The sequence below is a fragment of the Argentina anserina genome, chromosome 4 (assembly GCF_933775445.1).
Source record: "Argentina anserina chromosome 4, drPotAnse1.1, whole genome shotgun sequence".
NCBI classification, from domain to species: Eukaryota; Viridiplantae; Streptophyta; class Magnoliopsida; order Rosales; family Rosaceae; genus Argentina; species Argentina anserina.
The window spans coordinates 3,427,027-3,499,115 of record NC_065875.1 but is presented as its reverse complement, the minus strand read 5'-3'; the positions used below and the strand labels follow the sequence as shown (position 1 = coordinate 3,499,115).

The following is a 72,089-nucleotide window of genomic DNA, read 5'->3' as shown; positions in this document are numbered from 1 at the left end:
AACTTAAAAATTCTTAATTTTAGTTGAAGATATAGACGACATAATTCTGTGGTCTGAAAAAAAAGTATGAAATTTGGTTTTTCAATCTTACCCGAGGGTTTCAAGCTTTCAAAGGACAAAGAAACAATGACAATTAAGTTTCGTATGATGATACCTAAAAATTTTCAATTTTAGTTGAAGATATAGACGACATAATCTTGTGGTTTGAAAGAGAAATATGAAATTTGGCCTTTTATCAATCTTGCTTGAGGGTTTCAAGCTTTTCCACACTTAGTCAAAAAAAGGTGGGAAGCTTTCCCGCACTTTTACAACATTTACTATAACGACATATTTATGTCGTCTAAATAAAATGTTTCCCGCCCTTTCATTTGGTAAGAAGCTCCCACAATATAGCATGGTTAGAAATTTGAAAATGTTATATAAATTCAAACAACATAATTATGTCGTCTCATGAGGAAAACAATTGGTTGGAATCAACAATATGCCAATTATATATAAAACGGAAATGCTCTTAATTAACTATTTTGTCAGAACTTATTTCCGGATTTGTAATTAAGAAATTTACTCTCATGCATAGAGATTAGCATAATGAACTAATACAAAAATGTGTAGGTTTATCTTCCGATTATATGTGACGTCGCTTCTAATAGAATAACGTATACACAAAAGTAATTAAGTTATAAGGTTTATTTTAACTACTCCGTCTGAACTTATTTTCGGATTTGTGATTAAGAAATTTACTCTCATACATAGAGATTAGCATAATGAACTAATACAAAAATGTGTACGTATGTTTATCTTCTGATCATCTATTGTAATAACCCTAATTTTTCAAACAACATTTGAGTTTGATTTGAATTCCATAAAATTGTGAAATTTAATTAGAATGAGTGTGAGTGGTTGCAACGTTATGAAACGAGAAACCGGAACGTTCTCGGAACGTTTAATTCAAAAAACGTTACGTTTCCGCAACGTATATATCGACTTTTATTCCGTCGCGCGGTTGCGAAAACTTCCTTCACAAAAGTTGTAGAGCTCGTCGATACGAGTGCGTGGACATGTGACGCGTTCGAATCGGACATCGGACGTAAAAGTTATTAACGTCGAAAGTTCAATTCCGATTTTGGAAACAAGTATAAAAGGGCATTTTTGAGATTAGGGTTTCCATAATTGGAAAACCCTATCTCTCTCTTCACTTCCGCCTCCCTCCCTCTCTCTCTCGGCCCGAGCTCCCTTTCTCTCTCAAAAAAATTCTCCTCTGCAATCTGGCATCTCCGGCCTCCGTGGCTCACACCGCCACACTCTAGGCCACCGCGAGCTCGACCCCTCCCTCTCCTAGGCAAGACGCGATATCCTGCTTCGCCGGGAAGCTACGCCGAGCCCTACATATGCTGCGACACACTGCCGCCGCCCAAGCTTCCTCCGATCGAGCTAGGGTTGAAGGCAGGTGCATCACCGCCGCTCTTCAACCGCAGTACCACCTACGCTCGGAGGGGAACTCGACGCCGCACCGCTCCTCACCACGATTCGAGCACGGTCGATCCGACGAACTCTAGTGCTTCCAAGACGATGAATTAGGTGAGGGTTTGATTTTAATTGGTTGTGATGATTGTTGTTGTGATTTTGGGATTCAAAATGGAGTGATTTTGGAGGAGATCGGAGGAGGGAGTGGAATGGTGAACACCGCCGCCTTAGGTGGCGCGTGTCAGTGCGTGGAGAGAGTAGGAGGCGGCGTGAGGCCGTGGCGGAGAAGAGGGGGGAAAAAGGGGGAGGAATGGGGCAGCGGTGGCGTGCTACGCGCCGTCCCTGGGCTCGGCGCATGTGCCCCACGCGCGGCCTGCCGGAGGTGGCGCGTGCACCCCACGCGCCGCCACGTGCGGCGGCGCGTGAACAGTATTCCAGAAGGGTATTTTGGTAATTTACTTACGTACAGTAAATGTAAATGTAAATTTTATTTACGTACGGTAAATGTAAATTAAATTTTACGTACAGTAAATGTAAATATAAATTACTTTCAGTAATTTGTAAAAGGTAATTTAGTAAATTTTATTTATTGAGTTTGTATTTACATTTGAATAGTATGTATACGTAAACAGTATGTATACGGACATGAATACGTATTATTTGTGTATTTGTACAGTAATACATGAACAGTACCCGTGAACAGTAACTTCGTAAAACCCAAAAAATGCTGAACAGTAACAGTTTATTACTGTTTCGGCATTTAAAGGTTTACGAAATGTTTCTAAATTCTTTTCTTATCTTTTCAAGGTGATCGATAAATCAAGGAAAGGAATTATCTTCGGAAATTGTGGAATTACGCTCGAGTCGATAAGGTGAGTAAAATCTCACTTATTTACGAATCTACCCTTGCGGTGATTCAAGATTTTTTAAGAGTTTTTAATATTGAATTACGACATGTATACAATATAGTGGATTACATATATATTGTATAAATGGTAATAAGTACATATATATATATATAATTTGCTATATTATATACTGTTATGAATTCATTGGAATTGGTCATTTCGAATAACGAGAATTAAATATTGAGCATGTGATTTGATTTTTGTACAATATGAGGTGTGATTATTGTACGTGGTTTTAACATGAGTTTGTTAAAATGTTTTGTCTTCGGATGAGTTTTTGTCTTCGGACGTGTTTATGAAATATGACATGTATATGATATAATGGATTATATATATATTGTATAAATGGTAAATATGTACATATATATAGTTTGCTATATAATATACTGTTATGATTTTATCGTGATTATGTCATTTTGATGACGAGATTATATATCGAGCATGTGATTTTGATTTGTACAATATGATGTGAGATTATTGTACGTGATTTTAACATGGAGATTGTTAAAATGTGGATTTGTCTTCGGATTTGATTTTTGGTACAATATGATGTGAGATTATTGTACGTGTTTGGCAAGTCGGAACCTAGCCTTTGGCCGGGCGAAAGTTACGATACAGTTAGAGCTCTAGTCTGTTTGCCTTAGTACTGCATGTGAGGTAACGGGTGGTTATCTGCTCATGGGTACTCAGATTGTTTTGGATGTTGGGTAGCGGGTGGCTATCCAATATCGGCGGTGTATTACGAGAGGGGTAACAGATGTGTACCAGCGTTCTTGGTACCCGTAATATAAATGCATTTGGGTAACCAGAAGGGTTACTTAATTTCTCATGAGTGTTTTATTTCATATTTCTTTGGGACGACCAGATGGGCCGTCCATTGACTCATGAGTGCATTTATATTTGATGATTTGTGATTTTTCGTATATATTGATATGCGATTATATTTTCATTTTACTCATACGAGCTATAAGCTTACCGGGTTTGTGTTTACAATCCCGGTGCACCAATTCGATGGTGTAGTGGATAACTCCGCAGGTGTGGATTAGCGGGAATTGACGGACCGCTCAGAGGACTTGAAGTTATTTATCTCCAGCTTGTGTGAGGATTTTGTGTGACTATCTTGTGAGTTTGTAGTGAGGATTACGCAATTCCATTTGTTATAATATTGAATTATAATTTGGGTTGTAATAATCGGTTTAACTGAGTTGTATTTTGAACTCAGAGATGATCCGCTGTGGCATTTTAAATGATTTCGATTCGTTGAAATTGTTTGGTGTTTAACGACTTTGAAATTTTGAGTTTTTAAGCTTGAAATTTTGGGGTCGTTACATCTATGACATCTCTCCTAGTAGAGTAACGTACGCATACACAAAATTAATTAAGTTATAATAAGGTTGAATTGACGATTCACTCAATTGAGACTTGATTACTCACTCGATCAAAATTCTTAAACTAAATGAACCTTCTATTAGCAATAGTGATCATGTCATATGGTCAAATCTTACAATTTCGTCGTTCTCAATATTGTTGGTTTAGAAAGATATACGTATGCGTGAATATATAACCTTGTATACACGTTGTACTACATTAGTATGGAAATTGTGATTCAAATGTCTAAAAATCACAAAATGAAAGTTCAACCGTTTGATATGATTACGAGAGTGAAATATGCGCATTATAAACAAAACAAAAAACTTTTGGGATAGTATGAGTCTCGATCGAAGCAATTATATAACAATAAATTAAAGAAAAATTAACTTAGATGACATGTATGTAGTTAAGGCATCTAATTAGACAAAATATATATGTAGTTGTTTCATAGGTATTTTACATAGGCTTTCATTTCAATTATTAGATGACATGTATGCGTAGTCTAATCAACTATTTTTTCTTTAGTGAAAGTTAAAACATCTTATTAGACAACATATATATGTAGTTGTTTCATAGGTCTTTTACTTTTACATAGGCTTTCAATTCAATAATGAAAAGGGGGGGGGGATATTCCCACACAAATTAATGGGGGGGGGGACTTTTCCCGCATAGAAAGATAATAAAAAATAATAATTAAAAGAAAAAAAATACTATCTCTTATTTCCTCTTTCACACGCACCAACACCAGAAACTATCTCTTATTTCCTTCTTTCTTCTTTCCTCTTTCACTGAACTGTAAAGCCAATTTCAGAAAGGCCGAACAAAGTGAAAGGTAGGGTACATCCGATTTCTCTTTCTCTTTATTAGGTTAATTACTCTTCCTCTTTTGGTTTGGCTTTTGATTCGATGCCTTACTACCAATTCCAGTAAGTGATAATATGGTAATTGTCAACGATGTTGTTGATAGTTTTGTTACATGGCCTAAAGAACTAGTTCTTACTCATGGAGTAAGAAAACCTACTGCAGTAGCTGAGACAAAAGTAACCAATCGGTGTGATGTGTATAAGACCTTGCTAGCTTAATTATACCATAATTTTGTTCAGTAGTCAATATTGTTATATATTCTAAGAATACTTGATAACATTTTATCTTGATTTTGCAAAACTAGAAACCAAAGCGTGCTTATACTAGGAAGAGACCAAGACAAGACTCTGATGATGCCAAATTTGACCTGGAACATTTGCCTCCAAATCTGTCATGCGAGTTAAAGTTGTTGTGTACGTGGGCAAATACTTTCCTCAAGGGAGGGGTCACTATCAAAACCACATGTTCCCTTGATCTGTATGGTAATGAAAAGAAAGTAGTTATAAGTAGAGAAGATGTCTACAACATAGTTAACATGGAGGACGTGTCAGACCAAGTCATTCACATCTACATGAGATAGATTGTTATTAAAGCAAGCTAGTTCTTCTTTTCAATAATGGATTATGTAGATCCAATTTGAATTGGATGCCGTTTTATTTATCTTGAAGTAGTTCTTATCATTTTGCATCGTAATATGTAACTGCATCCACTTGCATGAAGGGTTGAAGAAGTGTCATGTGATCAATATGTTTGCATTAGTCGACTGTGAACGTGTCAATGCAATTGGGTCTAGAACTCCCACTGAGAGGTCTTGTGTTCTGTCACTAATGTACAAGGAAGGGGAGCCAGGGCAGCTCTTTTTAATTCCATATAACACAAGGTATTTAAGATTCAATCAGCGCATCTGCTTTGCCATGTTCTATTGTTTATGAAGAAAATAACATAATTATGTTATTGCACAGTCATCATTGGACTTTGACAATTGTTGAACCAGCAAAGCAATCTGCATATTATATGGATCCACTAAGAAAGAAACTGGATGGTGTTGAATTGCTAACAATTATCAAAGAGTAAGTGTGTAATATTGTAGTATAAGATATCAATAACTTAGTATTACTTATAATTCTTCCATGAACTTGCTAACCATCTTGTTATGTTTGAAGCTCCATGCACATGTACAAGGGCCTTTTGAAGAAACCCATTAAAGAAACAGAATATTTCGTTTAAGCCTCTTCTTGTGAGTTGGTTTATATTTTCTGCTCAATAGATTTACATGCTTATCATTTGCGTCACTTGTAAAAATCCTAATTCTTTACTTTTAGGGTACTCCACAACAAAAAGAGGTCAAGAGTTGTGCGTATTTTGTTATGCGCTACATGAAAGAGATTTTGGAGGACAAGAACTTGGACTTAGAAAGAAAGGTAATGCTTTTTTTGTGTATTTGTTATTAGCAAAATTGTTGCTATGCCTAATGAAATGACTCAAATGAGAGTATGCTGAATTTCCTTATTGCAGTGGGGAATGCCTACTAGTCAGACTTATACAACCATGCATATTGATTTGGTTCGAGAGGAATGGGCTAAGCATGTTTCTAGATTTCCAGAGAAGTAAATTAACTCTTATCAGACTTTACTAGCTAGATTTGCTTATGTTTATAGTAGGTTCCACGCAGTAGTTAGTAGCTAGAAGCTGCTTTTGTGCATTTTGATAGAATTGTTAGAAAGTGTTGAACTGTGTTGGCATAGGCTTATGCCCGCCATAATCAGCACAACTACCAGCGCATTAAAGCTAACGTATAGCACAATCTTACAATACTAATAGCAAGTCAGCCGCGCTAGCTACACAACGGGCCTTCCCACGGCCCAAACTGACTACGGACGTGCCCTCACGCGCATCTCAAAGAAGGCTCCAGAGAGCACCTTAATCGGACCTCGTCCCACATCGAATGGTAAGTAAACGATCCACTTCAACTCAACAATAAAAGGTCAGACTCTTGACCTTACAAGGTAAGTACACTGAACTTTCTACCATAACTCTGCACAAATTACCATTGCCCTAACTTAAGCGTCGGAGAGTCGAAGACCACGCCGCCGTGGTCTCTACTCTAACGACGTGTGTTACTTGCGACAGGAAAGTGACCAGGAGTACGGCATACTGTATACACGAGGAGCACGGCGTACTGGATCAAGTGGGAATCACAGCATTAACATTGGCGCCGTCTGTGGGAAACCGCAACAAAAAGTCAAACAAAACAAAACACACCCCATGCAACACCTAGCCAAACAATTACAGTTCGACATGGGCACTACGAATCCATCCCCCTCTACCCCGGCAGGCGGTCACATCGAAGACGTCACAGACCTTAGTCTCAACCACCCCCTACCCTCCGCCAACGACCCTTTCATCCTCACACCTACACCCGGAACAGTCGTTAGTACCAATGCGACTACAGATCCGGCAACCGCCGCAAGAATGGAAAGCATGGCTCGCGATCTAGCCGATTGCCAGCAGCGCGAGGTACTGGAACGCGAGAAAGCAGCAGCTCTTTAGAGCGAACTTGACAGGATACGGACACAGCTCGAACGGGCTGAGCGCAGTCATTTACATGGGGAGTCAAATCGCGAGGGCAGCGCGCAAACAAGAGGACGAGAACAAGTTCGCTTAAGCATCAGCTTGACCCCCTCCGAACTCGCCAAGGCGACCCATTCCGGCATATTGATAACTTCAAAAAAGTCACCGCCAGTAGAGAATTCGACGACGCCACCTTGTGCCACCTATTCAGCGAAACATTAGATGGGGATGCCATGAATTGGTTCTTTGAACAACCAGCGAACTCCATGGATTCTTTCGCGCAGTTAACCACAGCATTTCTTAATCGGTTTATACTCATGGCCGGGGCCGCCCACACAACTGATGGCCTATTTCAAGTAAAACAAGAGAGCAGGGAAACATTGGGCACCTTCGTCATGCAATGGCAGACTGCGGCATCTAGATGTCGGAACCTGAACAAAACGCTCGCCTTGGCCGCTTTTAAGGAAGGACTACGGTCAGAGAACTTCTTGTTCCACATTAATGTGGACCCTCGAATGCGCGGCGCCACATACGATGACATCATGACTGAAGCAGTACGATACGCTCAGGCAGAATACGTCACATACGGAGAGAAGCGGACCCCAGTACCATTAGACAAAACTACTGTGACGCAGACGTCTACACACACAGTCCCCCTCCAGCGCGAGCTCTTCCCAAACACAGAAGACCATAGCAAAGGCAGGAAAAGAGAGTGGCATCAAGCCAATCACCATGATGCGCGTAACAACGATCGGCACAGAGGCCGGGACAAGAACAGGAGACTCGGCCAGGAACGTCGCGACAACAGAGACCCCCGCCAAGTTAATGCGATGGGACGCCGTAGTGACCACACACTGCCTAGGGAAAAGACCCTGGAAGACTTTTTCCACGCACATCAGGGCACGTTGAGGAAATCAGCAAGACCGCTACGCCCCCAAACCGAAGCAGAAACTGGTAAATGGTGCAGATTCCACGTAAATGGAAGTCATAACACGAATGATTGCCGCACCCTCCGCATATTAAGAGCCAATGGCGACACGGGAGTTCGCCCGGCGCAGCAGAGGGCACAGCAGAATGTGGTTGCTGCAGTCGAGACCCTACGCCGCATCAACGTTATAGAGGGAGGAGCCCCGAAGACCAACTTGTCCAACCGAGCAAAAAAGCGCTTTAACCGCAATAATCACCCAAGGCAGGTGTACGCCATCACAGGAGGAACCGTTAAACGACAGAAAGAAGGATGGAAACCGATCACCTTCACTGAGGACGAGGAAATTGGCATCTCCCTACCCAATGACGACGCTTTCCTCATAGACGCAATCTTGGGCGGACAATGGGATGTAGGAAAGATGATGATCGACACGGGATCTGCAGTCAACGTCCTATTCAAAGGCTGCTACAAAAAAATGGAGCGTAGCGGCAAGAAGTTGGTACAAGACCACGAACCGCTAGTCAGCTTCTCTGGTGACATAACCCAACCCCTAGGTTCGGATTATATGACAGTACGCATTGGGACCGCACCATGCACAGTTTGCGTCGAAGCTGAGTTCATCATAGTCGATGCCTACAGCTCATACAACGGGATCATCGGCCGGCCTACACTTAACCGGATGCGAACTTTTATCGCCGGACACATGATGCTCATGAAATTCCCAACTCCGCACGGAACAGGACAGGTCCGGGGTTCACAATCCGTGGCAAAAGATTGCCAGACACGCGCAATTCGACAAACGCGCAACCGACACGAAATCCTGGCAGTACACGCCACAGTAAACTTAACCGACAAAGTTGTCGACGCACGAGATGGCGAAACGTCGAGGGGAAAGAGCAAGCAGAAGGCTACGCCATACGAGACAAAAATCCCGGCAAACCCTGAATCCTCATTGAAAAGCATTACGCCATTCGCAAGTCATCCGGAGCGCAAGATCAAAATCGGGGCAACTCTCAATCCCACTGTTGAGAGAGATTTAACAAGTTTCTTGGGCGACAACATGGAAGTCTTCGCATGGTCTTATGAAGACATGCCTGGCATCTCGCCCAACATCATCATGCATGAATTGCACATCAAATCTTCCGCACACCCAATTAAGCAAAAGCGTCGAAGCTTCGACGATGAAAAAAGCATGGCGATACGCCAGGAAGTTGACAAATTGAGAGGCATGAAGTTCGTCCGGGAAGTACAGTACCCTGAGTGGATCTCAAACTGTGTTATGGTACGTAAAGCCAACGGTAAATGGCGTATGTGTGTGGATTACAAGAACGTAAACAAAGCATGCCCAAAGGACAGTTTCCCCCTACCAAGAATTGACCAGCTCATTGATGCCACGGCAGGTCATGAGTTGCTTAGTATGATGGACGCCTACTCCGGATACAATCAGATACGCATGAACCCGGCGGATCAAGAAGCTACGACCTTCGTCACTGATAGGGGCCTGTACTGTTATAACGTAATGCCCTTCGAATTAAAAAATGCGGGTGCTACGTATGTGCGTTGCGTCACACAAATGTTTGACCAACACATCGGTCGGGAAATCGAGGTGTACGTCGATGACATGCTGGCCAAAAGCATAAAAGCAGAAGACCATGTAACCAACCTCCGAACCATCTTCAATGTGCTCAAAAAGTACAAGATGAGATTAAACCCGGAGAAATGTTTTTTCGGCGTAACAACAAGCAAGTTCCTGGGCTACATCGTCAGTCAACGCGGCATAGAGGCAAATCCCGAAAAGATACAAGCCATCCTAGATATGGCGCAGCCAATACTCAAGAAGGATGTAGAAGCCCTCCAAGGCAGACTCGTGGCGTTATCTAGATTCATATCAAGACTGACTGACAAATGTGAGCCGTTCTTCAAATTGTTAAGGCGCTCTAAGAGCAAACTGATCGAATGGACACCGGACTGCCAAGAGGCCTTTCAGGGATTGAAAAATTACCTCGCCGCAGTACCATTATTGTCAACCCCACAACCGGGTGAACCCCTGTACCTTTACCTAGCGGTATCCACAACCGCGGTCAGCAGTGCCTTAGTTCGCCGTGATGGAACTAAAGAACTGCCAGTTTTTTACGCAGGACGAGCCATGAACGGCCCAGAGACGAGATACCCAACATTGGAGCAGTTAGCCCTCGCGCTCATCGTAGCAGCCAGACGACTGCGCCACTATTTCCAAGCTCACAGCATCCACGTACTTACAAATCAACCTCTCAAACAAATACTACAGAATCCAGAACACTCCGGGCGACTCAGCAAATGGGCTATCGAGCTGACAGAATTCGACATCGAATACAGACCACGACCCGCCGTCAAAGGACAGGCCGTAGCCGATTTCATAGCAGAAATGATCCCCTGAGGTACGGCGGAAGTGGAACCAGATAAGGTCATCCACCCCGTCAGTATTTCGCCATGGAACCTGCACGTAGATGGCTCTAGCTGCGCAAAATCTAGCGGAGCGGGGATCATCTTGAGCGGACCGGGGGGACTCGAACTCGAGTATGCTTTAAAATTCAACTTTGCCGCCTCCAACAATGTAGCGGAGTACGAAGCACTGATTGCGGGACTACAATTGGCCTTAAGCACAGGTGCCACTAGCATTAATGTGTTTAGTGATTCTCAGCTCGTAGTCAATCAAATCACCGGGTCCTTCACTGCTAAGGATGAGCAACTAGCAGCCTACCTGGCGTATGCCACAACATTATTAAAGCGGTTCGAATTCTACCACATCAATCAAATACCGAGGGCCAATAACGCAAGAGCGGACTCCTTAGCAAGACTCGCCACGGCGCAACCCCACCAATGCCACCAGGATACCAGGGTCGAAATTCTCCACCATCCCTCCATTCACCAGACCTTGCAACAGATATGCCAGATAGAGCGCGACCAAGCCTCGTGGATGGATGAGATAGTAGCATTCAAGTGCAACGGCAAGCTACCAGAAGACGAGACCATGGCAAAACAACTAAGGAGACGGGCGGTAAGATATTACCTGCGGAACAACACACTCTATCCCCACGGTCTGCTGAATGCTGACCTCAAATGCGTCACAACCAAAGAAGGCAAGCAGATCTTGAACGAAATCCACAGCGGTGATTGTGGCAACCATTACGGCAGCCGCACATTGGCCACAAAAACACTCCGCACAGGATATTATTGGCCCACATTAGCCTCCGATGCACAGGAGCTCGCCAGGTCTTGCCACAAATGCCAAATCCATGGACCCATACCACGCCTACCCTCCGAACCACTATCCTACATAGTTAGCCCGTGGATCAACTGCCTTTGGGGAATGGATCTGATTGGCCCATTACCCGTCGGGAAATGTCAATTCAAGTGGGTCATTGTATGTATCGATTATCATTCCAAATGGATTGAAGCTGCGCCCCTGACGGCCATAACAACCGAGAAGGTTCAAAACTTCCTGCAACGCAACATCTTCTACCGTCACGGTACGCCGGAGTCTATCATCACAGATAACGGTACGCAATTCAACAACGAGTACCTCATCAGTTGGTGCAAGGCAAGAGGAACTAAGCTCAAATTCGCATCCGTAGCACATCCAAAAACCAATGGGCAGGTAGAAGCCGCCAACAAATTGATTAAAAGCCTTCTTCGGAAAAAGCTGGGTGAAGCTAAAGGACTTTGGCCAGAAAAACTTGACGAGGTAGTATGGGCAATCCGTACCACACCAACAGAGGCCACGGGCGAAACTCCTTTTTGCTTAATGTATGGCACGGAAGCAGTTCTACCCATCGAAGTAATTCAGCCAACACAACGGGTTTCGCTATTCGACCCTGATACCAATTCGGACAGTATACACCTTGATAAGGATCTCCTGGAAGAGAAACGCATCACAGCGCATCGCCATAACATCCAGAACAAACAGCGCGTGGCACGCTTCTATAACTCGAGAGTCAAGAGCAGGACACTACAATTAGGCGACTGGGTCCTAAAGAAGATCCAAACAAAGGTCACTGGACTACGCCCGAGATGGGATGGACCGTATAAGGTCGTCCAAATCATAGCACCAAACACGTACTGCCTAGAAGACAAGTACGGAGAGAAACTAGCCCATCCTTGGAACATGGAACAACTCAAGTACTATTACAAGTAAGAGTCCACGCGTAGCACACGACAAGGACTAACTGTTTGAGTGCTTCTGGCACACTGCTTTAGCTATCTTTGTACAAAACGGCTTCGGCCAGGCTATCAATGAAATGAGGAATTTTTCAAACCATTGACCCTTACTACGCTAGCGTACTATGGCAATTAAATTCCTTCGACAGACAATTTCATTGTGCGCGCAACAAAGATAGAATTAAGCATACAACCAAAAGCACAAAACAACAACCACAATATTGCTACGGCAATAGTACAAAAACAACACGAATCAAAAAGAACTTCCATTCATCAGACGATAACAAGTTCGGCACAAAAGGCCGTTACAAAAAAAAAATTTTTTTACAAGAACATAAAGGCTACGGCGACAGGAGACGCATTACAATCATCTTGTCACCCTATCCTACTCCTCCCCCGCAATTTGGTCCGCCAGCGTTGCTCAGACCGCATCGTCGGTACCCGCAGCTTCTAGCCCCGCCGCTTCCCCCGATTCGCCTTGCGGCGGTTGCGCATCCTGATGCTCTGAGAAGGAGGAGTAGGAGAGGGAGTCTCCGGATTAGAATCAGACCTGTCATTATCACAAGAAAAACCAGACGAAGAAGAGTTAGAAATTTCCTTACCACCTTCGGCCTCCGCAGTAGTAGCAGGCTGCGAAAAGGGCGGAGTCACTTCATGTGGCATGGGCGGCGGTTCCAAGCCCTTCTCCGTCAGCCGGACCTCGTAGTCCGCGGGATCCAGCATCTCCAGCTCCTGGAACTGCGCTATCATGTCACCCACGGCCGTGACATAGTACCCTTCCAAGTACTTAGTCATCTCCGTGGATGATTTGAAGGCAGCCACGGCGCTAGACGCAGCCTCCTCTGCTACGCGGGCCCTCTCAGCTTCCGCCTCCTCGCTCATCCGTCTAACGAGCTCCTCTGCATCCGCAAGGGCAGACTGCGCCGCATCCCTCTCCGCCGCCGCTTCCCGGGCAAGTGACTCCGCTACCTCTCGACGGGCAACCTCCTGCCGAAGGTCCTCCTGGAGGTTCGCCGCATTTTCCAACTTGGCCCTAGCATTGGCCAAGTCATTTTCCAGCAGCAACACCCTTGTCGCATGGGTGCTGTCCCGTTCAACCACTTCGGCGAGATGGCACTGCGCCTCCAGAGCATCCCGCTCCGCATCAAGAAAATTAAACACCATCTTCGCTGCCCTCGTGGCAGCAAGACCAAGGGGACTCCGCAGGTCCAGACCAGATCCTTCAGGGCGCCTCAAACCCCCGAGCCCGGCGCGCTGACTAAGCAACACCAGCTTCTCCAGTTCCGAAGCTCCTAGCTGGCTCAGAGGACTGCGGTCCAAGGCAGACAGATCCTCGAAAACCCGAGACTCCGTGAAGGTGAGTGGCGCCGGCTGCGTGGTCCTCTGTCTTTTAGGAGGCGGAGCCTCCACTGTCGCATCCTCCACATCCTCGGGAGCAACAGATGACTTTGCTCTTTTCGAAGATGCGCCCGCCTTCTGCAGCTTCTTTTTCCTGCCAGTCTCAAGTGACACCGCCGGATCAGCCAGATGCGGATCAGCATCGATACGGCCCACTCCTTCCGCATCACTGCGGCGCGGTAATCCCTGTTCATTTGGCAGGTTCGCATGCAGAGGAATGGACAGGTCCACAACCACGGACGAATCCTCGACTCGCTGCGCTGCGACGTTTACTTTCTTTGTCGAGGCTGCCACCTTCTTAGACATGACGCGTCGCAACATCGTGATCGCTAGCCCTTCAGTATCCGGCGTAACGTCAGGATCTTCCCGCTGCAGAAACCGGGCGTAGCAGATGCGCTCTGATTTCTCGAAATTCCTGTTCACCGAGAGCGTCGTAGCTGCACATATAACAAAAGATTAGTATGCCACAAACAAAGCAAAGAGGGAGGAACAGAGCGCTTCTACTTACGATGACGACGGAGTAATCCTTGCTCGAACAGGAGGTACGGGTTCGTCAATACCTTTAAATCGTGAACCAAGTCTTCACCCTGACACCTCCAAAGATAAGTTACGCGATTCACCCGATCAACCTCTCGTTCGGACAAAACCAATCTCCTTCCAGCTACACAAACAAAAACAGAGCGAAGGTAGCATCAGCAAACAATCATTCCGTAGTAACAACATTTAGTAAAGCATTGAAACCTACAGTCAATAGCCCGAAACCGCGAGGGAATACGTTTCCTTGGGACATACTCTACCCCGTTAATGCGCCCATACTCCCACCCGTCCTCCACCACGAAGCTGTTTTTTCTCCAGTTCGCCTCCGAGGTGGGCCAGTTCTCTAAAACCTGGTACTCACTGCGCTCATCCCGCCTCACAAACCGCGCGGTCCCCCCATTACCATTACGCTGGTTGTAGTCCACTTTGAAGAAATGGAGTACCTCCGCCGCAGTAGGAGCCGAACACCCCGACAGGTAGAATAATGAACAGAGACCGAGAAGAACCCGCCACATGTTGTAACTCACTTGGCCAAAAGCCAAGCCAAACTCCGCCACAAGACACTGCAGACGAGGATCTAACGGCAACTCCACCCCAAGTCGTAATACGGAGGGACTCACCAACGCATGCCCGTTTGGCAACATTGAACCAAATTCATCACGCCGAATCGCACGGGCGAGGATCTTCCCAGGTAACTTAAATTCGCCCACATAACCACTCACTGCGGCGGAGTCGGCTCCATGTGCTTCCTCCACTTCCGATCGCTGCACACCACCATCTAACCAGCGCCTTACAGGCGCTGGGCTCAGCGTTGGGCCCGAAGTGCTAGTCCCCGAAGCACTTATGATACGCTCAGATACTCCTTCACTTTCTCCGGTCTCTTCACGTTGCGACTCCATGGTGCTTGACGATTCACTCGTGTCCCAGTTCGCTAACACTCTAGCAAAGACAGCAGCACGACCTTCGCGATGCAAATCGTTTCCACCACTACGCCGCACCAAGTCCAAGTAGTTGGTCTCCAATTCACTTGTCCACGACCAAGCGGATGACGACGCGGACCAACTTCCTTCTGCAGACGCGGAATCGCTATCAGTTAGTATAATTATCCTAGACATTACGCCGCAGCAAGCAACACCGAAGTCAAAGGCGAACAACCTAAAACTAGAAATCAAAAAGTCAGTCAGATCTATCCTACGAACCTCGCAAGAACGAGTTTGAAGAACATGAAGAACACGAAGAACACGAAGAACACCAAGCCCAGTTAACGGCGAAAACCCATCCGCACCGCCCATACAAACACCCCACCTTGCCGGAAAACAATCATCTAAGGATCAAATAGACCCAAAACCCACAAATTTGCCGGAAAGACCCAAAACCCAAAACCACCGATTTACCCTACAAACACAAATCTACCAACAAACAACAAGCCACAAACCGAATGAAGAAGGATCCGACCAGAAAACATACCTAAAAAAGCCGATTCACGCAAAAATCCCGATGAGTTTTCGCTTGGAAGAAAAGGGAGCAGACGAGAGCAAAAGAGAGGGAATGAGAGAATTTGGATTTCGAAAAACTTGGGTCTGTCGATAATGACAGCCATTCTGTCCCTTTCACCCTTTTGTAGTAAAATCCACCTCACATCCAGCCCGTTGATCCCTCAGAAGCGATCCTTAGCCGTCAGATTCAGAAAACCGTTACTCGCATCCTAGTCGTCGACCCAAGAGGCATCGCTCCAGATCTCGCCACGTGGCCTGAGTTACCGAGGCAACGTTTCGGTTACACACGCCTTAATTACACGCAATAACTGTCTTCTCGGATAACGTCACCCCACGAATTTGAAACGTTCACGAAACATCCGCCCAATGCATGTATGACACGTGCTGCCCACAGCACGAATGGCGCTGTTCCCAACCCACACGCACCACGCTCAAAGACAGCGATAAGACGTCCTATGCGTAAGCACTTACTACGCCATACGGACGCACTACGCTCAAAGACAGCGATAAGACGTCCTATGCGTAAGCCCTTACTACGCCATGATAGACGCACTACGCTCAAAAGTAGCGATATAAGACGTCCTATGCGTAAGAACTTACTACGCCATGACGGACGCACTACGCTCAAAGACAGCGATAAGACGTCCTATGCGTAAGCACTTACTACGCCATAACGGACGCACTACGCTCAAAGACAGCGATATAAGACGTCCTATGCGTAAGCACTTACTACGCCATGACGGACGCACTACGCTCAAAGACAGCGATAAGACGTCCTACGCGTAAGCCCTTACTACGCCATGATAGACGCACTACGCTCAAAAGTAGCGATATAAGACGTCCTACGTGTAAGAACTTACTACGCTATGTCGGATGCACCACAGAGCGAAGCAATCAAACGTATTACACAACAAAAAACTCGGCATTCCTTAACCGGGGAGTGGGGGGACTACGAGAGGGTCTGCAAGACCCATTGCTGATTATGGCAAGACGCTCAATTATTAACTCCCCAGTCAAGAAATTACCTCCCTAGACTGGGAACTTGGGGGGACTTGTTGGCATAGGCTTATGCCCGCCATAATCAGCACAACTACCAGCGCATTAAAGCTAACGTATAGCACAATCTTACAATACTAATAGCAAGTTAGCCGCGCTAGCTACACAACGGGCCTTCCCACGGCCCAAACTGACTACGGACGTGCCCTCACGCGCATCTCAAAGAAGGCTCCAGAGAGCACCTTAATCGGACCTCGTCCCACATCGAATGGTAAGTAAACGATCCACTTCAACTCAACAATAAAAGGTCAGACTCTTGACCTTACAAGGTAAGTACACTGAACTTTCTACCATAACTCTGCACAAATTACCATTGCCCTAACTTAAGCGTCGGAGAGTCGAAGACCACGCCGCCGTGGTCTCTACTCTAACGACGTGTGTTACTTGCGACAGGAAAGTGACCAGGAGTACGGCATACTGTATACACGAGGAGCACGGCGTACTGGATCAAGTGGGAATCACAGCATTAACAAACTGTATGCAGTTTCTCTATCTATGTACTATGTTGATGTCAACTAGGTTTTTTGTAAAAGCTTCTATGTTGATCATAACAATGATAGTCTTTTGTAAAAGCTTATGTGTTTTGGTATCTTGATACAGTTGAATTTGCTTTAATATGATTTGGGATTTATGAGGTTTGAATGACATGAGTAGGTTTAAATATAATTCAGAATTGAGTGTGAGCTATGAACAATGATTATTAATTAGCAGGTTTACAATCAAACGACATAAGTGTTTTAACAAGGAAAATAGAAATGCCTTATTGTCCTTCGTCATACGACATATATGGTTGGCATTAAATATCAAATGAAAAACGTTTCAAGAAACAACATATAAATGTCGTATTGTCCTCCATCACCCAACATATTATTTCTTCCTCAATCAACGACATAAGTGCTTTAAAATGCATAGTTCGCAGAATAACATCAGGCCATAGAAAAATGTAGTGGTTGCTTTCATCAGTCAACATATCTCACCAATGTAACTACACAAATATGTCGTTACTTGGAATCATAATGCTATTAACGTTCTATCTATATGTCTTTAAACACATTATCATATGACATATTCTCAAACAAACTTTCATTTATCTTCCATCTGATTATATTTAAATGTCGTGAGAGCACAACTTACACTGCATAAAAACAGAAAAATAGGTAGCTTCAATATCTAAACGACATCATTTATCTGTCGTGGTTTAACCATACACACGACATATAGAGAATACATTGAGAATAATCATTCATTTATCTTCCATCTGACGACATTTTAATGTCGTGAGAGCACAACTTACACTGCATAAAAATAGAAAATAAGTAGTTTTAATATCTAAACGACAACATTTATCGGTCGTGGTTTAATCATACACACGACATATACATAATACATTGAGAATAATCATTCATTTATATTCCATCTGACGACATTTAAATGCCGTGGGAACACAACTTATACTGCATAAAAATAGAAAATAGGTAGTTTCAATATTTAAACGACAACATTTATCTGTCGTGGTTTAACCATATACACGACATATAGAGAATAGATTGAGAATAATCACTCCACAAGTGGATATATTGACACGACAGAGCTTCTGCCGTCTGATGTAGTTTCACAGGACAGAAAAAATGTGGTGTGAGCCCTATTCACACGGCATACCCTTAGACGACATAAGTGTTTTAGTCAAACGACGTAGCTGCAATGTCGTGTGAAGACAATGTTGGCATATCGAGCTAACGTGTGGTCGAACGGTCGAAACTTCTTCAAACACGTACAATGAACTGTAAGAGAAAAGTATTAATCGGTCATGACGTGCATACGTATTCAGTTCCGGCCGGCATGCTGAAGGCAGAAGTGAGAAGTGGGTTGATTTCACTTCAATAGGGTTTGTCAGCAATAAATATTGGCCAACCAAATTTTTGTGGAAGTGATCATTTGCTTTAGAAATCACATATATACTTTCGCGTTAGGTACGGCAAACCTCTTGGTCAGCTCGATCGTTAAAAACACAAACAATGGCAGCAAACTGAGCAACCGGTCTCATGAACCAGTATGCCGGCCGGATCAATCTGCAGGCTAATCTCTCATTTGAATTCTTGTTATCCAGATTTATTTTTAGTCTTGTTATTTAGTTTTATTGATTGAGAATAGAGAAGAAACATGACAGAAATTTCATTCATCTCGCTGAATACTCAGATATATATCATTTCCCAGTTTCCCTCCTCTACTGCTTCATGGTAGCCCGCGCCAAGTGATTTATATGATCGATATATACACTCGGCTCCTTGGAAGGTGGTGGTCATTTTCTAAAACTTAAAGTAAACTTCTACGACGTAATGTGCAAAAACCGCAAGGGACCATCCAAGTAGTTAGTTAGTTTTATCCCCTTCTTATCTATCCTGATAAGAAGTTCCGAACTCGATCTTTGATTCCCCCTCGCAGGCCACAACTGAGTTAATAATCGAGCTATACTTACGATTCGAAGAACAATCAGATATATATGGGATTATTGCTAATTCAAGTCAACCCAATGAAAAATAGTTCGTATACTTTGATTACGACAACCGAACGACATTTTGTACGTATTAAAACTAAGCACATCTGAAGCAATAAATTAGATACAAGCAGTGAAGAAAATTGATTTCAGTCCAATTAACGAAATGAGAAATTGATATTTTGAGTTCATCCATCAGAATGTTTTGGTACGTAGTGCAGGGCTCACTAGTGTGGATTGTGGAAATATATGCAGGTCCCTTTGAAAGACAGAGAATCGCCTCACGTAGCATGGACGATGTTTATATGCAGGTCCTTATCGTCTTTGGTTTTCTGTGTTCATTTTCTGAAACCTCTTCAAGAAGTCTTACGTGCGTTTTTTAATTCGAAAGACATAAGTGGCACTCTACTTTATAGCCATAACAAAGAAGCTATAATCCCCAAGAGGTGCTTAAGAAACCGTAAGGTTGGTCTCAATTACTGCCTAGATGTTGAGTATCAGTTGGTAAAGCAACCTTGCGAAAGGGTGTATTATATTATAGGCTTCACTGCACAGTGCCAATTTGTTCTGTTTTGAGGTGTACTGCTGGTGTTACTATATTATTACGTAGAACTATTAGAAGATATAAGATATGGAAAAGACTTGGATGATGGAAGAAACACAAGTGTGCTACTAGACAGAGGAAACCGTTCATGCAGAAAGACGGGATATCACAAGAGATTGGCTTCAAATTAAAACAGAAGCCTTACCCGCTACCTCATTTAGAAATATGTACATGTCGACCTCAAATGTTCATATGAAGCTCTACCAACACAGCACATACAAAAGTGATTTAACAGTTTCCACGACTACATATGGCACAACAATATATTAAGCTTAATTTTTACATTGACAAACAAGTTATATTAGTTCTATTGCTGTTGGTTTTGCTGTCTCTGTTGGGAAAAATTGGGCTGATTCTGCGGTGTGCCCTGAGGTTGTACCATATTAGATTGGAGATTCTGAACATTTTGAGCCATGTTACCAAAAGAACCTTGTGAACCATGCTGCTGTTGCTGCTGCTGTTGTATAGGCATCATGCCACCAGTATTTGTGGCTCCCATATTAAACACTGCAGGCAAACAACCCAACAAAATATGAGCAACTACACATTCTTAACACAATACGAACAGGCACCTGATTGCATATGTAAATTAATATCAAAGATAAAGGATTAAAAATATACTTTGGTCGGACAAGATCTGGGAAGCATGACTTCTCTGGGGATTGTTGCCAGGCAATTCAAACTGTGGCAAAAGATCAAAGTGGTATTCAGTTGTCATTCTATCAATGATTGTCTAATACATGATGTCAAACAATTCATATCATCAAAATAGAACAACCATCATTAAGTTACACAATAACGGATAACATATACAGAATATGCCAAGTGAAAAGGTCACACACACACACACAAACATCGATAGCTTCTGCATTCTTATTTAAATTTGTATTAGATCAAAAGTTCCCTGAACACTCCTCATACTTTAATATGGTTCCAACAAACCCCAGAAATAAATTTCTAATTTACAGATTTACTTGTAGCTTGGTGTCCCTCAGCAGTGAAGAGGCAAAGAGTCATTATCAACTGGAATGCAATTAGAAACATAGAACTTGGCCAGAATTTGAACAAAAAAATGTTCTTTAATTAGTATGTTCTCTACTATTTAGAAGAATTTGGTTCTAAATCCTATAGGCCTCACCTACAATGAAACATGATTATCTAAATTCGATGTTTCAAGAGTATCTCATTCGATGCTCAAAGACATTTAGCCCTTTCAATTCACCCATATTTTTCTAATTAATTCGCCAAAGCAAAAGGATATATTGGCAGTACCTGCATTCGTGGCAGAACTGATTGTGAAGACATTGTTGCTGACATGTTTGGTAGCTGGAACATACAGGATTACAGACCAATAAGACAGTGACTCAGAAGAGAATAGAAGACAGCATTTTCAAAGAAATGGAAACAGATAATAAAACTTGAGTTATGCTAACATTACACTATATTTTGGAATCCAAGCCCAGTACTAATGGGGAGATATAAGCAATGCACGCTAACATCCAATTTGCACCATGATGCAATGAGAAATTACAGTAGATGATATAAATTGTAAAAAGTGGAACAATGAATAGAACAAATGACTAACCATTTGGTTTGGTGTTGTCGCACCAGAAAACTGGGTAAGATGACGATTCATTTGACTTCCTGGGTTAAGTTGATTTTGACCAATGCCATGTGAAACGTGTCCAGAAGGCAACTGCCTACCCTGAAATTGCTGGTGCCCCATTGATGGAGAGAATTGCATTTGATGTTGTCCATGTAACTAGACCAATAACAAAAATTTATTAGTGCAACCAAGAATATAAATAATTCTAGAAAAAAACATAAGTTCTCTGACTGTTGATTCAAATGCTTATTTCTTGCAATGCATGTAACTATAAGAATAAAGGATATTGGAGGAGTGAGAAGGAGAGAGATTAGAGTATAACATAAATTTATAACATGTTCATGGCCAACAAGCTCCTGAAAAAAGAAGTACAAGACGAACAAAGATAGGCAACAAGCTCACCGACTGAAACTTCTGTTGCTGAGCCTGTCCCTGCAAATCATGCAGTTGCTGCAGTGAACTCTGCAAAATCCATGTGAGAGTCAAAGTTGTGTTCTAATCACTGTCAATGTAATTTATCTACCAAGTGATATGGAAAGTATAAGAATATTATATGGGTTCCTAAATCATAATTTTTCCACTTCTAACTTCCTAAAATGCCAATAATCCATACTTGTCCAAGTCCTTGCATCGCCGATTGCCTAAATTGTTGCTGAGCCAGGAGTTGCTGTTGATGCTGAGGTAATTGCATCAACTTCTGCTGGTGCTGTTGCTGTATCTGATGCAGTTGCTGCTTCTGTTGCTGTTGAGGAGATGGTGTATTCATAATGTTTGTACTAGACCGTGGAGAGTTGGCATATGGTAACGGAGATGTTGTGTTATCGAAGTTTGTAATACTCGTGCCACCAGGAGATGCACCTGATCTACCCATAAGTTGTGATCCAGGAACCTGCTTTAAAAAAAATGTCTGGGTGAGACCCACATGATGCAATACTATTATACAAACCTATACACTGCAATTCTATTACAGGTGAAAATAATTCACGGGTTAGAGCTCACCACAACTCAACCCCATTCCACAATAATAGGAATACAGAACAAGGAAAATTGAGTAAAAATCATATTGGAAGCCCGGATGGTGACGATAATAACAAGTAAGCTGGTCAACCTGCTACTAAAGAATAGTTCAAAATCAACTATGGCATGATCAACCATCATGCCAAAATTGTCAATTTGTAGACTGAAATAAATAATTTAAAATTGATTATAGTATTATAATTGCAATCATCATAATTTCAGAAACCCTTGCGACTAGAGTACAAAATCTCGAGAAATTGTAAAGTGTTTCTATGGATAAAGTTATGGGTAAACTTTGGGAACAATGAGAAGATATGCAAAAAGATGACCATAATGAATCACAGGAGGGAATATGAAAGAAAAAGAAACGATGTTACAGGTCCTTTCAAACCCCTTTTCTGCAACTTATAGATGCAAACAGAGCTATAAGGATGAAACAATGCTCTCTTACATGAATGAATACACAACCTAATGACTACTTATATAAGCATCAAGACTCATAAACTTGCAAAAAGAATTACGGATTTAAATTCACAATCTAACAGTTCTAACCTGCATCAACGGGCTCTGACCAGACAAGTTACTTGATGACAAAGGAGTATTCTTTGAGTACATACCTGAAAAATTAGTTAAAAGTCAGCCGAAAAGGACTGCAACATGACTTAAACCTCATGGTTAATCTACGCTCGAACAAATAGTAACTCAATATTACCAGATGCTTCAGGAAATGCTTGCACACCATCACCCCCAGACAGCACATCTACCAGATGCATTGGAAGTGCAGGCGGATTCTGCCTCCGGTCAACAGGTAACCGCAAAGCTGCACACACGCATACACAAATCCACTTTACCAGTTATAACCACACTCAGTATAACTAGAAACACTAAGCAGCACTTTACGGCATCTAATTTATACAAAAGATATGGGTATTGCATTTTGAAGAAAAAAAAAACCAAGATGATCGAAATGTACTACAAAAATCAGTAAAATAGGATCATTTAATAGCATTGCACATTGGAAAGCCGAAATTAGTAACAAACAGTTGAAGAAAAAGTGAATTGTTCCTGCATTACCTTCTCCGTAATTAACAGCAGCTCGGAGTAGATTCTCCTGCTCTTGAATTTTCGCCGCCTGAGCTTTATCCAGCGTCGGAACGACGGCTATACCTTGCCGAGTTCCAATGCAGTAGGCTTTCCTAGTGTCAGCCAACACTTTCTCGGCACTGTCACACGCGTCTTTAATCATACTAATCCTAGCCTAAAAATCGAATTGAAACCATTCTTAACTTCTGCTAATTAAGTTACTGAGATTAATTAACATTAATACATTATAAACAGAACAATTCAAATTGAATTAAACCTAATTAATTCACTTACAGTGAGCTTCTCAATTTGAGTTGAGATTGGGAGGCTCTGCAACCCTAGAAGCAGCTGCTCCCTCTTGGCGCCGTCCTCGACCTCCATCTCCGGCAAGAGCTTCGACGAGAGCATCACCGGCAAAACGACGGCGTTCTCGGCGTTGACGTTCTTCGGGTAGACGACAAAGGCCTTGGAGACGTTCGCGATGTCGTTGACGATGTTGAAGAGTTCCATGTTGACCATGGAGTACTGGCTGAGGAGCTCCGGCCAGTTGGGAGCGGTGTTAATCTGCGCGTGGCGGTGGAGGACCTCGAGAATGCTCGTGATTTGTTTGAAGAGGTTGGAGGCTCGCTCCTTGACGGACTTGAGGTTTAGCTGAGTACAGACGGCGTCGTTTAGTCGCTCCACCGCTGCGGGTTGGGGTTGGGGTTGGAGGGGCGGCGGCGGAGGTTGGTTCTGGAGCGCGGCTTCCATGGCTGCCATTTTTGCTCGTGAACTCTCAAGTACGGAGCAGATGAGAGAAATTTGCAGAGAAAAGAAGTATTAATGATCTGGGCCTAACTCTTGGAGCTAATTTGGGCTTTTCAACAAGGATTATGATTTTCTTCAGTAAAAACAAAGGATTATAATTTCTTGGAAAGAAAAATTTATCTATGTTGTAGGAGAAAGTAATATGACAATATAGAGCTAATTGAGATGTATATTATTTATCAATAAGTGCCTCTATTTACATAGGATTACAAAGCTAAAACCATAACAAAATATGATTCTTATAACTAGGGTCCGTTTGTTTAAATGGAATGTGAGAAAATAAAAATAATTTGATTTACTTTCTAGGCTCATATGGAAATAGAAAATACTTTTTTAATTCGATATGAGTGTTTGGTATATATGAAATATAAAATTTAGAATTATTTTGATAAGTCATTAAAACAGAATATTTAATTAAAATTTTCATTAAAACTCATTTATAAGAAAATAAAATACAATTTAAAAGAAAATTAGTCTTTATCAATGGGAATGAAAATAAAATATCACCGGTAAATTCATTTAAGGTTTTAAGAATGAGTCAATTTCCAGTCAAATCACTTTTTTATTTTCCATTCTAATATAAAATAACAATCAAACAACACCTAGAGATGAAAACTGAAATGATTTCATTTTCCATATCATGATTTCCTATCAATCAAACTGGGCCTAGATGTAATTGTAAACTAATAATAGATGTGAATTCCTTATCCTATATGGAATGAGTGAGTATCCTAAAACACTATACTATTAGTAAAGCAAACAGGGTTTGTCAACCAAAATCCATTTTAAAATACAATTTAATCCTTACACCATAATTTATGTTAGAATAGATGTAAATAAATAGAGGATAAATTAGTAATAAATAAAATTATTTTTATTAATTACAGAAACTTTCCCCTAAAATCTCTCGCTAACTTCCTCAACTTCCATTTTTTCCTCCACACACCACTTATGTTCTTCTCGAGTAACTATTTTTCTAAAAACTTATTTGCACACACAATATGTGTGCTTTGTTTATAGTCTTTAAATAAATGTTCTCACTTGGAGCAACTTCAACAATTTCCGTAATTGGTTGATTTTATACTACAGAACTAACCACTTCATAAACCAAAATATCAACAGTCTTTTTTCATTGAAAAAAAAACACATATAGTCATTTTCGCATTTCAGATGGTGACTTTGGTCCCTATATCACTTCTACCAAATAAATAATCATTTGAGAACCGAACAAGATCAAGTTAATAGACGGACGAAAATTGTGCAACATGAACAATTTGTATTCATAATTAGTGTGTAATATCCGAGATTTCTAATCTCGATTACCGACACATTAGGACTAACTAATCAACATTAACTTAAATGTCAACTATGTAGTTTAATATGTACTTGATATTAATAACAACGTATTAAACTACATACTTGACATTTAAGCTAATATCGATTAGTTAGTCCTTATGTGTCGGTAATCGAAATTAGGAATCTCGGGTATTACATAGTGAATTACAATTATGAAAACCTAAACAATAATCAATTTGGTTGGAAAATTATCAGAAGTGATCTATTCATAGGGACCCAAACACTTAACAATGAATATATATATATATATACATATATAACCATTCCACTAAGAGATTCATTTTTTGGTCTTTTAAAAAGATATGTCACTTGACCAACTTATAGATCATATTTCAATATATCTACCGTTCAACATTTAGATTATAATGTGTAGATCACTTCATTAAAGAGATATGTCACTTGACCAACTTCTTGATCATATTATATCTCTATCATTCAACATTTAGATTATAATGTGTAAATCACTTATGTAAAATTTCAGCCAAAATAAAGGTATTTAAGACATTTAAAACTGGGATTTAAACCTATAAGCATGAACGGTTCAAGTTTGACAGATTTAATGGGTTTATTGCTTTCACCAAGTTTGATACTTTAACTATTATCATTTTAGTTGAAATTTTACAGAAGTGATTTATATTAGACCTTAAAAATTGAATAGTAAATATGTGAAAATGTCATCGAAAAATTAATAAATGAGCTATTTCTGGAATAATGGATCTTGGCTCCGGTTCATGCCAACATTTTGACGATGATAAAATGCCGTAACGTGGGTTCCCTACTTTGTGATCCCAATCAATAGAGTTTTATTTGATGTTACTGTGAGCATTTTAATGACAATCTGCAATAGGGACGTACTCACGTTAATTAGTCACGTACATGTTCTTTAATTTTGTTTACAAGTGACTCACAGAACCCTGTCGAATCTGATCGTGGCTGCGATGCATAGCTATAGAAATCGTGCTTATCTGTAATATTTTTTGTAGTGATAGATCCATGCTTTAATTAAAAACGATGGCGACCGTTGCACGTTTTCGTGCTTACAGTTTTGCTTGCTGGTGCGTGTAGCATAAAACAAAGACTTTGTAGAGGGGTCGATCTTGCAATTTTGTAGCTCACAGTCTCACACATGCACTAGCTCGTTTCTCTAATAAGAGATGAAAATTTATACCGGAAATATGGGAGCTAGCTCATTATAAAATTGAGAAGAATACAAACGATCTCTATTAAACATTATCAGAGAGTCAAAGAGGATCATCACATTTCAGATGTGTTCCATTAGAAATTTACAATATGCATACTTCCTTAGCTTATAAATTACACAACAGTTCAACTACTTAATCTAGCTAGCAAACATTATCAAATCGAGAGATTCGATCATATCAGCAGACCCAAGTCACGCAACACTAATGAAACATATCTCAATCCCCAGTTCTCTCGACCACGGCCGCCATGTATTGTTCCGAAATGCATACCGGTCATTCTGATGCATGTTCGAATTAGACATGGGATGCCAGGAAACTATATACATGTTACATGTACGTACATATGGATCTACCTATCACATAATGCTGCAGCAGACATCATTAACATCACTTGTAAGATGGGCCATGCCGGTTCCGGTTTTGACAGATTTTTCTCCCTTCATTGCTGCCTGCAGTATAAGAATATAATCAATATATACATTACAATACCCGCTCGGAAGAACTCACAGTTAGCGGTCCTAAGTGACGAAATCCTAAGAATATGGGGAAAACATCACTGGAAACAATCTCATACAACAGCATTCTCGCTCTATAAGAATTAGCTACTTAAGAAGTACATGGCGTACTAAAATCTAAATAATTTGTGATTAAATTTGAAAACCGCCAATTGTGATCTATTAGTCAATCATGTTCGACATGTACGCAATATATATGAAGCAAAACTTACATGCCAACTAGCTATGTATAGCCAGTCTACCAACTAATAAGAACAAGGTATAATCGAGCCGACCTGGGCAAAAAGTTCCTAGTGTACATCTAAAATAGCCCAGAACTCTAAACTCTAAACAAGAGAGTTGATTAGTTGAACTAAGACCGTAGTTAACTATTCATCACCTCATTATTGTAAATCAGTGTCGCCGATTGGGGCACCGTCGCATACGCTGCTAGTCGGTAATTTACAGCTGGAAACGAGGAGAGGTGCTTTTCCTCGAAAGTGGTGTGGAAGTGGGAGTAGTTTCGGTTCAGATAGCAGGAGATGCAGAGGTCAAAACTATTAGGTCCGCCGGGAATGGAGCAGTCCAGGCAAGCAAAATATCGTCCCTGGATCACGGCATTGCATTCAAGGCCATCGCATACGACACTCATATACGAAAAGGTAGCAGTAAAACTAGCCATAATTTTCAGAACCAGAGAACTAGCTGGAGATGAGATTGTGTTAAACAGTACCGGCTTGAACACACTGTTCTAGCTAGACTGTGTGAAAGCTAAAAGTCATCGCATACGACACTCATATACGAAAAGGTAGCAGTAATGTCGTTCTAGCTACTGGTTCACAATCAATTCATTACCTATATCCTTGCACAGTTGCACAGTTGTTCTCTTCTTTAATATTGGCCACAGTATTTGGGTTTTATTTACCCCTGTAACTCGTACTACTGTCTGCAATATATAATGATGAAATGATCTATGATCTGTCTTCCACATGCACAATTGCACACAAAAGCATAAGGGTTCCATGATCTATAATCTGTAGCATAAGAGTTTAATTTAACAATTTGACAAGGTAGCATTGTAATATTATCAATATAATCGCAAGTAGGTAATTAGGGTTCTTATATAGTTATACGGACACGCTCGGATACGCGAGTGTCCGAATTGGACATGCGGACACGCACCAACTCATAATAAAAGTAAAAGTGCTTATGGTGAGAATCGAACCTTGGTCATCCAAGGCACCTAACAACTCCTCAACCATTCCAACAGATTCAGTTTTTGTTATATATATGCACACTTTAATATATATAAGGAGAGAAACTCATGATAAAAATAAGAATGCTTGTGGTGGGATTCGAACCTTGGTCATCCAAATGATCCAACAAATCTTCAACCATTCCAACAGATTCAGTTTTTGTTATATTTATGCACACTTTAATATATATACATCTAAATACTTTCAAAATTTTAAATTAATTTTTTAATATATATATATTAAAATAATTTTAATTGACGTGTCCACCACGTGTCTGTGTCTAAAAAAAATTATATATGCCGTGTCTACGTATCGAATCGTGTCCAATACGGACACTCGTGTTCGTGTCCGTGCTACATAGGTTATATTAAACTCTTGCCCAAATGAGATAAAAGAAGACTAATTAATAAAAGACTTTCACAACGTGGTTTTGAAAATGGAAACAGATACAAAACGCCAAAAGTAATCAATCAGATATAAAACGCCAAAATTTGAGAGGTGGTTAAAACTAATGGCCAAGTTTTGTCCAAATAAGGACGAAGATTAAAACTAAAAGTATTAGCTACATATATACTAATGTTTCTGTTAGTTCGCTGACTTACAAATACACGTTTTCTCATATATTAATCCAATCTCGATAAGTTGTTCCCAAAGACTTGTAAAACCTCTGACCACACAACACACCAAAAAAACTTTGAGAGAGTCTCCTACCGGAGGCAAATTTGCTCCCCACCCATAATTCCCCAAGTTCATCACCACCCACCTAGTTAATTGACACATGTTTTCTAACCTTAACCACTCTAACTATGGTTACTCTACATATTAATTTTATTTCTTTTTTTATTTTATCTAATCTTTTTCTTTAAACAAAGTATCAAATCCTAATACTATATAATTAATAAAATTTATTATATATTGTTGAAGTTAAAAAAATCAAAGCCTATTATATATTAATCAACGAGTAGTATATAATTTCTCTTTTTCAAAAAGTGAGTAACAAGCTTCCGAAAAAAAAAATGCAAGAGAACAATTTTGATCATATATCTGCAAGTCAATCTTGCGAACATAGTATCGCTAAGGAAAATAATATAGAAAAATATTCAAAAGAAGAACATATCTCCTTCCATTAGAATCGAATTTAATATATTGTCATCATGTTATAGCTACTGAAAATGTCATAAACAATATCCAAAAATAAACACTAAAAATTAAAACGATCAAATATATGAATGAGATTAATGATTAGTATTATGAAATGAGAAAAGATTATTATAATATAAACTATGATCATAAAGTTTATATGCATGATTGAGTAGCATCGAACGTTGGGGAAATAAGTCAAATAACTTCAATGATATTAGGATTTAATATTTTATTATTAGGATTTGACATTTTGGTTTTAAAATAAAAAACAAAAGAAAGAAAGAAAAAGATTATATAAAATATGTAGAATAACCATAGTTAGAGTAGTTAAGGTTAGAAGACATGTGTCAACTAACTAGGTGGGTGGTGATGAAAGTGGGGAAGTATGGGTGGGGAGCAAATTTGCATCCGTCTCCTACCTGTCCGGCGTCGTGCTCTTCCACCGTCGTGAAACATGTTTGTTTGTCCCCAGGTGGGATTTTGTTGTCCTCGTTGAACCCTTCATTTGATTTTGATTGGGGAAATTGCTGCGGCGGTGTGTGAAGTGAGGAGTGGGAGGGGCCACCACAATGGCTTGGTGTGGTCTTCATGGTGCGGTGGTGATCAGATCAGAAGCTAGACGTTCTTCGCTGGGGCAGATCTCTGATCTAGAGATATTGGGTTTTTGGTTTCGGTTGGAGCCGATTCGATTTGGTCTGGAGACGAGATTGATTTGGATATGGCAAGATCACATCACCGAGTTTTGGTGCAAGCTCGCTGGAGGTGCATGGATGTTGGCGGTCTGATGCGTCGGGTAGTACGCTATTATGGCAAGCATGACACCAATGACGGCGGTGGTTTCTTCCCTCCCTTTAGCTTGGGCTCAGGTCCTTTATTTGGACCTGGTCTGGTTGAGGAAATTAGCTCATTTATGGTTTTTTTGTTTAAAGTTTTATATTATTTTATGTATTTAGATGTTCGTCGTTTATTGCTTTCAATAAGAATTGGGTTATGTCCTGGTTGTTGCACTCTGTGTACCATGTTTGTTCTATGGAGGCAGCAAATTCTTTGGTTTATCAAATGGTCGCAACCTTCTAGTGGCATGATGAAACTTAGTACCACTGGTATTTTCCTGTGGCAACATGGTAGGAAAGTTGATAGACATAGTAATTTTATGGCTATGTATGAGCACTGTCTTTCGGTTATGTCGCCTAATTTGTAAAGCAAATGGTTGTGCTAATGGTGCACACCTTGCTAAAAGGTGTTTGCTAAAATGCATAGATTATGTAGTGACGTCTGATATTATTTCAGAATATTCTTACAATATGAAATTTAGGTTGTCTCCTCTTATATTATGCGGTTTCATTAATGTACACGGTGTGAGTACAGCCGATAACCCATTTCAACAACAACAAAAAATACACGTTTTCTCTACTAAAAGTACTCTATTCTCTAATTGTTGATCTCTCATTTTTCCAAAATCTGGAGAAACATTGTAAAGGACCATAGGTCTTCATTGCACATTACATATCAATGCATTATTTTTAACGTGGCTAATCAACTTTCTTCATCATGAATTCAAGATGACATATATCAATGTCTCTATACTAATAAAATGATATATATATATATATATATATATATATATATCTATCTATTAATTAACTCCATGTCATCTCTATCTCTTCAAAAAAAAAAAAATAACGCTAAGATCAAGCTTCTGGCTATTGAGGACATTACTGTGACCAAGGCACACGGTGAAATTTCGGGTTGGAACCATTTCACATGGGTCCCGTCAGAGATTAGTCCCATGCCAGAGGTATTACCTTCGGCCGTGGAGATACCCTGATGCCCGGATTCTAGACTGGCCCCTCTGCTTCGGTATGCAACAGTGTACCACCGTGGAGCATTGTGGGGTTGTCCTCTGCTGGGTTTGCGTTCAGGCCCCACATAGGAAATGTCCTGGACAAAAAAAGATACTAACAATGGTACATCGATCCACCGAAACAAACTTCATGTCAAAGATTGGCATTCATCGTTTTTATTTGAACTTAGGTGTCAATTGCAATTAAAGAAGCTAGTACATATATTAACAGATCGCCAGCGAAATAAGGTAGTTCCTAGCTAGCCATTTGTCTGTCATTAGAACACGACACAAATGACACACACACACACACCATATACATATATATATATATATATATATATATATATGTTATATATATATATATGTGTGTGTGTGTGACTGAATTAATTTTATTTTTGAAGCAGATACCACTAAACCAGCATCTGAACAAAATATTCTTAGTGTTATTAATCGTATTCAACTCAAAAAATGGTATACCACACACACACACACACACACACACACACACACACACATATATATATATATATATATATATCTATATTCAGAGTGAATGTTCGTTTTGAAATAACAGAGGAAACTTCGTTATTTAACTCATTTTTCGGTCAAATTTTCACATCTTCACCTTATATATCTTAGAACATAATATATAGATCACTCATGTAAAAATTTATACAATTTGATGATCATTAAGTCATTGAAACATTATTAAATCACTTAACGAACCGAATCTGGTCAAACTGAACAGTTTGTGTAAATCACGTTTCCGGAAGGCCAAATGATGATTAAATTGGATGAAACTTTGCAAAAGTGATTTATACATTATGTTCTAAAATATGTACAGTGGATATGTGAAAATTTGACCGAAAAGTGAGTCAAATAATAAAGTTTACACTATAATTTCAAAATAAAACTTCACTCTGGATATAGACTGATATATATATATATATATATATATATATAGAAACTTGGAAACACGGAGATAGAAGCTTGGGAAGAATTAGAACAACATACATGGGTCACTACCAGAAAAAGTAATTTAGGTGACAACCGCAAAAAATCTTGGTCACCTAAGAAAAGGTTAGACGACGAAATTGGTTTCGCCACCTAAATAAACAAAATCGTCACCTTAGTGGAACTCAAACGACAAAACTGGTATCGTTATCTAAGTGGGTGCAGTAAGATGACGACGTTGGTTTTCATCGTCTAAGATGGTAACTAAGTCGACGAATTAATTATTTGTCATCTAAACACAACACTTAGATGCATTAGGTCAAAAATCAAAGTTAATAATGGTTTTTGACCATTGTTTGATATTGTCTTTGCCCATTGTCTATTCAACAATTGTCTAATACATGCCTCAGACAATGATTGTAAACCATTGTCTATAAAGTTTGTAGATAATGCCCGGCTAGAAAACAGCTATTGTGTGATATCCAAAATATAAAATGTCTACTTTGAAGAAACCATTGTATAACACATTTTCTAACAATGATTTGAAACTTAACATTGTCTTATACTACATATAACAATGTTTTTAGATTTCAAACATTGATTGAATCGTATGCAGACAACGTATTTCTCCAGTAAGTATTGTACGCAATTTTCTTATACCATAGTGCTTTGCTGGAAAAGTTCACATTATAAGTGTAGGCAATTGTTTCTGCATTCATTTCCCATTGTCTGTATTTGTATCAAACAATAGTTTTTTTCTTTCACATTGTCTCAGTTTTAATCATACAATGCGTTTTGGTTTACAAGTTTAGGGAACCTATTGTTTCTTGTTTGGGAAAAATGGAAATGGCAATATGGTCAACATTTCTTATTTGCCATTTTGACACAATCAAAATCAATTCATACATGTTCCATAAAATAAATCCAATAACTGCAAACTACTATCAATTCAAGATATATATAATCAAAACAAGATCTCCATCATTTGTTGCTACATTAAAATCAAATGTCTTACCTAGCTACATCAAAAGGACCAATAATATATTGTACTTGGCCATCAATAACATTAGCCTAAGAGTTTATTGCAAAAAGACCACATAACTAGCTACTACTTCCAATTTATGGTCAAACATATGTGCAAACCCAAAATGCAACAAACTATCAATAAAAGCCCTGAGCTCCATCAACAAAGCTACTTGATATGAAACTTTATCACAAACCTAGCCCACTCGGATCTGACTTCATCAATTTGTTGAGAGGTGTACTCAAGGGGAGGGGTTTCTCGCAGCTTCCACTAATTCATGACAAAAATAATGATGTTATAACAGTACACAAGATGCCAACATACCACTACCACTTGTACTCTATCTAAACTAGTGTTTAGGCACATTTGATGTAAATTCTAGATTCTTATCTTTAATAATGTCCTTCATATAACGCATGATGAAAAAGCCATAGTCTCTAGTGCCAAATTGCTGGGGAATACCCTAAGAACTATACACAAAATATCAACAATCTACTATAGTGCAGTTCCAAGTATAACACAGTATACTTAAATGGAATAGATTGACATCACATACTAGCAATGACACCTAAGTTATTTTTTTCCTTTCGGGCTATCAGTCTGAGACTTGTAAATCTTGATACCACTTCAACAACAAACAAAAAAGCAATAAGTTTGACATATTCTCGTGTCACTTCTACAAACATACAATCTTTAAATTCATACACTTACCTATCTACAACAGTGTACCATTCATCTCCAATTATAGGTAGTCGACGTGTTAGCAGATTAAAGAAGTAGACAACTTCTTCATCAGGGTTGATCACAGTTAGCACCCAATGTTTGCTGCATTTTTTTCAACAAATACTTGCATAAACTCCTAACTCAAGTATAATTAGACAAAGCTAATTTAAGACACTCACCCAATGTTGTACGACACTATAAAAAGTCGACCATTTGCTGTGCTGAATCTTTTTGAAAGATGGCGCGATCTTTCTTCAGTATCTCCACAACCAACTGAAGCAATCGGATAAGGGTCTACAAAGGTGACCATGTCCGACATCTTTGTTCTCTTCAAAACTTCATACAAGTAGCTGAATAGCAAACACAATAATATTCAACGTTTTTAGCTACAATCGAAACAAAACAAAAGATAGCAATGACACTCAAATCAATAACCATTTGAGTTAGGACACTTACCACATATACATGATCAGTATGCCACTTGAAGCCAATCCCATGCTGCACACAACATGCATATCGCTCTTGTACAAATACTGCTTCATGTCAACCCCAAAAACTTGAGGTGTCAGCTTAAATTCCACAACTTTACCATCTAGTTCTCCTGTCACACATATCCATAAGCATTTTAAAGATCCAGGGTAGCCTTTTGACATCTTCTCTAGATCAAGTATGAGGTTCTTATCTTCAACATTTGCTACATGTCTCTTGTAAATCTTCTAACATTTTTTTCTTGATGCTAAAAGCCTCTTGTCAATCTTTTGACCTTTATTAATCTATTGCATAGGAGGAGATTTAACTATCATATTATTTGGCCAACAAATGAATGTCCCGATTGCTTCATGCACAGTGGTTATTTCATCTCCAATTGGGAATGGAAGTTTGGCTTCAATAACAAGTGCACGAATAACAATCACTTGCATGTTCCCTTCGGGCACTGCAGCACCATGAATTACTTCATTATCAATATTGTTGTCTTGCAGTCCAGACACACTCCCAATTGCAACAATATTGTCCACTGATCCTAATCCCAATTGCACCATGATGGCTTAAGTAGCTGATACACGGGCCAACAAAACAAGGCAATGCAAAGGTATATCAAGACTTAGTGTAAAATAAATCTGTATTAGTGTAACAATACAACAATGAAGAAATTGGAGGGTATGAAAGTACAACAATAAATCTATATTAATTACTGAAAACCCTTACCGGTTGCATAACTTCCAATGAAACAATTGGAGCATCATCTACTTTCTTAGAAGTTTGCACTTCAGTTCTGGTGCCATTACCTCTGGTTCAGTACCATTTACCTTTGTCGGCGTAACAGATAGTTGAACAGGTTATTCCACAACGGTCTTGGTTCCAATATCTTTTACAACATCGCTTGACAATCGTAATCGCTTCTTTGCAGTGATAACGTCCTCCTCCTCCCTCATATTGACATGACTTCCACAATTAGAACCAACCTCAGGGCTGGGGGCTGCCACAAGGGACTCAACCATAGTTTTCCCAGCAGCCCCTACACCAAACTCCTCTCTTAACTTCTCCATCCAATATTCTCTCTATTTTCCCACAATTGTTTTTGTCTCCTTGGCAATTAATTCCCTGCAACGTGCTTCAATCTTTTGGTCAAAAGACTTCCTTTTCAGCTTAGGTTGGTGGAAATAAGTCGAAGGAGTAACATGGTCTCCAACACCATGTACTCTCACTCGATATTCAGGGTTACCTAGAGCCTTGGTCAATGCATCATTAGGACCACAATAGGCAGGATCAGCCTCATTCTCCTTCTTTTCCAATTCATCCTGAAAAACAATTAAACATTGGTAGATATAAATAAGTTTTATATTTATGTTTACAGTAGTTGGAGAAATTAACAAGCACACATTGGAAAAGTGCCTCTAATCTAAAAAACAACAATATGGTCAACTTACAATTTCTAATGCCTTCTTTTTTGTCGCAGAATCTTTATAATTACCATGTCGGTCCTGTCGCGCTTTTTTCCACAAAAACCGACGTGTCAACAACTCTCCATCCATCTTTTCATCAAATATTTGCATACCCCAATCGTGACATGTGATGAGGGTAAGGATTCGGTTTCAGCTTACTCATCAGCTCCTTGCGCTTCTCCTGTGAAACATAAAATTATCATAAGTCTCAAAACAAGGCCAGCTTGACCAAATTTAACAGAACAATAATTGAAATAATACTGCAAAATGTGCAAGTGATATACCAAAAATTCATCTGATAGGCGATCAGCTAGAAACATGTGCCAATGTGACCTCTCAATGAATTGTAATATGTTAGGGGATTCACTATCAGTTCAGGTTCATCCATATATAGGAGGACATACTTTCTAGTCAGTTTGCTCTTACATTTTATCCACTCTTGGCAAGCTGAAGCTAGTACCACTCTTCTTGCAACTTGGGGTACCATAAATGCCATCTAACACAAGAAAATCATTCCTCAGTTGAGCTCATGAAATTTTCAAAGTTTTGACACTAAAGGAATACCATTGTTATAGGGTCAGAAGCTTACCCCAACACATTGCCAAATCTTGTTCTTTCGTTCCTTTGGCACTGGCTTCCAAGTAGGTCTCCAAATGGGTGCCTTTGTCCTTGCTAGCACTCCGATATACGATTGCATCTCCTTTGATGTCTTCCCATAAGGAGTTCCACTCTTGTTAAACAAGACATTCAGCTTGATTCCAAGGATTTTCCTTCGTACAAGCTTGTGCATCGTAATAACGCCACGCTTTAGTAGCTTTAAGCCCATCAATTCCTCAATGCATTCCCTAGATGGTCTCTTCCTTTTCTTGGGTAATGACCTTCTCATAGGTACATACATTGCTCTTTTTGGACTTGTGTGGACGGATCCAACAGAGTTAACTGGTGCTACATCTGGTGCAGATCTCGCTTGCACCGTTCTAATTGTCCTAGCAATTCTCTCCATTGCTCTGGTCACCTTCTTTTCCAATGCACGCTGAACAACCATAATTTGCAACAAAATATACATATTGCAGCAAGACTTAGCATTTAAGAACTGAATAAAAAAAAACTACACACAAATGCCATAAGGGACTCAATCAGAAAGCAGACAAGTAAACAAGGTAAAATCCAAATGTAATTATACTTAAACTAAATATTCAACAGTCTCATAAAACAATATTGAAACATTACATAACTCCTAGTTCAAATGGCTTCAACATAAAAACACATCATGGTTCAGTTCAACATTGTGAACACCACAATTAATCGAAGAGTATGCCTTCATCATCATCTCGCATATAACTTGTGCTCTAGCCACCAATATCCATATCATTGATGGATGGAAACACTCTTGTACCCATATCATGCTCAAGCTCGATCTCGCCATCCTCATCAATATCAAGATGGTAATCCCTTTCCTAACATCGTATAACCACTGACCAATGTGTATTTAAAGGATCATCTATATAGCAAACTTGATTCACATCAGTACCTAACACGAAGGGATCATTGAAGTGACCTAACTTGTTTAAATTCACAAGTGTATAGCCCACGTCATCTATCTTAATACCCTTATCAAGATCTACCCAATCACACAGAAATACTGGTTTCCTAAAGCTATGGTAATGTAACTCCCATATCTCTATAATTACTCCATAAAAGGTCGTGTCATTACAAGAAAAGTTGTTATCCTTTTAACTAGAGACCATCATTGTATTAGCCAACAACGAAACATCACTGCATTGAACTTGGCGATTATTGTACCGATCTTTTGTGCTTAAGTTAACTCCATCAATTTTGTATCCATCAAATGAAGGTATTTCAGGATTAGGACCATCATCAAGCCACCTCATATGTTCTGACACATTATGATCATCATCCACAAGTTCAACTGCAACTTGCATACACAATTACAAACACAATAAGTTTTCATATGAAATTAATGTCCCAAATATAATTAAATCAACCATTTACATTGCCCTTAATTACCTTGTGTTTTATCCATTTAGCAAATGTTGCATTCTGCTTCTCTTTCAACCACTTCTCATCATCTTCAAAGTCTGGAAAACGGCGTTTTAAAAGCACCATGTGTTCCCTGCAAATGACACATTAAAATGCAATCCCTTAGTAACTTATTAGATAAACAAAACTATTCAAACAAAACTATATAAATTGAAACATAAAAATACATACTCAAAGTAGGGTCTTGTTTCTTCTGTATTTTGTAACACACACAAATGTGCCAACTGTAACCGCTTCAATGCTGGATTGATCATAAATGCACCAGATAAAGGTTTAGATTCATGGTCAACATATGGAACTCCGACAGTAATACCATTAGCATGATGCAATTCAGCTAACAACTATGCTGCTTCTTCAGCAATGTACTTCTCAGCAACGAATCCTTTCGGATAATTATGGTTCTTTACATACTCCTTTAAGGTCTTCATGTATCTTTCAAAAGGATACATCCATCTTAAAAAAATGGGGCCACAGAGCTCTACGTCTCTTACAAGATGGACATGATGTATCATGATGTCGAAGAAATAAGGAGGGAAGAAGTTCTCAAGGTCACAAACTATAACAACAAGGTCAGCTTGCATTTTTTTTTGAGTTAATTTCGTAATCGGTACCCAAACTATTGTGGCAAGGTCAATGTAGTACTCCAACTCTAAGTTGTACTAATGTAGTACCCAAATTTGTAATTCGCTATCAATGAAGGGTCTGAGCCTAATTTCCGTTACGGCTTCGTTATCTCGGTCACGTGTCCCGCACGTGACAAAAAAAAAATTTCAACATCGGTACCCAAACTCTTTTGACAAGATCAATGTAGTACCCCAACTTTGAATTGTACCAATGTAGTACCCAAACTCGTTTTTCTCTATCAACGAGGGGTCTGAAGCCAATTTGTATCACAACTCCATATTCTGGGTCACGTATCATAACTTCTTGTCTTTTCTCATTTTCTTCTCATTCTCCTTCACTCTCACTCCTTCCACATTGTATTTCTGAGCTCAGATTTCGAGGTAAAGCAACACTACAGGTTGTGTTTCTTCCAAATTCTTCAGTCACGATGACGACTTCTCTGAGCTCGGCAGCTCCGCCTTGAGCCACAACATTGTCTCCCTCACATCCTCCACCGAAGACCTTCTCTCCCTCCACTTACGACATTCAAGGCATGTAAAGTGGTGCGGTCGGCTGTTGAGAATCTCAGAGTGAAGCTCTGCGATCATAACGTGTCGATGGATCGAGGGTTCCAATGAGAGGTGGAGGAGCTTGAAGATGGTGTTTGTGGTGAAGGAGGAGGCAGTGGGGATGAGAGGAGGTGGAGCTCCTCGATGCCACACTGTGGTGGTGAGGTGTCCGGAGCATGATGAGAATGGGTTGGTGTTTTGCCTAATTTGTAAGTTGTTTCTTAATTCTAGATATTTACGGTAAGAGTTTCTTATTTAGGGCCTTAGAACCCACATACAATTATTTAGGTAAATACCCTTTTTATTTTGATCTATAAGACGAAACTGTGACGTAAATTAGCCTCAGACCCCTCATTGATAGCGAAAAACGAGTTTGGGTACTACATGGTACAACTCAGAGTTCTAGTACTACATTGACCTTGCCACAAGAATTTGGGTATCGATGTTGATTTTTTTTTGTGGTCACGTGAAGGACACGTGACCGAGATAACGGAGCCGTAACAGAAATTGAGCTTAGACCTTTCGTTGATAGCGAATTACAAGTTTGGGTACTACATTGGTACAACTCATAGTTGGGGTATTACATTGACCTTGCCACAATAGTTTGGGTACCGTTGGTGAACTTTTTTCTTTTTCTTTAGTTTGCTAACATCTATGACTTTACTGGAAATGGCTTTGAAGAAGTGACAGAATCTAATGATTGCGTATCTTACTAGTTTCGCTAATACCAAACGAATTGCAATGGAGAGTAAGTGAGTAGCATTGTATGGAAATCGTGGGATTTCATCCTAAGAACTTGAAGAGTGTCCATGGACACTAAACTTCTTACATTAGAACAAAATTGATCAGCTCGCTTCATACCGAAAAAAGAACTACAAACAATCTGTTTTTCAGCCAAGTTTAAATTCCAACTTGCTAAAGGCAACTTAACATTTTTCCCACCTGTGGCAGGAGGCTGCAAACCCAATCTTATCCCCATGAAAGCCATATCTAATCGAGCTGAGACACCATCTTTTGTCTTCCCTTTAATATTCAGCAATGTACCAATTATAGCTTCAAAAATATTATTCTCAATGTGCAGGAGGTCCAAAATATGACGAATATGGAGATACTTCCAATATTCAAGTTCAAAGAAAACATATAGCTTCTTCCAGATAATTCTAGGAGCATTTTTATCACTTTTTACCGTGGAGTTTTCTTCTTCTTCTTCACCTTCAGACCTTCACCACCTTTTTTACGCCGAGTTTTACCATTCTTCACCTTCCATCCTACTTCACCATAGTTCTTCACCCTTTTAGCAAGAGGTTTCCCAAATTTCACCTTCAAAGATTATACTCTCTCCAAGATCTCCTCTCCACTTAATGGAATAAGAGCAGTTTCAACTTCTTCAGTTATATCAAAAATAGCTGCCTCTTTTGTATATAGATGGTAACGCGGCAAAAATCTTCGGTGTCGCTGATAAGACATCTTCTTTCCATGGAACAACCACTCTGGTTTTGTATTATCTAAACAAATCGGGCATGCATTGTATCAATGTATAATATTGCCAGACAAATTCCCATAGGCAGGGAAATAATTATATGTCCACAACAGTACTGCTTTAAGAGTGAAGTACTCTTCTCTATAACAATCATATACCCCTTCAACCCCCTTCCACAAATCCTTCAAATCATCTATCAAAGGCTGGAGGTAGACGTCAATGTCATTTCTAGGTTGTTTAGGCCCAAAAATTAACAAGGTGAGTATCATATGCTTCCTCTTAAAGCACAACCATGGAGGAAGATTGAAGGTCACAATTATAATAGGTCACCAAAAATATCTAGTTGATTGAGTACTATGGGGGTTAAAACTATTACATGGCAGCGCTAGCCTTAGGTTTCTAAGGTCTCCACTAAAAGAAGGCCATTGAGTGTCGACCAACTTCTAAGCAGGAAAATCAATCGGATGCCTCAATTTGTCATCTTTTACTCACTCATCAGCATGCCACATCAAGTTTTTCGATGTACTAGCCGACTGAAACATCTTCTTAAATCTCAGTATAAGTGGAAAATACCACAAAATCTTCGCATGAACATTGACCCTCTCAACTCCATTATCATCCAACTTCCACCTAGACTGACCATAAGTAGGGCAACTAAGGGCGTCAATATCATCACCCCTATATAAGATGCAATCATTAGGACATGCATGTATCTTTTCATACTCCATTCCTAAGGCACCTAATGTCTTTTTGGCACTATAGACAAAACTAGGGACTTCATTACCTTCGGGAAGCATTAATTGCATGAGTAACATGTCCTCATAACAAGCATTAGTCATAGCATCCTTTGCCTTTAGATTGTACATTTTTACAAGAGCAGTCAACTTAGTAAAACGTGTACAACTAGGATAGAGAGGTTTTTCTCCATTCTCAACAAACCTTAAAAACTCGTTCGAGTCATCGGCGAACTCTTCATCATCAGACCCTCCTATATCATATGGATTCTGCCCTATACCAGTATCATCTTGGTCCACTGTTTCAGACTGCTGGTCAAGTACATTCATCCCATCCCCTTCTGAATTACCTTCCTCATGCCATATCCATTCTTTATAAGTCTTATCTATCCCAAACTCAGTTAGATGATCTTTCACTACACTTGCCTTCCAACTCCTACCATGTACGCATCTCAAACACGAACACGACACAGTATTAACATCACAACCACTCTCTAAGGCAAACATAAGCAATTCATCAACTCCTAACTCAAACTCTTTTGATCTTCTATTGGTATGCATCCAAGACTTATCTATCTAGTTTTCAAAATATTAATCAATCATTACACATACACCTATCAATTTCAACGATCACTACACAGACACCTATCAATTTTAACACAGCAAATTCCATCAAATTTCCATTAAACACAACAAATTTCATCAAAATTCATCAAAATTCATCAACAATCACTACACGTACATCTATCAATGTCAACACAACAAAATTTTCACACAGCAAATTCCATGAAATTTCATCAAAACTCCATTAAACACAACAATTTCATCAATAAAGAGTCAGATTTCATACCCGTGCTCCAAAATGTATGCTCCTTAGCTTTGTACTCCACAACATATGCTTCTTAGCTTTACCTACAACCTCATAAACCGAAATTATGCTTAGAAATTGAAAATCCTAATCCCCAAATCGAAAAGCCTAATCCCCAAATCGAACACAGAAAGCCCTAATCCCAACTCAAAGAATTCTTACATTTATGCAACAAGAGAGAAAGGGGGAGTACGAGACATAGACACAGAGAAAAGAGGTTTAGCTCTGGGTCCAACATGATAGAGTGAATACGGGATTGAATTCGAACGAGAGAAAAGGGGAGCACGGTCTGGGTGGGTTTTTGAAAAAACGAGAGAAAATGGGAGCTCTAGGTTTTTGTTCTTTTAGTTATGGGTTTCCATTTCAGTTCTCTCAATGGCGCCATTAATAGCTAGGGTTTCTATAAGAGAGAGGGAAAACACTTCAAACAATTTAAGTTGGCGCCGAAAAACCGAGTTAGATAGGTTTCTGATAGTATAAGCGGGGAAAGACACTTACGCTATCAATTGAGTTAGCTAAGTTTCTGATAGTATTGCTTAACATTTTGAAAAATATTGTTTCTTTCCACCTAAGACAATGTAATTTGATTAAATATAAAGACCAACGTCTATGATATATAGTCTTAAAGTCATTCAAGCAATGCTACATATATATGGAAAAGCATTGTCTACGTATGGCATACAAACAATAGTAAACAAAACAACCATTGTTGGAAGTGGAATTGATAGAGCGTTTTGTTAGAACGTCTATAAAATAACCTGAAAAACATCATTGTTAGTATAGAATAAGCAGGGATTGTTCAGTCTGGAGAATCAAAAGGGCCTCAACACTTATCATGTTATGGGGGATTTGATTTGGATTCTAAAACTACAACTTAAAATAAATCCTAAATTACTTATATACAATTGATCAACCATTCATCACATAACCAAAACACGAATTCTACTCAAGAAACATGTATGACACGTACAGAATAACATATAGGCAGCAAGTATTTTCGATTCTTCTTAAGTCCATTTCAATTCCAATTCTAATTAGAGCCCGAAGCGGTTCATCTAATCGTTAAGACTTCTTAGTTATTTAGAATCAACGAAGCGTTCAATCCTAAACATATGCTACAAAGAGTTCAACATAACGAAGCGTACTAGTTAAACAACAAAGTAGCACATAAGCACATTAAGTCGAATTGGAAACATGTTACACAAGCATGGCGTCACTCATCTTGATTAAACATGCAAATCCCTAGAACTATCACAACCCTAAACAAGTATCAATTATTGAAACACGAAGTGCATATTCAATCAAAGAATACTTTGGTGAATGAAATCGCAACCTTAGGAGAACCATGGCCTTGGCTTCCTCAAGCATTGATTTAGATGCACAAGTTCAAGGAATAAATCAAAATAAAACCTAAAAACAATTCGAAAACTTACTGCCCTAAGTCATTATACACGGCAAACATACAAATCTCATGAGTTCATACAATCAAAACATAAAACCAAAGAAGTCTGAATTTATGCTCTTCATATATAAAACCGAAAATAACATCCAAGTAATCATAGAATGAATTCGAAATTTGCAGAAAACCAAAAGAAAATTTACAAGCCATGGATGAATCACACATTAGAAACCTTCTAGGATGAAGCAAGGATGAATTCGAATTGGTGGAGGAGGAAGATGAGCACGGCTTTGTGGTGATGGATGAAGGTTTTTGGCTTGAATTTTTTGGATGTTCTTGAGCAGCAATTCGGCTTTTTTTTGTGAAAGAATGGCGATCCAAATATGAAGGGAGGCCGTGCCTTATAAAGAGGAATGGGGAGAGGAGTTGCACGGCTTTGGGCTAGACTTGGGCTGACTTGATAACCTAGTCTCTCTCTTGTCTTCATGCCGTCCTCTCTCTTCATCTTACATTTTAATCATGGTAAGGCTTGATCTTTGAAATATACACGGACTCCCTTTCTTCTAGGGCACATGGCTAAATGGCTTGCATGGCTTCACAATTAAATCTTCCTACCTTTTAATTATCCTCACAGCACTTTATCTTCATGGCATGCACGTCTCTTTGTTTTATCTCTTCCCAATCTTGTTTCAACTTGGACTCCTTGATTATTGCTGCATGGCTTCCTCACGGCTCCTTCAAAGACTCATTAATTATCCCTTCTTCTTATCTCCTTCTTTCCCTCTTCATTCAATTATATCCACGGCAAGGACTCTTTAATTCTCCTTCATGTGAAACCCACGGCTCCTTAATTTTCTGTTTGTTATCTTCTTCTTTCTTTGCACAGCTATGACTCTTTTTCCTCTTGAACTATCTCTTACTTTAAATCTGAAAATAAAATAAATAAATACAAGATAATTCATCGAATAAGTAAGTTACTAGAATATGAAATTTCAATTAGGAAAGTTACGGTATAAGAGTTTGAGTTCAAGTAGGACTCTCCCAAATGATACGTTTCCTAGTCTAATAAGGATTCCTAGTGCAAACATGACTCTCAAGATATCACTAGTGCGACCAAAACGTAGAGAGATGAAGACTCATAATCCAACTAGGTTTCCTAGTCCTATAAGGATTCCTACTCAAACTAGGACTCTAGACCAATTCTTCGTTTTTAACTCGTTTAAGCACAAAGACACATCCAATACCGTCCAAGACTCCCATTGTGACTTAATGACTCAATATTACAACAATAAGGGTTAAGCAAAGTACAAATAGAGGTAAAAACATATTAAGAATGTAGCACAAAGTGCTCCTATCAGGAATCTATAACAATGGTATTCATGTACAATTTGAACCATTGTCTATATTATTGCCAAACAATGATCACTATAAAACCATTATTGTTTTCGGAAGTTCAGACAATGGTTATTCTGGTACCATTGTCTGATACTTTCAGACAATGGTTATTTTAGTAAGTATGTCTATCCGGTATTGTCTAATCCATATTTTGGTCTAGTGATGACACATTTTTACTTTGTTGTCTTAATGATACTTAGGTGACAAGTTGGTTTTCTTAGATGACGAACTCATTATTGCATTCTATTGACATTTAAGGGCAATTAAAGACTAATAAAACAAAGATTCCTAGATAAATAAAATTTTAAAGACTAATTTTTTGAAAGACAATTAATGACTAATAAAACTAAGATTCCTAGACTAATAAAAATAAGAAGGTAAATTCTGTTTCATTTCATTAAGGTTCAATTTAGCATGCATATATATTAACAAAATCGAGCTCAAGCTACATGCACATACATACATTGGTCAATATATGTGGTAATTAAGGAATTATGACAAAAATATCATTTTAATTAGCATAATAATAATAATAATTAACACTAATACTATTTTCAAATTTGAAGGCTATGGGTTATTATGATTGATACTAGTGAATTTTAGTTCATTCATTTGATTGAAGATTTAGGGATGAATAAAACTAATTTCAGAAACTCGCCAATTAATAGTACGTGTAAATATTAATTCATTCCATTAAGAAGATGTCCTAAAGTAATTTGTATAAATTGAGAAGTTTAATAGGTTGGTAGATTCATAGTTGATAAAGACTTATTTAGAAATAAATTAGATGTTGCTTCAATTTAGCTCGTGTTAACAAAAAATCATAAATACACATCGATCAATAGCAAATTATATTTATTTGAATTATATTGTGAGTGGTAATTGCATCTTGATTCTATTTATGCTAAAGGACAATTAAGATAAGTTTATAGTAAACAATTTAATACTAATCAAAGATTCATAATGTTTTAGAAAATGTTATAAATTTAGAAGGTCTAAGGTTCAATTTAACACATATAGACATAGATAAATAAGGTAAGGAATTTTAAAAGTATTTGTAGTAATTATATATATTTACTAATAGAGTAAGCCCAATTATTTCCTTCCACTATTGTACTTTATAGAACGAAAAGCCAAAGTTGAAAGTTGAAGATTAGAAGATTAATGATGGTGTTGATCAATTGTAAAAACTGTCCAATTAAAAGCCATGGCGTGGATCGACTTTGTTGTTGTTGGATAAGTTTAGATCTAACGATCCATATTAATTCCACTCAACTATTACATTCTCTCTTCTTCTCTCTCTATAATAATCAATTTTGATCGATTCATCAATGAATTCTCCTTCCTCGAAACAAAAGCTCCCCACTCCCCAGTAATCCCAAAATCTTTCATAATCATCATATCATCAATTAAGATCCATTCTCTCTTTTTGTTTCTTTCCCACTCTTTTCTCCCTTGTGATCCCTAAAATTCCTCTTCTCCGAATCCAATAAAGATCAATCATCATATCATCTAGATCTAGCACAAAGCGGTATATACCTCCCTTACCATTCCTTGAAAATTTTAGATCTGAAGATTTGCTCGATCTGGGTAGTCATCGATCTTGGTGGTAGCATGGTCTTGAGGTGAGTTCATGGTTTAGGTGGTAAACCATTCATCAAAAGTTTTAATAGCGATTTGATTTGGTTTCATATATGAAGTTTTGCTCGATCTGGGTGGTCGTTGATCTTGGTGGTGGCGTTGTTTTAGGTTGGGTTTGTGGCTTAGGTAGTGGTTGTAATTTGATTTCAAAGAATAGAGAGATGGTGACAGAGGTAGTATGCAATAGTTTTTGATCGATAGTGGTGATTGTGGTGGTGGTTTCAACGACGTTGATGTGACAGGCTGTGGTTAAGGACAGTTAAGACTGATAATCTTAATTAGTGCACTAAATATTCCGATTACCCATCATATTAAAATTTAATAAATATTAATACAAAATAAAATCTTTCGTATATTAATTTCAGAAAATATTAGTTGATAAAAAAAGAAAAATATATTAATAGGGTTTGTGACTAATATAATTCGTCGTTTAAGTATTTATATTTATCACGTTATTTATCAGGTGACAAGATTCATTTCGTTGTTTTACACTATACTTAGATGACGAAAGACTAAATTTCGTCGTCTAAATACTTGAGTGACAACATCTAGTTGACAGAACTTAGATGATGAAATTTTCGTCACCTAATGACTTAAGTCGACGATAATATGGTCTTAGGTGACGAAATGTGGTTGTCGTCTAAGTCATTACTTCTGGTAGTGGGTGCTTGTTATTTATGTATTAAAGCCCTAGCAAAGATAAAAAGGTATAAATACCCGAAAAATAAATCTCACTGCCACAATGAATTAACAACAATTAATCTTTATTCTCTCATTAGTTATAACTGCTGTTCTAAAAAGCGGCCGCCTAGACCGCTTAGGCGACAGGAGATGGGTCGCCGCCACGCTTTTTACCTATTCTGTCATCCGTGGCGTTCGAGGGATATGGCGGCCGCCTGGGCAGTCCTAAGCGGTCAATGGCATTCCTCAGCAGTTCGTGGCGGTCAAAATCAGTGGATTTTTAGAAATAAAAAAATTAAAACACAGTGGAAGTAAATGAACTTCACGAAGAAAATTTTATTTCGGATGATGACACGGAAAATGAGGAAAGAAAAATGGATATGGACGATACCGAAGAAGTTAGTGAATGATTTGGAGAAGAAGAACTTGAGATTTAGTCTTGCATTTGTTTTATAATTTACATTTTATTTTTATATTTTTGCATGAAATTTGAACTTAAGTAATTTTGAGTTTAGACTATATTTGAAGATTAATATTCAGTATTATTATATATTTTTAATTATATAAATAGTTTAAATATATGTATAAAAATAGATAAATATTTAATAATTTAAATCCGCATAAGCGACCGTTTAGGCACTAGGAGGTAACCGTCCGTCTGCATACCGTTTAACGCTTTTTCGAACCTGGGTTATTACTTATTAAGAGTAGTACTCAAAAATATGGTATGTGAAACTGTTACAAATACATTATACATGTAGATCGATCACATGATGGTGCACGAAGCAGCATCATCAGAAGCAACACTTCCTGCTACTTTTGCAACGCTCACTCCAGATTTGATTGCTCCCAATACTGCTCTCTACAACCAATAAATTACATGCCGTTACCTTAGTCACCTATTACGGTAAGGATACGAGCATAGTTACCTGGACATTTACCAGGTAACTAATTAATAAAATATGTAGAACTTAAATTGTACTCAGACAGAAAAAGCTAACAACTAATTAGTAAAAATGTAAGTTGTTATCTCGGGGTCAATGTTCGTTTTTGTCTTGTATATAATTATTGTACGTGTTTGTTCATCGATCTAGGATATATTTATATGCATGTTTAGTTGAAGTGCAATTCGATCATCTTGATAATATGTAATTTAGAAGGCAAAGAATTATACTAAAAACATGCAATTATATATCATTGATTAACACATCAAATTATTGTTTCTCATACTTTCAGAGGCAAATGTCAATAATATAAATTATATGTACAGGAACTCCATTGTTGACTGCTTTAGAAGAGAACCAACTCACCCGCTTTGTTCCAGATCGTTGAACTTGAACTCTCTTTGATCCAGATCGACTAACTTGATTGGACTCAAAATCAGACCCTGAAAAACATGAGTACACATATATCCAAAAAGAAATCACAGTTATGTTTACTCAAATATGTTGTATTAGAAATCAGGAACTATAGGCTATTTACACATAGGTTTCTGATAAAAACAGAAGATATATGGTGATGAGGTAACGTTTACAGTTGACATGCGCCCAAAAGAATAGGATCATAATATATTGACTCGATCAATAATATAGACGGAGTAGATAACCTAGTAAGTTATGTTATTAAACTAGTACGTACAATTAAACGAGAGATCTATCTTCTAGTTTAGTTTTAATAAGAAATTTCCTAAGATCATAGATGACTTATAGTTATACCGCATCATCACATGTGGATTCATCACAGCAAGCAGCCTTTGAACGAAGTAGAACATGATTATCCACAAAGTTGGTGTGTTCATGATCAAAGTCTCCATTGCGGTAGCAATAGTGCAGAGATCGAAAGTTTCATTTTCGTTATGGTGGAAGCAATCGACGCACGTAAAATAGAGTCCCTTGAGAAAAGGTGCGGCTCCACATCCATGGCCTGCACAAAATATCAGCACCCTACCGCTATCCACAAGATAGTAGAGAGTGATGTATTCGATGAAATCCAGCTTTCCGTCTTCGTTCTTTTCCAGCTCCGTGAAGCTTCTATTCATGATGATGGAGTCGTTGTCGTAAGAGCTTCCCATACTGTTCTTGAATTCCCTCATGCTTATTGTTCCATTACCATTTGAATCAATTTCTTTGAGTTTTGCAGATGCCAGCTTCTGTAGATCATCTAGCAAGTTATGTAGTAAGCTAAAGCAGCCTCACGTATTTCTTCCATATTTATGATCTCTCTTTCAAGTTAAATATGACACGATTTGGAGAATGAATTTTCTTATATATATATTCATCTCACAATAGAGGCTATATATAGAGAATACATTGTACTAAAACACTACGTACTATGTACTACCATATACAAAATAGAAAAGTACTAATTACATGATGTACATCCTTAAATTACATTCTATGACTCAAGCTAACACTTCTCCTTAAGTTGGCGCATACACATCAACCATGTCTAACTTGCTAAGTGAGTCATAAAACGCATTCTTAGAAACTTTTTTAATGAATATATCTACAAGCTGCTCTTCAGTGGGGACAAAATGGAAGCTAATCATATTTGCATCTAGCTTTTCTTTTATGAAGTGACAATCCACCTCTACATGTTTGGTATGATCATGTTATACTGGATTTTGTGATATATTAATTGCTGCTTTGTTGTCACAATACAATTACATAACACTTTTCAACTTAACACCCAAATCACGTAGTAGATTTCTCAGCCACAATAATTTACACACTTCATGAGTTATACCTCTATACTTAACCTCATCGATCACTTGATCGGGCCACAACTTTATGCTTCTTACTCTTCCATGTGACCAAATTACCTCCCACAAAGGTAAAATAACCAAATGTCGACATGCTGTCTGTAATAATGTAAAGCCCAGTCTGCATCTATAAAGCCACTAACCTTAAGAATGTTGTTGTGTTTAGAGAACATTATTTCTCTCCTTGGAATTGACTTCAAGTACCTCAAAATTCTCACAATAGCATCCATGTGACTCTCACTTAGATTATGCATGAACTGGCTCACTACATTCACTGCATAAGCAATATTTAGTCTAGTATGAGTCATATCTAGTCTAGTATGAGTCAAATAAATTAAGCGTCTAACTAACCTCTAATAGCGAGCTCGATCAGTTGGTGTTTGGTTTGGATATTCTGTTAGACGATGATTTTGCTCAATTAGAGTGTCAATAGGTGTGCAATCTAACATACATGTCTTGTCAACAAATCAAGTATGTACTTCCTCTGGCACAAGTAGATCCTATCTCTCCCCCTTGCTACCCAATCCCTAAGAAATACTTGAGATCACCCAAGTTCTTTATCTCAAACTCAGAAGACAACTATCTCTGTAGCCGATCCATCTCTACAGTATCATTACCAGTAATCACTATATCATCAACATGTATAATCAAAGCTACTACATTCCCTTGCTAGGGCTTGAGAAACAGGGTATGATCAGAATTACTCTGTTTGTAGTCAATCTTCCACATAAACTGTGAGAACCTCTCAAACCAGGCACGAGATGACTGTTTGAGACCAGATAGAGACTTTCTCAATTTGCACACAAAATCACTAGAAGAGGTAGTTATGTACCCTGGAAGATGACTCATATACACCTCTTCAACTAACTCTCCATGAAGAAATGCAAGCTTGACATCAAACTGTCGGAGTAGCCAATTCAAACTAGCCGCAAATGAAATGAGAACTCGGATAGTGTTCATTTTTGCAACAAGAGCAAAAATCACATCATAATCAATACCATATGTCTAAGTACACCCCTTCACAACAAGGCGTGTTTTATACCGGCTTATTGATCCATCCACATTATGCTTCAAGTTCTCAAGTATCATTTTTCTACAACGCCTCAATCTCTTCCTCCATTGCTTTCCTCCACTTTTGATCCTCTAATGCATCATGCACTTTGTTAGGTACTGATACAACAGATATTTGATTCACAAAAGATTTATATGACTTTGATAATCTCCTAGTGGACATATAGTTGGCTATTTGATATTTTGATTTGGCGTGTAAACTAGGTTCATATATTTTGGGGGGTTAGCCTCTAGTAGACCCATTTGGTAATACATATTGCCCACTATCAGACTTACTACTAGTACCAGTGAATGAACATACATGAGATGAGGGATCTTCTGCTCTAAGAAGTTGTTGGTCGGGAGGGGCATTTGTGCTTTAAACTACTGGTTCTCCTTCTGAAACCTGGGTGTCTGATGCTTCTACCTATGGTGGAACTTCTACCACTGCTGGTACCTGATTATCTGAAATTTCTACCTCAGAATAAGCTCATGTTACTACTGGTACTTGATTATCTAAAGTTTCCATCTCAAAATGAGTTTCCGTTACTAGAGTCAAAGTATCTCCGACAATGACTCTTTCTAATCCCCCCCTCTCTATGATATAGCTCTTCAAAAAATGAATTCTCCTCCTGAAGGAATGTATCAAAAGAGGTAAAATAACTCATGTGCTCAAAGAAAGTAACATCCATAGTGACATAATACTTTCTGGTGGGTGGATGATAACACTTGTATCCCTTATGATTACTTCTATAACCAACGTTTCACAGTTAATCACCCGAGGATCCAACTTAGACTTTCTCTGACTTTTAGGAACATGAACAAAAGCCACACAACCAAAAACATGAGCATGTATATTGTGAAAAGAGGGAATAGGGACATAAGATGCAAGAAGCTGAACATGAATGTTCCTTGAAGGACACTAGATGGAAGATGATTGATAAGATAAGCTGAAGCCTCTACAACATTACCCTAGAGATACTTAGGCATATGAGCACTAAAGAGAATGGAATAAGCCATATCAAGGAGATGACGGTTTTTCCCTTCGGGCACCCCATTTTGCTATGGTATTTGTGGACATGTGGTTTGGTGAATAATCTCATGACTTTTTACAAACATGTTGAAAGACACGGTTGACATACTCCCCACCCCATTATCAGAACGAAGAACTCTAATGGTGTTATTATATTGTGTTTGGACATGAGTATGAAAAGCTTGAAAAACAGGAAAAACCTCATCTTTGGTCTGGAGGAGAACAATCCATGACACCCTAGTGCAATAATCAATAAACGACACATGGTACCTCATACCATTGGCTGTAGGCTTTTTGGAAGGTCCCAAAACATTAGAATGAATTAGTTCAAAAGGCATATGACTCTTAGAACAACTCGGATAATAGGTAGAACGATGACTTTTAGCATGGAGACATGTTTCATAACGCAAAGATGACTCATTCACACCAATAAATAGAGAAAGCATGTTCTTTTTCATAACATGGAAATATGAAAGCCTTAATCGACGATGCCAGAACCAAATTTCACTTAGCTGATTAGAACTTGTTGTTAGAGCGGTGTGTGGCAGTGCTTCTAATTTTTGTCTTGCATATGTCTGATCCAAGTGAAACAATCTACCCCTCAAATCCACGCGATCGAGTATATCCTTGGTGAGAAGATACTGAAAAATCACATATATAGGAAAAAGGTTACAGAACATCAAGACTCAATGTTCAACTGAGGCAAAGATAACAAGTGATGTGATATAATCAAGTACATATAGAACATTATGAAGTTCTAAAGTATGTGTGATACGAATTGACACTCTCCCCAATACTGGAAAAGCCTCACCATTAACATTAGTGACATAAGCCACTGGTGGAGAAGACAACTCAGTAATAAAATAAAATTTATCAGAAGTCACATGATCAGATGCACTATAATCAATAATCCAAGTACTAGAATCAACAAAGTTAGAAACTTTCAAAGCCATATTAGAGATGCAGAGACTGATATTAGAGAATTATTCCTGGTGGTCTTTGCAACCCATGTCTTACTGATAATTCTAGAGTTACGGAACTCAATTTCAAGCTTTTTTTCTAAAACTTGAGAATCAAGATTACTGACGTATACACGAACCATTATTTTAAAACTGAAAACTGATATAATCTACCTTGGGTGAACCTTTATTGTCGGTGTACTTGCACTGACAAATAAAAAACATGCCGGATTGATTTTGAAACGAGTCGGGTAGAAAACCGGGTGAAAACGGCGGCAGGCTCAGGCTGCCTTGAAGATCAGAGACGCTGATCAGAAGTCGACGGCGTTGGGAACCAAAGAAGACCGGTGGTCTAGATGGCTATCAAAGAACCCAATGGTCAGATCGATCAAGTAACTGGGTCCGATGGTGACGAGGTCTGACAACCAGTCTAGATTTGAAAAAGACGGCCGTGCTTTTATGAAAGGACCGACATGGGTCAGTGTTGTTGAACAACAACAGAAAGAGGAACACCGTCGACTGAGGGAACACGTTTTTCAAGAAGCTTTGTTGCCAGACTGAAGACTGGAAGAGATGCGGCGGTGGACTCGATATGAAGAATGAACTGATTGGGTGCCCAAAGCAAACTAACTAATCAAGAGACCAAAAGGATACAAAACCCTAATGGCCTCTGGTATGACTAATGCATCTGGGTTCCTTCATATAATTCTGGTTTTCGGATTCAGCTAAGCTTACTAATAAAATTCGATCAAGCAATTAATAAGGAAAATATAGCTGCAAATATATATGAAACTACATTAATTTAACAAACACTGGTATGAAAATCTGACATAGGAAAAAAGCCAAAAAAGAAAAACAAGTTTTAGTGACAGAGAGTGAGAAACTCGGACTCGTCCTGGGTCAAAGAACCGGGTCCGGATTGTACGGGTAAAAGGTTTGGATTCAACAATTAAATCTCCACAGATAACTCTATGAGCCTCTCTCTCGTGTTAACACTATGTTTGCTCCCGTCTCTTCTTGGCGGCAGCAGCGGATCTAGTGATGATGGTTCTGACTAGCTTCGAGCAACCGGGTGGCCTAGGTTGCCTGCCCTCTTGGCCTCATCTTCTTCCTTGCCTGCCCGCTTTCCGTTCTGGTTCTGAATCTTGGTGGCTGATTGGTCCGTGGGTTCAATCGGGCAGCGGCAGATCTCCGTGGAGTCGTGATTTAGTTGGTAAGGATGCCCTCTCCTCGAGCCTTGATATCACCAGTATTGGTTTCCCTTTGACGAGTCAGTCGCAGAGAGGGAGGTTGCGGGGTGTTTTTGGCCGTCGTTTATGGCAAAGGGAGATGCTACTGTGTGCTACCGGCATCGTGTCTCTTCGGCGGTGGTTGGTTCCATTAGTTTAAGGGGTGGTGCTACAAATCTCCAGCGCGACTAAGATCTGGTGGAGCTTGGGGGGACGTTTGGCACATGGTGACGGAGGTTAAGTGATGGTGGAGGAGGCGCCTAGGGTTGGGCCGCAATGGGCTAAGAAGAGATTGGTTGGGCTGAAACAAGACCAAGTTGTGGTTGGGTCTGATCTGGTGACTCAACCAGTGGTAGAACTGACAGGTTCTGGAGGCACCTCTTTGGAGGGTGCCTGCCCGAACTAGGGGTTGGTTTGCTTGGAGCCGGGTAAAAATTTGATTTATGTGCTTCATGTTCTGATCGGTTCGATTAATCAACATTAATATTAATCATGTAAGCATCATTAGTAGTATAAAGTATGAGGGTATCGTTATAAATCAGGGATCCAATTAGAAACTGAATCACAATCAAATAACAACGAATTTATAAAGAGATATAAATTTTGATAGTTTCAGGTACTAAGCATAAAAACAGAAAACAACCGAGACTTGAGACTTCTAAGGGAATGAAGCTTCTTCACTAATCGCACTCGACGCAAGGGATGGTGAAAAGATGGAATTCGGCTTTTGGTTTTCTGGTTGGGTAAGTAAGGAGTTCGGCAGAGCTTTGGCAATCTTTGGTGCAAGGTTGATGATGATTCCCTCTCTATGCCGTGCCTCTATATAAGGGGAACAAATCGGCCTCTTGCCGTCCTATTTAGGAGATAGAATCCTATATGGAAGCTGAAATCTTCTTTGATATTCTTGAACTCTAAATCCAACTTGATGTAGGAAACCAAATCCAAATGGGAGACAAACAAAGCCTGCACGACAGCTCTCATTTTTGGGTTAGGAAATGGCTAGGCCGACATTTCTTCTCCTTGTCAAACTCGGAAACGATTTCCTTGCTCGTCTAGGAATGATCACGGCTCCTCTACTCCTAATTCACCTAGGATTTGTCTTTCCTGAAAAGAATAAGAAAGTTAAAGAGTAGGAAAGAATGAAAATAGGAAAGTAGAATCCTAGTCGAATAAAGAATCATAGCTCAATAAAGATTTTTAATACTTAGCACGATTTCATAATCAATTTACTCATAATCGATATAAGTATTGTCTAGACACTCATTCTAACAAAATGAACTAAAACACACGAAATAGAGAGTAACAACAAGTCAGAATAGGGCATCTATACATTAAGAACGTCACACTTTATGCTCTTATCATGTTCAAGCTCGGTTCGGCTTGAAAAAACTTGAGCTGGGCTGGGGCCGACTCATTTTATTAGATGAGATCGAATTTGAATCGAGCCGGCTTAAATCATACGAAATTAAAATTTTAAAATTTAGAAATTAAAAAAAATAAAATCTAATGTTATAGCATCACACAAAATCTTTTTTATTTGTAATAAATGAAAAATAACAAATCAAACTCGTTATAGAATTTAAAGTCTTTAATTAGAAAGAAACATTTCAGCTCTTTCAAACTAATATTATATTTGTAATATTATTTATCATATAAACATTATACTTTATATATACTATAAAACTTAATAAGTCAAACTTAATTAATAAAAGAGCCAAGCTTTTAACAAGTCCGAACTAGCTCGCGAGTTAAACGAGTCGAACAAGCCAAATACTTGTTGTTTTGGCTTGTTTTGGCTTGTTCGAGCTTGGCTTATTTTCAAGGTCGGATTAAATAATGAGCTCAGTTCATTTTAACTTTACGAGTTCGAGCCGAATGAGCTAAAAGCGAGCCGAACACGAGTCAAACAGGAGCGGCTCGAGTCTACTTACAACCCTAAGTTTGATTACCAATAATGGCATACGTACATTTGGTTGTTAAACGAAATTAACTATATTTTTTTCTTTTGAAACATTAGGAACAACAGTCACTAAACAATTTGACATCTTACTCTTTATTTTTAACAAAACACTCAAATTCTGTTGTAGTGGTTCGCACAACCGCAAAGTATTAATTCTGTAGTTCTGCTCACTAGATAGGGAGCGACGAAACCAATACAACAAACAAACTCGACATGTACATATTCATCAGTTTGATCGGCTGAGTTGACGGGTATATAAATAGACATGCACGCATGCCATGTGATCGATCACAAAATGTTGCACCCAGTGAAGTTCCTAACAGTAGTTGCAGCACTAGCAATGCTTCCAGTGGCGGATGTTGGCTACGGCTGTCCCAACAGTTGCTGGGAGAAAAAAGTATGGGGCAAGCTGAACATAAATATCTGCTGGGCAAAAAAATCAGCTTTTTACAAGTGTGTTGACTTTGTTCCACTCTTAAGAGTTGAGAAGAGTCTGCACGGCTCCTCTTCTATTGGCTATTGAATATTGATGTAGTGCACTATTGTTGCTCACATCTCACTTCTCTTTAATCTCTTATCATTTCCCTGTTCTATTCTCAAGCCTCAAGGTACAACTGCGCACCTATTTGTTGCTGTGTTTCTATTGCACTGTGCAAAATTGTTCTTCAGTTGATTCAATTCTTCTATCACTTGAATTACTTCTTTGCACATGAAAGATGAATGAAAAATAGATTGAGGTAATTGATTCTTATTAGATTCTTACTACTGTTTTTGAGTTCTTCATATTATTTTTATTTGATTGATTGATTCTTATATGATTCTAACTAATATTAGAATTTGAGCTTTTGGTCTTCCTGCATTCTCACTACTGTGTTCATCTATGTGTGTGTAGTTCACTTCTCTTCTCATTTCCCTAAACCCTAAATACTAGAATGTAATTGCTACAAAAACTCGGAATAAAATTCGACAAGAAGTTGGAGAGGCCAAGTTTTGTATTCCGGTTGATGAATCACTTGATGTATCTCATAAGGAGCAAATGGCTATTATTCTTAGGTTTGTTGATGAAGATGGGTTTATTCAGGAATGATACTTTGAAATTGTAACTGTTGAAGACACTACTTCTACTAATCTCAAGAAACATATATGTAGTGTGCTTACTAGAAATAATCTCTAAGTGAAAAATATTCGTGGTCAAGGATATGATGGAGCTAGCAATATGCGTGGTCAATTTCATGGGTTGAAGATGTTATTCCTTCAAGATTGCCTGTATGCCTATTATATTCACTGTTTTGCTCATCGATTACAGTTAGCTTTGAATGCATGTTCTAGAGATGTTCCTGATATGCAATTGTTCTTTCAAATGCTAACTTCAATTGTTGGTTTTGTTGGCTCTTCATCTAAGCGTACAAATTTGTTAAAAAATATTCAAGAAGTAGAAATTGCAGAAAATTTAGCATATGGAGATCTTGAAACTGGAAGAGGACTTAACCAGATTCGTAGTTTGAAAAGAGCAGGAACAACTCGATGGGGCTCGCACTTTGCTTCGGTTACTACTTTAGTCCAAGTGTTTAAAGAAACTACTCAGCTTCTTCAAACCATGATGATTGATAAAGAGCTAACTGGAAGTGTACGAGGTGATGCAAAAGGTTTCCTAAAAGCATTGAGGGTATTTGATTTTGTGTTTTGTTTGTTGCTCACTAACAAAGTTATGGGGATTACTGATTTACTTTCTCAAGCCTTGCAGAAGCAGTCACAAGACATTGTTAATGCCATGAATTTGGTTTCAAGTACAAAGGCACTTCTTCAAACTTTGAGGGATGATGGATGGGAAAGTTTAATCCAAAGTGTCTTGAAATTTGTTGAAGAACATGGTCTTGAAATGCCTGATATGGATGCAGCCTATTCAATGGGTACTGGCCGTGGCTGTCAACAACATGATGTTGTTACAAATGAACATTATTATCATTTTGACATGTTTAATGTGATCATAGATGTTCAGATGATGGAGTTAAATGACAGGTTCACAGAGCAAGCTATAGAACTACTTATCTTGAGCTCTGCATTGGATCCTAAAAATCAGTTTAAGAAGTTTAACATGGACAAGATTTGCAAACTTGCTGCGAAGTTTTATCCAGAAGACTTTGATACATCTGAGGTAATAGCTTTGAGGTTACAGTTAGAGCATTATACATATCAAGTTGTTTCTGATAAAGATTTTGAAAAATTATCTTCTCTTGCGCAATTATGTAGACGATTAGTTGAAACAGACTTAGCAAAGCTTTTTCCCTTAGTTGATAGATTGATTCGTTTAGTCTTGACACTTCATGTTTCCACTGCTACTACGGAACGTGCATTTTCAGCTATGAAAATTATAAAGACTAGATTGAGAAACAAGATGGAAGACGGATACCTTTAAGGTTGTATGATGCTTCACATTGAAAAGGAATATGTAGATGGTATTGACTCAGAGGCAGTGATTTACTTTCTCAAGCCTTGCAGAAGAAGTCACAAGACATTGTTAATGCCATGAATTTGGTTTCAAGTACAAAGGCACTTCTTCAAACTTTGAGAGATGATGGATGGGAAAGTTTTATCCAAAGTGTCTTGAAATTTGTTAAAGAACATGGTCTTGAAATGCCTGATATGGATGCAGCCTATTCAATGGGTACTGGCCGTGGCTGTCAACAACATGATGTTGTTACAAATGAACATTATTATCATTTTGACATGTTTAATGTGATCATAGATGTTCAGATGATGGAGTTAAATGACAGGTTCACAGAGCAAGCTATAGAACTACTTATCTTGAGCTCTGCATTGGATTCTAAAAATCAGTTTAAGAAGTTCAACATGGACAAGATTTGCAAACTTGCTGCGAAGTTTTATCCGGAAGACTTTGATACATCTGAGGTAATAGCTTTGAGGTTACAGTTAGAGCATTATACATATCAAGTTGTTTCTGATAAAGATTTTGAAAAATTATCTTCTCTTGCGCAATTATGTAGACGATTAGTTGAAACAGACTTAGCAAAGCTTTTTCCCTTAGTTGATAGATTGATTCGTTTAGTCTTGACACTTCCTGTTTCCACTGCTACTACGGAACGTGCATTTTCAGCTATGAAAATTATAAAGACTAGATTGAGAAACAAGATGGAAGACGGATACCTTTCAGGTTGTATGATGCTTCACATTGAAAAGGAATATGTAGATGGTATTGACTCAGAAGCAGTGATTGATCATTTTGAGTCTATTGGAGATCGTAGAGCGCAATTTAGATAGAGTATTTTATGTAACAGTTCTTAATGACTCTTATTTATTGACAATTCTTATATCTCTTTCGAATTATTGATGAATCATATGTAAAAATTATTTTTTTACCTTCTTAGGAATTTTCATTACGGTTGATAAATTTTTTTCCGCCCACCTAACTTCCGGACCTTAGATCCACCACTGAATGCTTCCTATGACAGGGGCCCATAAATTTGACTGCTCGGCCAAAACCAACAGCAGCTACAATGATCAATAAAATTGAGGATTATTGGCAGCAGAAGTAATGAAAACAGCTCACGAATCATATGCGTCCAACTGTATATATATTACTGGATGAACTCCAGAGTTATATTTAGGTACGGTATCACAAAATGACCATATATGTAATATGTTGTTAAATTTGGAATCAAGAGTGAGATCCAAGGGTGATGATCGACTGCAGATTATGGTAATGTGTTTTATGGTTGATTAACATGTTAATTTAACGATTCATGAGTTCAAGACCACATCCACATCTAATTTCATTGGTAAGGATTTATATTACCTGTTTCTGTATCGAAACCATTGACAACTTCTTCTCTTCCTGCAAGGCCTGTATTAGAATCACTCGAGTTAGGAAACATGTCCGGTGTTACCGGACTATTCCACTCTGAAGCTTAAGTCTGTCGATCGGTAAATGATATGATGTTATACTAAGTGGTGAGTCAGAATGACATTACCTTCTTCTGAAGGTACAAGCGGTCCCTTTATAGCCCCTAAAAGACCACTCTTTGGGCTGTCTTCGATGCCGGATCAATGCCAAGCAAATATGGCACTCTTGGGCCTCTTTCATACTGCCATAACACCACCTCTACCAACTGTTCTACTTAGACTTACGGGCTAGACCATGAGTCGGTGTTGGTGGGTCGCACGTGGGTCAATCCGTCGGGCACAGATGGTCCAGTAGCCATAGTTATGCTGCCGTCAACAAGTCTCCCAAGTTTTCGGTCAAGAACATTCTTGAGCGGAGACTTGATATCTTCTAGGATCATCTGGAAACCGACCGGTCGGCCTATCCCCCGGTATAGTTCCCTAAGTTCATGCTCAAGAGTGGAATTGACCGCACGACAATTTAATGAAATGGTCGTGATGTTTGCTAATATTTCCTGACATTTCCTGTTATTTCCTGATCTGTGTTATTGGCGTACGATACAAATTAAGGTAGCGAGCCTTATTATGATTGGTCTGATACTTTATGTGTTAGACTCGAGTAGCAAGGTGTTAGACTTGCGGTTCCACCGCCCAGTTAGGAGCTATTATTGATTAGATGATTAGAGGATCAACCTAGAATCATTGACCCGTATAGGTGTGATACCAGTCGGTGTTTCTGATGAGTGGAATTTCTGGTTGAATTCCTGATGAAATGCCCAAACAGTTGGGTCTGATACTTTCGGTACCGCTCAATGTTGCTGAGCATTGGGTGGCATGCCTGTGGATCTAATCAATGTTACCACTCAGTGAAATGCCTTATACCTATAGATCGATCTGATCAATATTACCGCTCGGTGGAATGCCTTATACCTTTGGGTCTGATCAATGTTACTGCTCGGTGGAATGCGTTATACCTTTGGGTCTGATCAATCAAGGGGTCTATGCAGGAGAGCCACGTGGCTCACCTGCCTCTGACCATTCATAAATGAGGTAGTCAAATTGATCGGACGTGAGAACATAGAACGAGGTAGTGGGACATGCGGCAGGATCTGATGGTGGATTCGAATGACCAGGGATTTCTCGACTACCCCCACGACGTGATGACGATTTAAGGAGTTTCGCCCCTCAGCTCCCCTCCTCTTATAAAAGGGAACCCTATCTCTCTCCACCTTTTCCCAAAAGAGAGAAAAACAAGAAAAAACAGAGAACAACCGAGAGCCCCTAAAACCAGCATCTCCTTGCATTTAGGCTTTCTTCCTCAGCTAACTCGATTGTGAGGTGTTTCCCTCTCTCGGAATTTGGCTTCTCGGTGTTCGAATTGTCAAGATTGTCAAAAAAGTCAGGTATGCTTCTCCATCTAAACTTGTATCATTTGGTGGTTTTATTGTTGTCTGCTTTATTGTTGCCTTGGGTTTCTGATTTGTTGCCGGGGGTAGGAATGGTCTGAGATATGTATGTGTGGTTGCGATTTAGGATGTGAATATGATTTTCTAGGTAGAACTCTGAACGAATGACGATGGCTTGTAGGTTTAGGTTTTGTTGCGGTTTTTGTGTTGCTGGCTGAGTTGTGCAATTCTTAGGGTGCAAATCACCGAATTAGATTATCATGGAGGGTAGTATTCAATCGGTAGTAGTAGTTCATCCAATGAGTCTAGCCTTCGTACCGCTCTGCGAGTGGACGGTAGCCACCGCTCCTCCTGAAGCGTCTGGTAGTGTCGATACGGCTAGAGAAGGATTCATCGTACCTTTAGCCAGTATTAACTACGGTCCTTCCGTGGGTATACTGCTTCATACTCTACCCAGCAACCCTCTGGTTGTTTGTGATGAAACATGAAGGAGTATGACTAGAGAAGAGATTGCTGACATGATAGCCGAGTTAGGGCTTAGTGATGATATATTATTGCGACTGCTTCGTAGGGGAGAAAATGCGTGTAACCCGGGGCCAGGCTGGGTCGTGGCTCACCGCGACCAGTTCAAGCACTGTCTGTCATATCCATTACTACAAACCCTACAGTACCTGCTGAGTATGTTGCGCGTATCTCCAAGATAGCTACCCGCCAACCAATAGCGCGAACTACTGACACTATGTACCCTGTATCTGTATGAATTCTCTAGTCTTTTAATACTGACCGTGAACGAGTTTAGATCGCTTTTCAGTTTGCACTACTGCAAGAAACGCCGTTGTCGGGCTGTATTATATTTCATGCGCTAGACTTCAGACTGATAGTGACGACCTTACAGTCGTGGACGAGCAATCATTGGAGGAAGAAAGTGGTGATGGTGGGTGGTAAATGGTTGAGGCGAGCTCGTACCCATACAGTTCCAGGAGCTTTCCAACTGTTTGGTGACTAGAGTTACACTTTGACACCCCTGGAAACATAAAAGATCAAGAAATTGTTTGCTTTGTGGAGTGACCAGGAGAGGAGTTCCTTTAACTTTGTGTGGTGAAATGTGTTGGTGTACTACGAGTTGGGGAAGATACCTAGTGTGGATACTTGCTGTATATTGTGTTAATGGTTATATATTTGCTTTGTTACTAACCAGTTAATGTGATCTTTTCTTCCATTAAACTCCCAAAAATACTCCCAAAACCGAAACACATGATCGAAATGCTGAACACAAAGCTGCTGGCGACACTTATTGCCAAAGGGAAAATTATCTAGAAAATTGATGTGGACACTAAGAACAAAACCGCTACGATGGTGAAGGAACCAAAGAACCTGGTGATACTAGAGGGAGGGTATGGCCTGGCCACAGAACTTGTAACGACTATAGTATCTTTGGGGAGCGAAGAGGTCTCCAACTTTGAAGAGAAGAAGAGGCGCCGCCCGGGCGGTAGGAAAGAGGTGGTAGAGGCTCCAGTGACGTTAACTGGAAAAACAGTTGGTGATGCGGTTGAGACACCAACAAAAAGAGTACGGGGCCACAGTCAGAGCTCCACAATCGTATCCTTGCCAGACTAAAGGGCATGACCAACGATGCCCAAGTCCCCCATCATGCAGCTGTTGAACGAGTATGTTGTGGCGGATGAAAAGCTAGTCTGATCGATGATCAAGGAGTTAAAGGACATTGATATAGAGATGATGCACGCTAGGCAAGCTATACTTGAGGAAAACTGAGAAAGAACACGATAGGCTATTTTGAAAGTAGTGTTATGGGCCTTGATTCTTGCATTCAGTTTCTAACTGACTTGTGTGTACCTACTCATGATCCACTTCACAGCCTTCCAAAGTTGCTTACCTGGATTACTTGTGTGTACCTACTCACAACTCTAACAGCATGCACAATATTGGGTCTAATACACACCATAGCATAAATTAAGCATCCAACTACCGACGCATAAGGTATGTTCTTCTTATATTCCTTTTCCTTTTCACTCTTGGGTGATTGTTCCAATGACAACTTAAAATGTGCCACTAACGGTGTACCTACAACCTTTGATTCATCCATATTGAATCACTTAAGCACATTCCCAACATACTCCGCTTGTGAAAGTTTCAGAGTACCAGCCACTTTATCACGAATAATCTTTATACCTAAGATTTTCTTCACCTCACCCAAATCCTTCATTGCGAACTGATTTGACATCTCTTTCTTCAACTTCTCAATCTCGTCGAAGTTTGCCCCAACTATCAACATATCATCCATATATAATAAGAGAATGATATAAGACTCGTCAAACCTCTTAAAGTAATAACAGTGATCTGATTGACATCTTGTGTAGCCACTTCCACACATGAATGCATCAAACTTCTTGTACCACTGTCTTAGGGCTTGTTTTAAGCCATACAGGCTCTTTTGTAGTTTGCATATCAAGTCCTCCTTACCAGGTGCTATTAAACCTTTTGGTTTCTACATGTAAATTATCTCCTTCAAATCTCCATGAAGAAAAACAGTCTTGACGTCTAGCTGCTCCAAATATAATCCTTCGGCTTCCACTAATCCAAGCACCACCCGAATTGTTGTATGTTTAATACCCGGAGAAAAGATCTCATCAAAATCAACACCCTCCTTTTGCTGAAAACCTTTCACAACCAGCCTGGCCTTGTAACGTTTGCTCCCATCACCTTCTTGTTTAATCTTGTAAATCCACTTGTCTTGTAATGTTTTCTTTCCCGCTGGCAATTCAGTTAACTCTCATGTATTGTTGGACATGAGAGAGTCCATCTCATCTTGCATAACACCCTCCCACTTAGCTGAATCTTCATGTTGTATCGTCTCTTCATAAGTCACGGGTTCACCATAGTCAGTTAATAGCAAATAGTTAGCACAAGGCGAGTATCTATCTAGCGGTATTCCTTTGTTACTTCTCGACAATACTCTTAGCACAAAAGGAGGTGTCGTTGGTTCATCAATAGGAACTCCATTATCAGGTTATGCGGCCTCAGGAGCTACTTCTTGTTTTTCCTGCCCATGATTAACCTTAGACACATCTTTAATTATTCCAATCTTGCAAACTGCCGATCCATTCGTCAAAGTCCATATTCCACCATGTGTGAGCGAGATCTTCACATCGCCCATTCCCACAATCTCCAGGGCTCTACCATCAGCAAGAATTACTCTTCCAAAATGACCATGTTGATAATTCACCATGAGCTCTCGTTGTGAAGTTGAGTGAAAAGATGCTCCCGTCCACGATCCATGATTCCAATGGTGTTTCTATAACGCTTAGGAAAAGTGCCTCCAAGTCATACTCAGTTTTGTTTGCCATCTTCATTGCATCCTTCCATTGGTTACAATCTCTCTTGATGTGTCCAGTCTTCCCACAATGCCAACACCCATCAGACCATTTTCCTGCTTTGACACACTTCGTCCTTTTCCTGGTGCCTTGGATTTGGACCTTCCACGATTGTTGTTTGAGTGTCTATTGGACGTTCTACCTCTATTTTCCATAGATATAGCAGAACTTGAAGGCTCATCAAGGTTATTAAGTCTTCGCATCTCCTCATTCAAAAGAATTTCACGCACGTCATTAAACTTCAACTTCTTTGTAGTCCCAACTCCGCTACAAATTGAGTTCACAGTCACATGCCAATCTGAAGGCATGGAAGTGAACAACACCAAAGATTTGATGTGTTCGTTGAACTTTACATCCACTTATGTTAGTTACTCGATAATATCACCAACTACTCTAACTTGTTGGCAAACTAATATACCCTTACCCATCTTCAGAGTGAACAGTCGTCTCATCAAGTATAATTGTTGAACGGCGTTTGGCTTCTCATACATGTGGGATAGGCTATCCAACATTCTCTTCAATGTAGTCTCCTTGATGACAAATCGCCGTACTTCATTTGAAAGTGATAACTGAGTTGCTCCAAGGGCCATCATGTCAATCTCGACAAATTCTTCCTCCTTCATCTCTTTTGGGAGCTTGCCACTTAAAGTCTTCACAAGCTTCTTCATACTTATGTAATCCTCGATCTGTGACCTCCATAGGCCGTAGTCATTGCCGTCGAACTTGTCGACCCTCTTCTTAACATCTTCTATGATCATTGTTTCCACTCTAGAACCAAGCTCTAGATACCACACTGTTAGGAATTCGACCCTGAATTCCTCTTGTGGAGTTAACAAGTGCAAAACAATATAGATAAACGATTGAGAATACAAACACAAAGTTTACGAGGTTCGACAAAGAATTTGTCTACGTCCTCGGGCTACTGGGTTTCACTATAGAAGAACAACACAAACAAGAATACAAGATGTCTCGTTAGACGTTCTCACCAACTCACCAAGACCTTACTTGCTCCATGTGTTTTACCTTGATGTCTAACTACTTGCTCCATGTGTTTTGGCGACTTCTGAACAGCGCACCTCCACTAAGACATTTCTCTCCCTTCCCTATGTTAATCTTACTTCACAAAACTCACACGAATCACAGGACACCTAATTCGGAAGAAGAACTCGACGAAACTCCTTAGCTTTTTTCTGTTATATTATTTTCTCCGATCACCACCGCCGTAACTTTTCTGGGTTGGGTTGTTTCACCCCCCCCCCCCTCACGGCGCCCCTGTCTCTACCGGCCCACGACAGCCGGAATCTTGAAATTTCTGGGCAGATTCTGGAAATTTCTAGATTTCGGCCGCCATGGGCCGGTACTGTAGTTACACCCGTCACAGAAATGAGCACCAGGAGGGGAAGAGTGCGGTCGGCACCTTCAACGCCACCGAAATCGTGGAATCTGCATGGTGCGGACGTCCGCACCTGAGAAAATTATATGTGTGTGTGTGAGATCTCTAAATGAAGCTAACCAAATTGCTCTAGAACATTGACGACTAATAAATAATAACTATTAACTTCTATGATAGTATAGAGTTTCTTAACTTTCTTCCATCTTTATATATAAGTAATTCAGTATTTGAGTAATCTTTTCGGGGTACTATCTTCTCTACATTCAACTAGCATGATGTATAATATGTATAATCCTAGGGCTATTTGGGTCACTTTTAAATTCTAATTACTTGGGTGAGGTCTATTTTTTCCCTAAATCAATAAGGTTGATATCGTATGAGTTGTCATTCGTGGGAGTCTAAATTTGCCTTAAATCAAGAACAGTACAACATTAAGCGTTCTGGACTTCTGGTTTTATCATGGATTTCAGTATTAGATTATGTGAATGTCAGTTTAACGAGCTGAAATATTGCTGGATCTGGGCTCCGGTTCATGCCAACGTTTTGACTTCTGACGATGATAATTTTTAAATTTATGCCGTAATGTGGGCTCCCTACTTTGTGATCCCAATCAATAGAGTTTTACTTGATGTTATTGTGAGCATTTCATGACAATATGCAATAGGGACGTACTCACGTTAATTAGTCACGTACATGCTCTTTAATTTTGTTCACAAGTACCTCACAGAACCCTGTCAAATTTGATGTAGGCCTCATCATTAAGCCCGTAGATCAAGTGGGTCGATAGAGACCCACAAGCCTAATGTGCTTAAAGCCCGGTCCGGCCCGGTCCGCATATAAGCCCATTATAGGCTCGTCCATGTGGGTAGAGGGCATGGCTTTAGTTCAGGGGTGACAAATCTGACCCAGCTCATAGACCCGGCCCGCAAAAGCCCATTGAGCCCGGCCCGTGAAAGCCCGCAAATATATGATATATAGACATATAGTAATATATAAATAATATCATTATATATTATGCTAATATGCTAAATAATAAATATTTATATATACAAATAATACTGGTATAATAAATATTAGTACATATCTCTATTAATCAAATAAATTTCTCGCAGTTGAAAGATTAAAAAAGAAAAAACAAGAATAGAAATTTCAAAGTAGTGATGAATGTAACTAATGCATATTTGGAATACATACATTTTTGCAATAGTCACTATTGATTACAGTGCATTTTTTTTCTCAAAAAGAAGATGATCTTTTGTGCGATGGCAATTAGGTACACAAAATATATATAGAAAGAAATTAAGCACATGATAATATATATATATATATATATAATATGCAATAAGATAGATTCTAATATATCGATTAAGAATGGTTTGGTACATTACATGTATAGCATATTAACATGCATGAATGTGTGAATCTAAATTTTATTAGAATTTTTGTTGAATTTCAAAATATAATATTATTTTGAGTAATCTTAAATTCTGAACATACATTTCATTTTTAAAGCATTCAGTGAGTGTTACAAACTAATCAATTACTCATTTTCAAAACATTATGATGTTATTATTATCTTTATGAGTTACAATCTTCCACTCCCCTATGTAATTGGAAAGTTGTTAAAATATTTTGTTCAAACATTTATGTAATAATTGGGAATGACTTTGAACTGATGTAGACTTATATGTAGGGGTGGGTACGGGACGGGATGGGACGGGACGTGGCTCATCCCACGTCCCATCCCACTCTTTTAAATCGGGACGGGACGAAGGTTTTTAAGAATGCATCCCACTCGGGATTACTCCCGGTTGGGACGGGACTGGACAAATCCCACATTTCTATGAAGTTAAATAAAAACCTATATTTTTACTTTTTCATTAATAAAGTAACATTTAATAATGAAATTTTAACAAAAAAATACATATTATGTTCAAAATCTTAACATTTATTATTATTATTTGAGTTGATATAATTTTGGAGTTATTAAAAACATAAATTAGTTTCATTTTGATACAAATATATAAGAATTTTTAAGTTTTCATTAAATGTGGGACGAGACGGGACGAAGCGGGATAGAAATTATTCGTCCCACGTCCCATCCCACTATTACGAAACGAGACGGGATCGGGACGGGACATACTTTTTTAGACCTCCGTCCCGTCCTGTTCCTATGAATTTCGGGATCGGGATTTCGGTTTTTTATGCCCACCCCTACTTATATGGTGCTCTCATGGCCTCATTACCTTCCGTTTGTATCGTACGGTTTTTATTTCAATGAACTCATTTAGGTGCAGCCACGTAGGGATGAGCCTCCCGGACTTGCCGAGTTCCAAAAAAAAAATTTATTATGTTTAGAAATATAGTTATAAACATAGCCTGGTCTGCCCATATTCAGGTGGGATATTCGGCCCGGTCCATAAAAACCCGCACTGCCCGCTTTATACAGTTGTGCATCCATGCCCGCCATGAACGATTCCGGTTGGGCCCATTAACGAGCCCTTAATCTGATGGTGGCTGCGATGCATATAGCTATAGAAGACGTGCTTATCTCTAATTTTTTTTCGTTGTTTTGTGGCACTAATTTCTTACAGTTTTGCTTGCTCGTGCACTTACGTACGTACAGGCGGTACAGCATAAAACAAAGACTTGGTAAAGTGGTCGATCATTGCGATTTTGTAGCTCACAGTCTCACATATGCACTAGCTCGTTTCTCTAATAAGAGATGAAAATTTATACCGGAAGTATGGGAGCTTGCTCATTATAAGATTGAGAAGAATACGAACGACTCTATTAAACAATCACAAAGAGTTAAAGAGGATCATCACATTTCAGATGCGTTCCATTAGAAATTTACCATATGCATGCTTCCTTAGCTTATAAATTACACAACAGTTCAACTACTTGAGCTAGCTAGCAAACATTATCAAATCGAGAGATTCGATCATATCAACAGACGCAACACTAATGAAACATATCGCCATCCCCAGTTCTCTCGACCACGGCCGCCATGTATTGATCCAAAATGCATACCGATAATTCTGATGCATGTTCGAATTATATATGGGATGCCAGGAAACTACATATCATGTTACATGTACGTATATATGGATCTACCTATCACATAATGCTGCAGCAGACATCATTAACATCACTTGTAAGATGGGCCATGCCGGTTCTGATTTTGACAGCTTCTTCTCCCTTCATTGCTGCCTGCAGTATAAGAATATAATCAATATATACATTACAATACCCGCTCGGAAGAACTCACAGTGCTTTCCAGTAAGGATTTTAGCGGTCCTAAGTGACGAAATCCTAAGAATATGGGGAAAACATCACTGGAAACAACCTCATACAACAGCATTCTCGCTCTATAAGAATTAGCTACTTAAGAAGTACATGGCGTACTAAAATCTAAATAATCTGTGATTAAATTTGAAAACCGCCAATTGTGATCTATTAGTCAATCATGTTCAACATGTACGCAATATATATGAAGCAAAACTTACATGCCAACTAGCTATGTATTGCCAGTCTACCAACAATTAAGAACAAGATATAATCGAGCTAACCTGGGCAAAAAGTTCCTCTTGTACACTAAAATAGCCCAGAATTCAAAACAAGAGAGTTGATTAGTTGAACTAAGACCGTAGTTAACTATTCATCACCTCATTATTGTAAATCAGTGTCGCCGATTGGGGCACCGTCGCATACGCTGCTAGTCGGTAATTTGCAGCTGGAAACGAAGAGACGTGCTTTTCCTCGAAAGTGGTGTGGAAGTGGGAGTAGTTTCGGTTCAGATAGCAGGAGATGCAGAGGTCAAAACTATTAGGTCCGCCGGGAATGCAGCAGTCCAGGCAAGCAAAATATCGTCCCTGGATCACGGCATTGCATTCAAGGCCATCGCATACGACACTCAGATACGAAAAGGTAGCAGTAAAACTAGCCATAATTTTCAGAACAAGAGAACTAGCTAGAGATGAGATTATGTTAAACAGTACCGGCTTGAACACACTGTTCTAGCTAGACTGTGTGATAGCTAAAATATGTAATGTCTTTCTAGCTACTGGTTCACAATCAATTCATTACCTATATCCCTGCAAAGGTGCACTCTTCTTTAATATTGGCCTCTGCATTTGGAGCATTATTTACCCTGTAACTCGTACTACTGTCTGCAATATATAATGATGAAAATGATATATGTTCTGTCTTCCACATGCACAGTTGCACACAAAAGCACAAGGAAAGTAGAACTGTGAAGAAAAGTCCCAGTGAAACGACAACCAGCTAGGGCCGACTCTGATAACTGAGGACCCTGCGTGAATAAAGATGAGGTCTTATTACTAAATCTGAAACTCCTTTGTAATTACGTACTCTTTTACTCAACTAGCCATAGTTAAAAGATTCTTTCGCCAAAAGAGTAAAACGCACTATATATTATTCAGTCAGGCCAACCTAGCTAGCATCCTAGCTATATATATGCAATTTCCAAACCGGTTAAGCCATATATATGGGCTTCATGGACGTACTATTATAAACATTACTCATCAGGGCGTCAATCGGTGATGTATACAATCCAATAATTAACATGCAATCATGTACTGAACTATAGTACCCACCTCTATGATGAGTTAATGACCCTGACGTACGCGATAGTGTACGTTGATTTGACGATCGAGACATGCGTGCATGATTGATGGTAAGATACATCAGTGTATATATACATAGTTTCGTACGTTCATATGTAAATTAGTTATTTAGTTTGATAAAGAAGTATAGTATTCTGACTATTCTCAAACTAAATTAGACAAATTAGTAGTGCGTGTTATTAGTCTACGTGCCTCTGATCAAATTAGCTAGTCTCTCCACTTCGTGACTTCGTGTGTAAATACAGATATATGCCACTAAAACAATCAATATTAACTACGGTTAATTACTCAGCTGTTTTTTATTTGCTTGTGTTTTGAATCCTTCGCTCTTGTGTTTTGAATCCTTCGCTCTTTAGTTGGTTAACCTTCGATCTATATGCATGATTCTCGGCCGGTTGTTCTTCGAGGGATTCCAGGTCGACTTCTTTAGTCACTATTGGCTCAGCAGCAGATCTATATCTGGGCTTAAGTCTAGGCGAAAATCTAACATAATTCTAAATGCTTACATAGCAGATAGTGTTGCAGCTTTGGTTCAGTATCCATATAACCAAACTTGTACCTTCCCGGTGGGATGTTCGAATCCT

General features: G+C 39.2%; 3 protein-coding genes across 4 annotated transcripts; all 3 read right to left on the bottom strand.

The window, feature by feature from the left end:
- Positions 1 to 19,954: 19,954 nt before the first annotated feature.
- LOC126791946 (mediator of RNA polymerase II transcription subunit 8) lies at positions 19,955 to 24,398 on the bottom strand. 2 transcript variants are annotated; one of them, XM_050518449.1, is made up of 10 exons: positions 23,889 to 24,398; positions 23,586 to 23,769; positions 23,224 to 23,331; positions 23,064 to 23,128; positions 22,108 to 22,386; positions 21,897 to 21,956; positions 21,474 to 21,650; positions 21,161 to 21,214; positions 20,510 to 20,570; positions 19,955 to 20,395 (listed from the first exon to the last, which is right to left on the bottom strand). In XM_050518449.1, exons 1-10 carry the CDS (start codon positions 24,351 to 24,353, stop codon positions 20,196 to 20,198), a joined length of 1,653 nt encoding a protein of 550 aa, XP_050374406.1. In that variant the 5' UTR covers positions 24,354 to 24,398; the 3' UTR covers positions 19,955 to 20,195. The 2 variants fall into 2 exon arrangements, with proteins under 2 accessions (XP_050374406.1, XP_050374407.1); XM_050518450.1 differs by having other exon boundaries at positions 19,956 to 20,395; positions 22,108 to 22,383; positions 23,889 to 24,397.
- Positions 24,399 to 27,257: 2,859 nt separating this feature from the next.
- Positions 27,258 to 28,252, bottom strand: LOC126790496 (uncharacterized). Its single transcript, XM_050516747.1, has 2 exons — positions 27,854 to 28,252; positions 27,258 to 27,408 (listed from the first exon to the last, which is right to left on the bottom strand). The coding sequence occupies exons 1-2, from the start codon at positions 28,133 to 28,135 to the stop codon at positions 27,316 to 27,318; spliced, it is 375 nt and encodes a 124-aa protein (XP_050372704.1). The 5' UTR covers positions 28,136 to 28,252; the 3' UTR covers positions 27,258 to 27,315.
- Positions 28,253 to 69,674: 41,422 nt separating this feature from the next.
- On the bottom strand, positions 69,675 to 70,934 carry LOC126790495 (uncharacterized). Its single transcript, XM_050516746.1, has 2 exons — positions 70,525 to 70,934; positions 69,675 to 70,069 (listed from the first exon to the last, which is right to left on the bottom strand). The coding sequence occupies exons 1-2, from the start codon at positions 70,804 to 70,806 to the stop codon at positions 69,977 to 69,979; spliced, it is 375 nt and encodes a 124-aa protein (XP_050372703.1). The 5' UTR covers positions 70,807 to 70,934; the 3' UTR covers positions 69,675 to 69,976.
- Between the last annotated feature and the right edge of the window lie 1,155 nt (positions 70,935 to 72,089).

What these genes read in the sequence shown, in the direction of transcription:
- LOC126791946 (XM_050518449.1), bottom strand. Translation starts at nt 24,353, where the DNA reads ATGGCAGCCATGGAAGCCGCGCTCCAGAACCAACCTCCGCCGCCGCCC. An exon ending in AGCAACAGAAGTTTCAGTCG is followed by an intron (nt 21,651 to 21,896) that starts GTGAGCTTGTTG and finishes TTATTGGTCTAG; the next exon opens with TTACATGGACAACATCAAAT. An exon ending in CGACAACACCAAACCAAATG is followed by an intron (nt 21,215 to 21,473) that starts GTTAGTCATTTG and finishes TGTATGTTCCAG; the next exon opens with CTACCAAACATGTCAGCAAC.
- LOC126790496 (XM_050516747.1), bottom strand. Translation starts at nt 28,135, where the DNA reads ATGGCTAGTTTTACTGCTACCTTTTCGTATATGAGTGTCGTATGCGAT. An exon ending in CACTGATTTACAATAATGAG is followed by an intron (nt 27,409 to 27,853) that starts GTGATGAATAGT and finishes CTTATACTGCAG; the next exon opens with GCAGCAATGAAGGGAGAAAA.
- LOC126790495 (XM_050516746.1), bottom strand. Translation starts at nt 70,806, where the DNA reads ATGGCTAGTTTTACTGCTACCTTTTCGTATCTGAGTGTCGTATGCGAT. An exon ending in CACTGATTTACAATAATGAG is followed by an intron (nt 70,070 to 70,524) that starts GTGATGAATAGT and finishes CTTATACTGCAG; the next exon opens with GCAGCAATGAAGGGAGAAGA.